The sequence below is a fragment of the Macrobrachium rosenbergii genome, chromosome 16 (genome assembly GCF_040412425.1).
Source record: "Macrobrachium rosenbergii isolate ZJJX-2024 chromosome 16, ASM4041242v1, whole genome shotgun sequence".
Lineage (NCBI taxonomy): Eukaryota > Metazoa > Arthropoda > Malacostraca > Decapoda > Palaemonidae > Macrobrachium > Macrobrachium rosenbergii.
In genome coordinates, this window is record NC_089756.1 from 26,484,009 (window position 1) to 26,556,097 (window position 72,089).

At 37.6% G+C, this 72,089-nt stretch overlaps 3 protein-coding genes across 5 annotated transcripts in view; all 3 read right to left on the reverse strand.

The window, feature by feature from the left end:
- Positions 1–29,390: 29,390 nt before the first annotated feature.
- Positions 29,391–41,259, reverse strand: LOC136847224 (uncharacterized). 2 transcript variants are annotated; one of them, XM_067118686.1, is made up of 7 exons: positions 40,919–41,259; positions 38,733–38,841; positions 35,900–35,987; positions 32,395–32,477; positions 31,718–31,894; positions 30,437–30,704; positions 29,391–30,083 (listed from the first exon to the last, which is right to left on the reverse strand). In XM_067118686.1, exons 2-7 carry the CDS (start codon positions 38,832–38,834, stop codon positions 29,464–29,466), a joined length of 1,338 nt encoding a protein of 445 aa, XP_066974787.1. In that variant the 5' UTR covers positions 38,835–38,841; positions 40,919–41,259; the 3' UTR covers positions 29,391–29,463. The 2 variants fall into 2 exon arrangements, with proteins under 2 accessions (XP_066974787.1, XP_066974788.1); XM_067118687.1 differs by having other exon boundaries at positions 29,391–30,080; positions 40,919–41,231.
- Positions 41,260–42,213: 954 nt separating this feature from the next.
- Positions 42,214–55,776, reverse strand: Iyd (Iodotyrosine deiodinase). The gene is made up of 7 exons (XM_067118689.1): positions 55,543–55,776; positions 49,935–50,154; positions 48,050–48,161; positions 46,710–46,840; positions 46,125–46,250; positions 44,691–44,881; positions 42,214–43,878 (listed from the first exon to the last, which is right to left on the reverse strand). The coding sequence occupies exons 2-7, from the start codon at positions 50,134–50,136 to the stop codon at positions 43,696–43,698; spliced, it is 945 nt and encodes a 314-aa protein (XP_066974790.1). The 5' UTR covers positions 50,137–50,154; positions 55,543–55,776; the 3' UTR covers positions 42,214–43,695.
- A 12,798-nt stretch (positions 55,777–68,574) lies between these two features.
- Positions 68,575–72,089, reverse strand: part of LOC136847226 (putative RNA polymerase II subunit B1 CTD phosphatase RPAP2) — a 21,843-nt gene continuing 18,328 nt past the window's right edge. For both annotated transcript variants that reach the window (XM_067118690.1, XM_067118691.1), the window contains exons 8-11: positions 71,948–72,089; positions 70,531–70,685; positions 69,391–69,540; positions 68,575–68,931 (exon numbers count right to left, since the gene is read on the reverse strand). The exon at positions 71,948–72,089 is cut by the window's right edge and continues 40 nt beyond it. In XM_067118690.1, the coding sequence (XP_066974791.1) occupies positions 68,670–68,931; positions 69,391–69,540; positions 70,531–70,685; positions 71,948–72,089 (709 nt within the window). In that variant the 3' untranslated portion in view covers positions 68,575–68,669. The remainder of the gene's footprint in view (positions 68,932–69,390; positions 69,541–70,530; positions 70,686–71,947) is intronic.

Genomic DNA, 72,089 nt, shown 5'->3' on the forward strand with positions numbered 1-72,089 from the left:
TTATATATTTTTAAGCAGTGGTCGGATTGTTACAAGAAAGTTTGAGAAAAAAAGTGAGAATTAAGAAATGAACTAAAATTACCAGCAATTAATATTACAAATTAAAAGGAAAGAAGACATTAGAGATAAATAGACAAACTGAAATTAAACATTTGAGGGAAAAGTTTTAGAGTAAAAAGAAATCTTTAAAATGAAGAAAAAAATGAAAGTGAGGGAAAACCAAAGATATTCAGTTGAAAATCAAGTAAAAATAGATAGTCGTTCAGTCCATCGAAAGCGTTCAGTCAGCGAAAGATGGAAGCCATAGACAGGTGTGGCCCTGTATCCTGCGATCATTAACGCTGCCCACGAGAGAGAGAGAGAGAGAGAGAGAGAGAGAGAGAGAGAGAGACGCCCCTCCTGTGTTTGGGGTCCATGTTAAAGTTGCATCCTTGGCTGATGCCCGAGCCAAAGAAATGCCTTTCAGGCTATGGTCCTCCATACGGAAAGGTATATATTGTATATTGTATGGCCTTCATATGCTGTTATACTGTCTAGTGGGCATGCATAACTGTATACGGTTACATTATTCGCATATACTGTATGTTGCTGTATTCATATTGCATGCTGTCAATGTAAACTTTCCGTATTAACTGTAAACTGTAAGCTATAAAGTTGATAGCATTCCATATGGAAATTGCTTCCTAATTTGTATCTGTCGTCCAATACTTGTTAGGAATTAAAATAGCATAGTATTATTGTTTTTACTATTATTCTGCAAATTATACAAGCCTAAAATCCATTAATATGCAAATCAAGCTTTCACAGTTCTGAGGGCCCTTGTGGGAAGAAGGGAAAATCCATTTCTCCCCATAAGGGCAGTCAAGTCTGTGGAAGCTTGCTTGACATATTAATAGACATTGAGGCTTTCATAATTTGCGGAGTAATAATAAGAACTATATACAAATTTTTTAATACTCATGTAGCTTTATACCATTATTCATTATCCCACAAATGGATAGATGCCTGAAAATTACACTACATGCTTCAATTATACTTGCTTGTCCGAGTGCTCTGTCATCGCATAATATTATCATAATATATCAACAATGAACATCATCTGCTGTTATGTAGTTAGGAAGCTTTCACACCTGTGACAAGTGGCAGGTGGCAAGTTGCAGCAGACAAGTGTCAGAACAGGCAGAGTTAGAAATGCTCTTGGGGGTCCAGAAGAAAATTGAAGTAACAAGTAAGCAACTTATACTTAGTCTGCTTCTGCAGCCCTGAATAATGGCCAGTGTGGAAGGAAGGTGTCTGCAAGATGTAAGTATGCAGTAAGGGGGGCATTGTAATTGTATTTTCCCTTTTGTACTTAAATTGTCGATATTTTTGGTTGAAACACTTTCTCCCTATACATCGCCAAGTGTGGGTGGGTGATGCTACAACCAAAGTATGTGGGTTTCACTTGTTAATTCCGATGCATAAAAAGACCGCGTTTACCATCAAGATCTGGTATCATTAACATTAAGAATTTAGTTATGGTGATTTAACATGGAAACGAAAGAAAATAAGAGTCTATGCCGATCCCCAGAAATCACAAGCTGTTAAGGGGTTAGAATGACGCTGACTACAGAATTGCAATTTCTGATCATACTTGCTGTGACGCCAGCCAGTACTCCTCAGTCAGTTATACAGACCACAGTTCGGTGAGTCTGTTGCCCGTAAGGGGAGAAAGGGACGCCCATTTGGGAAGATGGGTTTCTGTAGAGCACAACACTTCGGAAGCATTTATCGATTACCGCTCATCTCCAAAACCCCGACGGCGGTAATCGCGCCCATATCTTTTGCTGTACTTGCTGTACCGAGCGCGCGCGCACTTCAATGATGTCGTTATAAAGAAAAGGATATATTTATTCTGTGTAGTGTTATGACGTCAGTACGATTGGTCAATTGTGTATGAAAGAGAGAGAGAGATTTTAGTTTTCTGTAAAAGAAAACTATTGAGATGGCTATTTGTCTGTCCGTCCGCACTTTTTCTGTCCGCCCTCAGATCTTAAAAACTACTGAGACTAGAGGGCTGTAAGTTGGTATGTTGATACTCCACCTTCCGATCATCTAGATTCTAACATATGAAATTGCAGGCCTGTAGCCTCAGTAGTTTTTATTTTATTTAAGGTTAAAGTTAACCGTGATCATGCATCTGTCACCGCTATAGGTGCTAGCAAAGGCCACCACCGGGCTGTGACTGATAGATTTACGGGCCGCAGCTGATAGTTTCATGGGCCGTGGCTCAGAGCTTCATACAGCATTATACGCTGTACAGAAAAGTCGATTGCCCCGGAGAAACTCCGGCGCATTTTTTTTTTTTTTTTTTTTTTTGTTATTAGTATTTTTATGGAACTGATTATTTGGGTGAGGTTTCCAGCCCCTTGCCAATGCCCCACTGATGATCATGGGCATCCGGCGATCACCCACCCAAGTAGGCCTACTGATCTGACCCAGTCGCCTATTTTTCGGCATTCTTCGATGGTTCCCCATCCAAGGAGTGACCAGATCCAACTCTGCTTACTTCACCGGTCGAAAGCTCGATAGAGATTCTTTGTTATAACCTCCAGAACTGAGCATTATTTATTAAAACACTAATAATTAAAAAAAAATTATAACCTTGGCATTATTCAGACGCAGTGGTGAAAGTGTCTAGCAACAAGCGAGAATAGTTTGAAAGAAGTTTTTTTTTTTTTACGATTTTTGTTTTCGTCGCTTTCTCAGTTTTCTTCGGGGAGACAGTCACTTAACAGTGTTACCCGTTCGCTTTTATTTCTTTTGCTTCGTCATTCCTCTCTTTATTTTGGTTTATTTTACTATTTTGTTGAAGTAAATAAGGGAGGATTTAGGAGAACACGTTTTTAGTTTTCTGTAAACGAAACGATTGTGCCGGTTTTGTCTGTCCGTCCGCACTTTTTCCTGTCCGCACTTTTTCTGTCCTCCCTCAGATCTTAAAAACTACTGAGGCTAGAGGGCTGCAAATTGTTATGTTGATCATCCACCCTCCAGTCATCAAACATACCAAATTGCAGCCCTCTAGCCTCAGTAGTTTTTATTTTATTTAAGGTTAAAGTTAGCCATAATCGTGCTTCTGGCAAACAATATAGGATAGGCCACCACCGTGCTGTTTTTAAAGTTTAATGGGGCGCGGCTCATACAGCATTATACCGAGACCACCGAAAGATAGATCTATTTTCGGAGGCCTTGATTATACGCTGTAGCGGCTGTACAGAAAACTCGATTGCGCCGAAGTTTCTTCGGCGCATATTGTACTTTTTAACATTAATCTCGACTTTCAGAAATAATGTTCTCAGAGTTTTCCATTCTCTTTCTCTCTCTCTCTCGCTCTCTTTACCTTAGTATAATAATTATGAAGCAATGCGGCCTCATGTAACCTTAATTAAACTTTTACTCTAAGAGAAAAAGTTAGAGTAAAAGTAAGAAAACTTTCGCAGGAAGTTGCTAAATAATCACGGCGATGATGATACACAACTTCAGTTACTCAAACATTTCTTATTTCGGTTTAGCTTCAAGTCTTCCATAGCTACAAACAAGCAGGTATATGAGGTGTTCGATACCAAAAATAAAGCAGAAGTTTATTCCGTCTTTATTTAGTGTTATCAGGAAATTACTGCTGAATACCCTTGTGTGTACAAATAAAAAAATAACATAAAGAAGAGAAATAAAGATCAACCAGGAAGCGAATATATGAATGACTCAAAAGTGGAGAGAAGTTGAGCAAGAGATAGAGAAACGAGGCAATACCGGATCTATTTCCCCGTAGTGGGGTAGTGCCGTCAGTGCGCCTCATGCGGTACAGTGTAGGCATTGCTCAAGGTTTTTGCAACGTCCTTTCGGCCCCTAGCTGCAACCGCTTCCATTCCTTTGTGTGTCCCTCCGTTCATATTCTCTTTCTCCCATCTTACTTTCCACTCTCCCCTAACATTTGATTCATAGTGCAACTGCTTTGAGGTTTTCCTCCTGTTACACCTTTCAAACCTTTTCCGTTTCAGCGCTGATTGACCTCATAGGTCCCAGCTCTTGGCCTTTGGCCTAAATTCTGTATTCTATTCTGATACTGAATCTGTTGAATTAGAGAGCATCAGTATCTACAAGCCCTCCCAAGGAGCCTGATCAACAGTTGCACAATATTTTGTTCCTGTGCAGCCAGTTAGAGTGACTTTGGTCGGACAGATTATGTCAGTACTCTTTAGGGTGCAATGAGAGTGATAGTATTAGTTACCGGAAACATACTTTATCTTCAATAGTTCCTGTTCCTGAGATAACTCTCCTTTACTTTTATATTTGAGAAAGTTACGACCTGTGCCTTTTTCATCTTTCTTAGGCGGAGTTCTGTCGATTGGTTTTTTTTATTTTTGGTAAAGTGTACAAGAGAACTTTTATATTATCCCTCTGATGGAAGTGAACAAAATGCTTTCGTATTTATTTTGGGGCAGTTGAATAAAACTTTTTATTTCTTGAATAGACGTCATTTTTTTCCTTACTAGGTTTGCTTGAGCTTAATTGTTTTCCTTGATGGAGGGGAATCAAATGATGTATCTTAAGTATTAATATATTGAATGCCACTGATTTCCTTCAGCCTCCTCACCTATGAGCTGCTGCCTCGTCCTCGGCCAGGTAACACATGTTAGGCTGCACATTCACATGCTCACTCTCTATTTATTTTTCGCTCACAAGTCAGTTTAACTTTAATTTTGACTTCATCCAGTCTTCTTTGAAAGTCAAGAAGTTTTCTGTCACTTGTGTTTCATGGTTCTTTTGAGTTTCAATTTTGAAAAGCAAGACTCACATCATCTTAGCCGAACATTTCTCTCTTCATCTTCTTGTTTCGCCTCTGTGTGAATAGGCCTGTGTAACCTAGTCCTGATGGAAACTAGAAAAAGGAGATAGCGGGAGCTTCGAAAGAACTGAGAGACCCGTCTCTTGTACAACGAGAGGCTTTAGGAATCAGAGAAAATGGAAGCAATAGGCAAATTCCAAAACCATGGCAGTACATGGGATAAAAGTAGTCAAACCAAGCAGTTCCTCAGAGTAGGTAAGGTAGTGGTATCTGGACGGGTGAAACGCGAATTGAATTAACGTTTCCTGTCGGTGGTAGTGACGTTAGTGCACCTCATGCGGTGCACACTATGCACTACTTAAGGTTCTTTGCAGCGTCCCTTCGGTCCCTAGATGCAGCCCCTTTCATTCCTTTCACTGAACCTGCATTCATACTCTCTCTCTTCCTTCTTGCTATCCACCCTCACCTAACACTTGTTTCATAGTGCAACTGCGAGGTTTTCCTCCTGTTACACCTTTCAAGCCTTTTTATTCTCAGTTTTTACTCTCATAGGTCCCAGCGCTTGGCCTTTGGCCTAAATTTTACATTCCCTCCCATTTCACAAGCCTTGGTAGCCTCAGACATGTAAAGCAGTTAAGTGGTTCAAACCTCTGATTCAGCTGAAAATTCCCGTTATTACCCTTATTGCTGGTACCTTAATTAGCACCTTGTACTCGTTCTGCAACACATTACCATCCACGTCATGTTGAGAGGCCACGTCGTCACCCCAAAGTGCAATAGGATTTTCATGCTCTGACTTGCAGTGTTGCTGTTGCTGATGTTCATAAGAGGTTGCAGTATTGCCATAACCGCTGCTCACGTGTCTGAAGATTTCGTTATCGTTTCCTGGCAACCTATCATTAAGAAATTAGGCGCACTGTTGAGACTGGTAGGTTGTCAGGACGCGATAATGAAACCTTCTGATTGGTAAGTTCTTCGTTGGACGAGTGGGTTCCGTTCTCAGCTAAGCACTCTGCTGGCCGCGAGTTCGAATCTCCGACCGGCCAGTGAAGAATGAATTTCTTTCTGGTGATGGAAATTCATTTCTCGCTATAATGTGGTTCGGATTCCACAATAAGCTGTAGGTCCCGTTGTTAGGTAACCAACTGGTTCTTAGCCACGTAAAATAAACCTAATCCTTCGGGCCAGCCCTAGGAGAGTAGTTAATCAGCTCAGTGGTCTGGTTAAACTAAGATATACTTTTATTTTCTGATTGGTAGGTTGTCAGGACGCGATAATGAAACCTTCTGATTGTTAGGTTGTTGGGACGCGATAATGAAACCTGATTGGCAGGTTGTCAGGACGCGATAATGAAACTTCTGATTGGTAGGTTGTCAGGACGCGATAATGAAACTTCTGATTGGTAGGTTGTCAGGACGCAGTATTGAAACCTTCTGATTGGTAGGTTGCCATGACGCGATAATGAAACCTTCTGATTGGTAGGTTGTCAGAACGCGATAATGAAACCACCTGATTGGTAGGTTGTCAGGACACGATAATGAAACCTTCTGACCGGTAGGTTGTCAGGACGCGATAACGAAACCTTCTGGTTGGTAGGTTGTCAGGACGCGACAATGAAACCTTCTGACTTTTTTTGGCCTGGCGAGAGGCGCCAGACATCATTACTAAACTTTGTTTTCGTTTTATCGCTGTGTACGCATGCAAATATTCATCTGTCACGTGATATTGCATATTTTCACAAATGCTCCACGAAAGCACGTTTTGCAAGTTGATGGTTATATAGGGGGAGGATGCAGATAAGTAACGAGACAAAATTCGTTGGCACATTCTTCCTGTGAATGCTGGAACGAGGATAAATTAGCCGGTGTAGAAAGCCTCCACAACATTAGCCAATTTCTTTTCCCACGCGGAAGGCTTGTTTATACGAATTGTTAGCGAATGGTGTGTGTGTAAAATAGAGAGAGAGAGAGAGAGAGAGAGAGAGAGAGAGAGAGAGAGAGAGGAGAGAGTCTGTAGGGGTTGCCGCCGGAAATATTAAAGGTGATAGCGGTTTCGGGTTTCGGGCTGAGGTGCCATGAACGTTGGAAGGTAAGGTGTGTCTGGAACGGCAAGTTATGCTTCATTTGCTGTAAATGTATGTATGTATGTATGTATGCATGCATGCTTGTATCTATGTATGTATTATGATGCTTATGTATCATTCATATATATATATATATATATATATATATATATATATATATATATATATATATCATATATATATATATATATTTCTCTTTCTATGTATATACATAATAATGTATATATATTTATATGTGTGTGCGTGTGTGTGTGTCTGTTTGTGTATTTAAATATGCTTTATGTAAAATCTGTATTTTACCGTATTTCTCTTTTACTTGCTTTTATATTTTTTTTTTTTTCCTTTTATCAGCTACGTTTATCTTTTAATTAATAAAAATAATGTTAATGATGATAGTCACGGAATGATTGCTGATTCTTTTGTAGTTCACTGTCTGCTTTTTCCAGACATGTTACAACAGCTGTTAATGCAATTTCCTATCATTATTTTATAATCATGTATGATATATGAAAATAGCATTACGTTGTATTGGTAGTGAAAGACTGAAATCTTTTTAGAAGTAAAAGTATACGTATTCCATCACTAAGAACATTTGGATTGAAGAGTTTAATCTCTCTCTCTCTCTCTCTCTCTCTCTCTCTCTCTCTCTCTCTCTCTCTCTCTCTCTCTCTCTCTCTGAATACAGTGTTCCAGCCCGTACTTATTGTGGACGCACAAACAAAGGAAACTCAGTGACTTTGCCCTGGGACGAAAGTAAACAGAAGGTCGTGCTTGCAAATGCACCACTTTTAGAGGGACCCGCTGTTTATGTAAGAGAGAGAGAGAGAGAGAGAGAAGAGAGAGAGAGAGAGAGAGAGAGAGAGAGAGAGAGAGAGAGGCTCCCCTCACGCACAATATCGACATGAATTCGTTTTTCTTTAATGGTGAATATTGAAGAATAAACTAAATTAATTACCAGGATTCCTCTGTGTCTCTCTGTTGCTGGTTATTGTAATCAACATAAGTAATTAGGACCTAGGATGCTTTTTTAATTAAAGTCTCTCTCTCTCTCTCCTCTCTCTCTCTCTCTCTCTCTCTCTCTCTCTCTCTTGTCATAAAATGGAGGCAATGACTCTGGGTGTGTGCGCTCGCGCTTTGGTCTTTTTGGCATAAAATTCAGTTTCATTGAGAGGAAACTTATCCTTTTTTTATTTCTAGTTTATTTTTAATAGTTTATGTCTTGTCTTATGTGTTTGTCTTGTTTATTTGACCTCTGAAGCTAATGGGTTAGAACTGCTTTTCTTAAGCTAATGGGTTATAACTGCTTCTCTGAAGCTAATGGGTTATGACTGCTTCTCTGAAGGTAATGGGTTATAACTGCTTCTCTGAAGCTAATGGTTATAACTGCCTCTCTGAAGCTAATGGTTATAACTGCTTCTCTGAAGCTAATGGGTTATAACTGCCTCTCTGAAGCTAATGGTTATAACTGCTTCTCTGAAGCTAATGGGTTATAACTGCTTCTCTGAAGCTAATGGGTTATAACTGCTTCTCCGAAGCTAATGGGTGATAACTGCTTCTCTGAAGCTAATGGGTTATAGCTGCTTCTCTGAAACTAATGGGTTATAGCTGCTTCTCTGAAGCTAATGGGTGATAACTGCTTCTCTGAAGCTAATGGTTATAACTGCTTCTCTGAAGCTAATAGGTTATAGCTGCTTCTCTGAAGCTAATGGGTGATAACTGCTTCTCTGAAGCTAATAAGTTAACCGCTTTTCCTTTTTTTTTTTTTAACTTATTAGGAGTGAATCATTTTTTTTCCAACCAGTTTTTGTAATGTCACAACAGCGTATATTGCAAATATCTACCGCGATGCAATATTCCGGTCACGATTTACAGTGTGTCATTTTTTCATTTTGGTGCATCCGAATACATACATCACGTGTTCCGGTGATTCACAGTATATTCCGAGCAGACATAATACATATATACATACATACGCACACACACGCGCGCGTATATTTATATATATACATATAAATTGCATAAATTCTATTATTTCTCCCATAACACAACTCGATATATCGAATCTGCTTTGTATGAAGTAAAAAAAAAATTCATTTGCGCCTTGGTTTGTCTTTCTTCATCGAATTTTTATCTTAAACATCAACCTTTACTTACTTTCAATATTTAAAAAAAAATTCCTTTTATCATCACAGGTACAATTTAATTTTCACGAACTTGACCAATATTATTAGTTCATTCAAAGCAACAGCATTTTTTGTAGCGCTATTTTCAGATTTCCAATATCCACTTTTTAGATTTTGCATTAAAGAAACATCTACATGGTTTTATTGTGTTCTTGACATCAACGCCATTTTTTGTTTTCTGTAAAAGAAAACTATTGTGCCGGCTTTGTCTGTCCGTCCGCACTTTTTCTGTCCGCCCTCAGATCTTAAAAACTACAGAGGCTAGATGGCTGCAAATTGGTATATTGATCATCCACCCTCCAATCATCAAACTTACCAAATTGCAGCCCCCTAGCCTCAGTAGTTTTATTTTTATTTAAGGTGAAATTTAGCCTTGATCTTGCCTCTGGCAACGATATAAGACAGGCCACTACCGGGTCGTGGTTAAAGTTTCATTGGCCGCGGCTCATACAGCATCACACCGAGACCACCGAAAGATAGATCTATTTTCGGTGGCCTTGATTATACGCTGTAGCGGCTGTACAGAAAGCTCGATTGCGCCGGAGAAACTTCGGGGCACTTTTTACTTGTTTTAATTATCATCAATGTCATAATGTACCTACAAATACACATTCCTTGGTGTTGTCGGGACTGTCTTTGTAAAGGCTTTTTCATTGAATGATTGTTCTTAAATGCTGAATTAACTCCAGAGTTCTTAAGACAATGGGGAATATTTTTGTTAAAGTTGTTAATATATGGTAGTACAGGCTGGTTTGTGTGTGTGTGTGTGTGTGTTACAGGCTTCTCTGTTTTTATTACCAAAAAAAACCCTTTTTACATCTGTTAATGCGTTGTTTAATACAAATTCAGGATATTTTAAGTTTTTGCTTTTATTCTTAATCACACCTATTCATCATCACATATTCATCATCCCCTGTAGGGGATAGTGCCATCAGTGCACCTCATGCGGTGCACTGTAGGCATTGCTTAAGGTTCTTTGCAGCGTGCCTTCGCCCCCAGCTGCTACCTTTCGTTCCTTTACTGTACCTCCTTTCATATTCTCTTCTTCCATCTTACTTTCACCTCTCCTAACAGTTGATTCGCCAGTGCAAACTGCTTTGGAGGTTTTCCTCCTGTTACGCCTCAAACCTTTTCCTGGCAAGTTCCGTTTCGCTGAATGACGTCATAGGCCCCAGTGCTTGGCCTTTGGCCTAAATTCGATATTCAGTTCAGTTCAGTTCATATTCAACATCAGTATCCTCAGGGCCACTTAAAGTAATGCTCTTAAAAATATAGATACAAAACACTGGTAGGTTTTCTGCACACAGTACCTTTAAACCTATTACAACTAATGTGCATTAGGCAATCCAAAATGCGCAGGCTACTACCGAACATTTTCCATTAGTCCAGTGAATTTTATTGATGGGACGAATGCATTTGATTTACCAGAGAAGCATCAGTTGGATCGGAGCAAATAGGATAGTTTATTCCAATAACATACAGGGGGAAAACATATAAAATCACTTATAAAAGACTGCTTTTGTAAAATGATGAATATCAGACAGGGAATGTATAAACTCATTCCGTTTATTTAAAAAAATAAAAAATGGTAAAATCCATGCATTTTAAGGAAGACAGTTGACTCGGGTCAAACAGAAAAAAGAAATGAGCCCACCTCCATTGGACAAGAAGATTTGTAAATGGAGAACTAACCGCAGAAGCTGACGTGCTGACCGCTCCTCTTTTCTCGTACGTATCAGGCGAGAATGTCTTTCCCCAATCGTCTGTATATTATGTATATTCGTTGGCACTGGCGCTGCACCGTATACATATTGCTATTTCTCCTGTTATGCATCAGTCCTCTTGGAGATGTCTTGAAAACTAAAGGCAAAACCTGTCCGGATTTGCACCTTGTGTTTCTCCCTTCAGTACATATGCATGTTTGTTTGTATATATCCCCCCGTGGGGGGCGGGGGGGGGGGCGTTGTGCCGTCAGTGCACCTCGTGCGCGCGCTGTATTGAATTGAATTGAATACAGAGTTTTGGCCAGAGGCCAAGCGCTGGGACTTATGAGGTCATTCAGCGCTGAGACGGAAATTGACGGTAAAAGGTTTGAAAGGTGTAACTGGAAGAAAACCTCAAAGCAGTTTCACTATACATCAGTTGTTAGGAGAGGGTTAAGGAAAGGAAGATGGAAGAAAGAGAATATGAAAGGAGGTACCTTAAAAGGAACTAAAGGGGTTTGCAGCTAGGGCCCGAAGGCACGCTGCAAAGAACCTTGAGTGATGCCTACAGTGCACCGCATGAGGTGTGCACTGTAGGAATTGCTTAAGGTTCTTCGCAGCGTCCCTTCGGCCCCTAGCTGCTATCTCTTTCATTCCTTTAACTGTACCTCCTTTCATATTCCCTTTCTTCCATCTTACTTTCCTTAACCCTCTCCTAACAGTTGATTCACAGTGCAACTGCTTTTCAGTTTTTTCACTCCTGTTGCACTTTTCCGACAACACCAATCAATTTCCATTCAGCGCTGGAATGACTCCTCGGTCCAAGCGCTTGGCCTTTGGCCTAAATTCTATATTCTATTCTGTTTGTATGTATGTATGCGTATGTATTCCTCCTATGGAGAGGTGATAAACATTCGTTGTTCATCTCTTTTTGAAGAAACCTCTGGGGGAGACAAGTTAAGTATTCCTTAGTTTAACCAGACCACTGAGGAGCTGATTAACAGCACTCCTATAGAGAGGGCTGGCCCGAAGGATTACAGTAGATTTGTTTTACGTGGCTAAGAACCAATTGGTTACCTAGTAGAGGGGCAGGATGGGGATTGTGGGGGGGGGGGAGGATGCTGTGTTTCCATCACAGCTTCCATTAGCATTTGCCGTTTCCTCTTTCTCGCTCTCTCCACGTTTATGCACAAAGCTTTCCGCCGCACTTATAGGCCCAGTTCCCCAGAGTACTTTGTCAGAAAGGTTGCTGGTGCGTGAGCTTAAAAGCAGTTTGTGTTTGTGTGTGTATATTAATATATATATATATATATATATATATATATATATATATATATATATATATATATATATATATTTATATTTATATATATATATATATATATATATATATATATATATATATATATATTTATATATATATACATATATATGTATAATAAAATATATATTTATATATATATGTATATATGTGTGTATATATACATACATATATATATATATATATATATATATATATATATATATATATATAATTATCAGTCTTATTGAAAAAACAAGGGACCTGTAAATTTAGCGATCTTGGGCTTCCATATTTCAAATTTCCCTTGTGCATCTTTCACTTCATGAGTTAATTCCTTTTGTTGTGATGACTGAAAAGAAAGCCGTTGGCTGGCAATATATGATGTATCCTCTTGAAACACTATAAAATATATAAACAGCGAGCTATCGGACGTTCAGTGTTTTGTCTTCTCTTAAGCAAAACTTTAGGTGAAGACGCTCGAACTAATAGTAATCAACTTCGGTCAAAATAAAAACAAGTAAAAAATGCGCCAAAGTTTCTTCGATTTTTCTCTACAGCGTACAATCAAGGCCACCGAAATAAATCTATCTTTCGGTATAATGCTTTTTCAGCCGCGGCCCATGAATCTTTAACGTCTGCCCGCTGGTGGCCTGTCCTATATTGTTGCCAGAGGCACGATTATGGCTAACTTTAGCCTTAAATAAAATAAAAACTATTGAGGCTAGAGGGCTGCAATTTGGCATGATTGATGATTGGAGGGTGGATGATCAACACGCAAATTTGCAGCCCTCTAACCGTAGTAGTTTTTAAGATCTGAGGGCGGAAAGAAAAATTGCGGACAGAAAAAAGTGCGGACGGACAGACAAAGCCGGCACAATAGTTTTCTTTTACAGAAAACTAAAATTAAACCTAAGATTTGATAGCTGTTGCAGTACAAAATCTTTTGAGTAAGAAGTTATTGATGTTGAAAGTTGTAAACATGACAAACTAAGCGATGAAAAATGCGGATAAAAACATTCACACAAACTTATACACTCATGTCGATCTGAAACCCGGATAAAAGAGGAGGGGTTCAGAATATTTAATAAAACTCACGGTGAGACTAAAATAGCCGTGTGTTTATTAGACAAAAAAGAAGTATGCCATTGCGCCGTTAGCTGTCAGATCGTCTACACATTCATGGCGGCCGTAGGACCGCTTATCGGCGCATAAACTCGTATTGCAGAGTTATCGAAGAGAAAGGTTGGAGCGATAGGCAGGAATGTCGTTTATTGAGAGCGAGAAAAGGCATCCGGTTGCGAAATCTTACATTCGAGAGAACGCCGTTGGTTTTCAGGTGCTGAACGGGCGTGCAGTTTGTTGCTCTTTTTGAGATATTTTCCATGTGAAGGAAGGACGGATAGACAGAGACGAGAAGGGAGGAATAGACAAGGAATCAGATAGGAGATTCAAAGAACGAGAACAAGTTGGTTTTCAGGTGCTGAACGGGCGCGCGGTTTGTTGCTCTTTTTGAGATATTTTCCACATGGAGGAATGACGGATAGACAGAGACAAGAAGGGAAGGACAGACGAGGAAACAAACAAGAGATTCAGAGAACGAAAGCAGAAGCAGAGAAGGGAGGGAAGAAACTAGAATAGAAAGAAAGACAGAACCAGACAGACATAGGGACGCAGAGGAAAAGAGACTCAAGGTGGAAGCCAGAAAAGTGGACAGAGCGACACAGACAGAGATGCGAAAAACCAGAGAGACAGACAGACAGGAAAGACAGACAGGGAATAGAAAGGCGCCAAGAGACAGACAGGCACATAGACAAGGCAGGTGAGAGAGAGAGAAAAAGAGAAAGTAACTGGATCGAGAAATACAGACACCGAGAAAGATTTCTTTTATTTCTTCGAAACAGGAGGACAGGCAGACACAGAAATCACAGAGAGAGAGAGAGAGAGAGAGAGAGAGAGAGAGAGAGAGAGAGAGAGAGAGAGAATTTCAAATAGCTTGCAGTAAGTGTTTTCATATTTGTGTCGTTGGAAAAATTCCTGTTCCTTATTTATATTCATGGCATGCGTGCACAATATAAGGTAGGTGCACGTTCTTCATGGTACTTCGAGCTCTTAACTTTATTAGATAATATTTTATTCACATTGTTGGTTTTATACACACACACACACACACACGTATATACATATACATATATATATTATATATATGTGTGTGTGTATGTGTATATATATGTGTGCGTTTGTGTGTGCGTGTATGTGTGCGTGTGTGTTGAGAGAGAGAGAGAGAGAGAGAGAGAGAGAGAGAGAGAGAGAGAGAGAGAGACATACATCCTTGGTTAGCACTCAGGGTAAATTATTTTTTTAAAGTAATCCATATCAGTTAATTATTGAGCGTAAGTTGAGATTTTTGTCAGTCTGATATTATATTTTAAGGATTTATATGGGATTTAATTTTTATTCTTTTATGCTTCTAAATGTATCTTAGTTTCTTTCACCTCATTATTATTAGGTATTTATAGTACTGGTAATAGTTAGAACATTCTTTAGTTATATAAAATCATGTGCAAACAATTTATGAGATTAGGCAGCTTTACATCAATGTGAATATTTGATACCAGCTTCATTTTTGGTTTTCTGCAGAAAGCTATGGAGAGTCTTTGTCTGTCCGTCTCTCACTTTTTCTGTCCACAGATCTTAAAAACTTCTTGAGGCTAAGAGGGCTGCAAATAGGTATGTTGATCATCCACCTCAATCATCAAACATACCAAATTGCGGCCTTCTAACCTCGGTAATTTATTTTATTAGGTTAAATTTAGCCATAATCGTGCGTCTGGCGGAGGAAGTAAGGCCATGCCACCACCGGGCCGTGGTTAAAGTTTCATGGGCCGCCTGTCAGCCCCATCATACACCGAGACCACTGAAAGATAGGTCTGTTTTTCGGTGGCCTTGATTATGCGTTGTACAGAAAACTCGATTGTGCCAAAAAAAAACTTCAGCGCATTTTTTACTTGTTTTTAATAGCAGTTGAATTGCTAAAACAACTACTACTGTTTTTGGGTAGACATTTTATCGCTTATCATTACCTTTAATATGAATGCCTCTGACCACCCTGCCCTCTCTCTCTCTCTCTCTCTCTCTCACGTTTGAGCTAGTTCCTGTTTGTTCTTCCGGGCGAGGGGGTGTCAGTCCCCTCCGAAGTCCAGCCAGAAACCTTATATGGCCAACCTTCATTCTGTGGGCTTCGCTCCCTGCTTAGAAAGCCATTTTAAAGCCGGGCTCTCTCTCTCTCTCTCTCTCTCTCTCTCTCTCTCTCTCTCTCTCTCTCTCTCTCTCTCTCTCTCTCTCTGCCACAGACAGTAGGCTTCTCACTCATGAAGACACTATAGGGTTGTAACTATCTCTCTCTCTCTCTCTCTCTCTCTCTCTCTCTCTCTCTCTCCTCTCTCTCTCTCTCTCTCTCTCTCTCAGTATAAAATATATACATATACATATGTATATATGAATATATATGTATATATATGTGAATACATACAAATATACACATATATATGTATGTATATATAAATTATATATATATATATATGCGTGTATGTGTGCGTGCGTGCGTGCAAGTGGCCGTGCATGTATGTTTGTGTGGTTGTGTGAACATAAGTTTAAATGGCAAATGAATTGTATTTTTCCCCAGTTACGTGTTTTCTTGACTCTCTCTCTCTCTCTCTCTCTCTTTCTCTCTCTCTCTCTCTCTCTCTCTCTCTCTCTCTCTCTCTCTCTCTCTCTCTCTCTCTCTCTCGTTGACGAACGTACAAGACAAAAATGCGGAAGTTTGTACGGGAAAGACTTGCAACTTCAGGGTTGTGTGGAATACTTCAAAATCTTTCGAAAGTTCACCAACAAAAACAAAATATGTTGATATTGCAAAGATACGCTTTACTAAAATAAGCAAAGAAAACTGTCTCATATAAGTAAAAAAAATATTAGTCTGCGAAAAATAGTCTTCAGCAATATGAGCATTGTCTTAAATTCAAAATTCGATTTAAGTTTTTTGAATTTTCTCTTCAGATGTTTTGGAGTAATCACGATGTCACCGCTTGTCATTTACGAAGGTAACTTGTACCACTATCTCTCAGAAACAAAGCAAGGCCTGATATGGCAAGGAGGCAGAAGGAATTTCTCTATTGGAGAAGTTGCTTGTTTAAGATAGTCTGTTGCCCGTTGTTTTATGCAAAGTCTTTTGAATATTGCTGTTGTTCCACTTGTACCACTATCTCTCAGAAACAAAGCAAGGCCTGATATGGCAAGGAGGCAGAAGGAATTTCTCTATTGAAGTTGCTTGTGTTTAAGATAGTCTGTTGCAGTTGTTTTATGCCAAAGTCTTTTGAATATTGCTGTTGTTTCACTTGTACCACTATCTCTCAGAAACAAAGCAAAGCCTGATATGGCAAGGAGGCAGAAGGAATTTCTCTATTGGAGAAGTTGCTTGTGTTTAAGATAGTCTGTTGCAGTTGTTTTATGCCAAAGTCTTTTGAATATTGCTGTTGTTCCACTTGTACCACCATCTCTCAGAAACAAAGCAAGGCCTTACATGGCATGAGTCTTTGAAAGTTTTTAACAGGCAGTGGTCATTGGATTCATCATGAAGCCATGTTAGACTAGTGCCGATGTCCTGTCACAGATCGGTACTGATGTCTTGTTCCGGACCAGCTCTGACATCATATCGTAGAGCCTTTATTGGCGTCCTGTCCGTAATGTATTGATGTCATATCGCAGACTTCCATTAATGTGATACCTTAGGCCTATGTTGATGTCATCTCTTAGATGTGCATTGATATCACGTCCTAGACCTACACTGATGTCGTGCCTTAGTTGCATTATGTATTGATGTCACGTAGACCTGCAATGATGTCCTGTCTTTGTAAGAAATACGGTTATTTATGTACCTCATATTAATTCAATAATTCAAATTTTCCCCCCGAGTGGATACCACTGTTAGCTTGCATGGCGCACTGCAGGCTGTAATAAAGGTGCTTAGCAGTGTTCCTTCGACCTTCAATCGCCTTACTTTCTGCCTTCGACTTTTCACGTGTCCTCCAGCTCTTCCCACCCAGCTGTCCAAATTCTGTCTTCTAGTCGCGCTAATTCCCACCTATCAGGCAGCCGACCGATACTACAAAGTCTACCCCAAAGCCAAATCAAAGTCCTTCAAAAGGAGGCATCGTGCTTACCCCTCACAATTGGGAAAAAAGCACGTTAAAAGAAGAAGAAGAAGGCTTTAGAAAGGTGACTCGGCGTTCTGATTGAACTGCTTATTGTTAATAGTAATCCACTTTTTAATCCATTTTTTAACAAATTCTGAATTTGAAAAGTACTGGTAAAAGGCCGATTACTTCCGATGTAAAATGTTTTGCTTTCTGTCTCCCTCCCACACCACCCCCCCTCAAATGGGAATTATTTGCACGTACTTGACTAAACAAATGAGGTCATGCTCCCATGAGCAAATGTGTGATGAGAAATGGGATTTCCGCTCTTAACAACAAAGAACGTCACAGTTTGTGTTAAGTTACAGAGAACTGGAATTTATTTACAAAGTCGAGCTGGACACTGACTATCTCATCTTTTATGTGCAAAACACTCCGTAGTGGGGTAGCGCCGTCAGGGGTGCACTGTAGGCATTACTAAAGGTTCTTTGCAGCGTCCCTTCGGCCCCTAGCTGCAACCCCTTCCATTCCTTTTACTGTACCTCCATCCATATTATCTTTCTTCCATCTTGCTATCCACCCTCTCCTAGCAATTATTTCCTTGTGCAACTGCGAGGCTTCCCTCTGTTACACCTTTCAAACCTACCTACTCTCAATTTCCTTTCCAGCCCTGAATGACCTCTTAGGTCCCAATGCTTGGCCTCTGGCCTAAACTCTATATTCCATTTCATTCCACTTTATATGCAAAACGAACATCAGTTCAAAACGAGGACCAATTATATATCATTTGCGTTAGAATCGTAATTGAAACTCGGATGTCGTTATGACGGCGATGATTCTCATGACAGAAATGGTGTAAAAATTCCAGATCTGATGCAGATTGAAGTCAGGTGCCCAACTCACACCGAGCGAACGTTATCGCCCGTTTTCATGTTGGAAGAAACATATCGAAGAAAAGGCAAAAGTCGTGGACTTTCCATTTTAGATGACGTTACACGGGAGCCAGGTTAAAATGGCCTAAAAACACCGAGGAAGAAAATGATGTCCGCTTTCTGGAAGTCCATTTTGAAGGACGTATTCTTCCTAAAAGAAGCTGAAGAATGTGGTGTGCCCGTGTTTGCTTCAACAGATGAAGGTCCTTGGAGGTCACAGGACTGCTTGGGTATGACTGAGCGTAAGCCAGATGGAATACTAATCCTGTGGACTATTTTAACCCTGAAATCTTGTTATTACTGATTGTCGGTTGACATAGGGAAATATGTCAACGTAAAGGCAAGATCATAGAATGCTGTGAGAGAGAAATAGGAATTTTGTATTGGTTCGAATCAAATGTTTTAGGTATTTGTTCCGAAAAGAGTATCTCTTCTTCCTGGAAAGTGAAGGAGAGGAGAAAAAATAAAGAAAAGCTTTAAAATGACTGCAATGAACTTCATTCGATACTTATTGTTAGTCTGGTATCTGTACCTGCTGGGGCGAGAAGGCACTCGGTTGGTTGTAATCAATTCCACATGACATTTTATTTTTTTTTTTCAGAGAGAATTTTGAGCGCTCCAGAATTTTTTTAGGCAACAGAAATGTTCATATCGAAATTTAATGTTGTTCAGTATTTTTCTTGTAATAGTTACTCTTCGTTACAAAGATAGAACCCCTTAGGGGGTTAGTGCCGTCAGTGTACCTCGCGCGACGCACTGTAGGCAATACTTAAGTTCTTTGCAGCGTCCCCTCGGCCCCTAGCTGCAACCCCTTTCATTTCTTTTACTGCACCTCCATTCATAGTCTTTCTTCCATCTTACCTTCCACCCTCTTCTAACAGTTGTTTCATAGTGCAACTGCTTTGAGGTTTTCCTCCTGTTACACCTTTGTAACCTTTTGCTCTCAATTTTCCTTTCAGCGCTGAATGACCTCATAAGTCCCAGCGCTGGGCCCTCGGCCTAAATTCCATATTCTATTCTATTCTGTTCCAAAGAGGGAAAGGGAATGCCTTACCCTCAAATTATAAGTTGCGAGAAGTGAGCATATGCAAATTACCACATTTCCTTTCCCATGACCCCTTACACAACGGTGAGGTCCAGTCACAGTTTGCGCCACTTCAGTGAAAGACGTCATATTAATAGAGCTTAATCACCAGCAGGATAACGTGTTGTCAGTCAAAAAAAAAAAAAAGAATAAGTATATGGACCGGAAATGAACTAAATTAACTGACAAAAGGCTCCGCGGATAAAAACAATTCAGCTCATCCGAAAGCTTTGGCTTTGGGGATCGAGAAAGAGATGTCTGTGTTATTTTTATTAGTTTTGTTTTTGTTTATGATGTGTTGTTAATTATTCTGATATCATTGGTTCTAGCGTGTTGTTGTTATTATTATTATTATTATTATTATTATTATTATTATTATTATTATTATTATTATTATTATTATTATTAAACTTCTATCCTTTCATTTATTAATTACCGGATCTTTTCCACATACCTTCTCCATTTCTTCACAAGGAACGTAGCCCATACAGTCATCTCTCTCTCTCTCTCTCTCTCTCTCTCTCTCTCTCTCTCTCTCGTCTTCGTTGTCCATACGTCATATTGTTTTGCAAATGTTATTTAGTCATTTCCTCCATGTATGTGTGTGTGTGTGTGTATGTGTGTAGTGTAGTGTAGTGTAAAGTTTTTTCACTTAATATACGCGTGATAGTTTTTGTACTCAAAAATATTAAGCCACAAATACCTTTGGAATAACTTACACATAAGGATAATTATGTATTATGTGTGTGTGTGTATATATATATATATATATATATATATATATATATATATATATATATATATATATATATATATGTGTGTAATGTGTGTGTGTGTGTGTGTGTGTGTGTGTGTTTCTAGCCCCCTCCTTTTTCCTGACCATGGCTGCAACCCACAATAATCTACTAACAACCAGGTATTTAAGTCAATATTGAGGTTAATAGAGGCACGAAGGATTTTTCATGAAATAGGCATGTCGCTTTCCTCCCACGAAAATTCCCCGTAGGGGGTTAGTCCCGTCAGTGCACCTCACTCTGTGCACTGTATGCATTATTTAAGTTCTTCGCAGCCTACGGCCCCTAGCTGGAATCCCTTCTGTTTATTTTACTGTATCTCCGTTCGTATTCCCTTTCTTCCAACTTAGTTTCCACCGTCTCCTAAAAATATTGTTTAATAGTGCAACTGCGAGGTTTTCCTCCTGTTACACCTTTCAAACCTTTTACTGTCAGTTTCTGTTTCAGCGCTGAATGACCTCACAGGTCTTAACGCTTGGCCTTTGGCCCAGATTTAATATTCCATTCCATTCCAGGAAAATTGAACTCTGCTCTCACAAACGAGAATCCCGAGATCATTCCCATAAGAGGGAAAGCAGTGTAATCCCTTTAGGTTGTAATCCATTGGGACTCTGCTGACCTAAGCAGTGAATTGATTAGATGGTAGTCAACTGTTGCAGGTCTTGGCGGGGATAGAGAAGGCATGGGGCTCGCAACCTCATCACAAAAGACTTTACGGAGAACCAGCGGCTAACACCTTCAGGGACTTTTTTCTAAAAGAAAAATATATATCGGAGGTTATGTATTATATGTATATATGCATATATATGTGTGTATGTATGTATATATATATAATATATATATATATATATGTATGTGTATATATATAATATAATATACATATAATATATAAATTATATATATATATACTATATATATATATATATATATATATATATATATATATATATATATATATATATATATATTATATATATATAATATATATATATATATATATATATATATATATATATGTGTGTGTGTGTGTATATATATGTAATTATATATGTCTGGATATTTTTACGTTTGCTTTTGGTCGTGCTTACTTTCTTTCGACTCTACCCCTAAAAGTGATAGTATAATGACTGAGAAGATTATAAAAACACTGCTCAAATTTGGCAGTAAAAAAAAAAAAAAGAAAGTGTGTCATTCTTGCTTTTTTGCTTCTTTCATGTTCTTGGGACGAATAGGAAGTACTAAGGTGTCCTTTTTCGGTCGAAACACTTATTTTTGATAGCTTTAGGTCTTCGTATTAATTTTTTTTTTTTTGCGCATGCTCTCTCTCTCTCTCTCTCTCTCTCTCTCTCTCTCTCTCTCTCTCTCTCTCTCTCTCTCTCTCTCTCACACACACACACACACAAACACAAACAGTAAACCACCACCGAAACATCACTCTCTCTCTCTCTCTCTCTCTCTCTCTCTCTCTCTCTCTCTCACACACACACACGTGCGCGCGCGCGCACACACACTCAAACACAAACAGTAAACTACCACCGAAACATCTCTCTCTCTCTCTCTCACAGTAATCTACCACCGAAACATCTCTCTCTCTCTCTCTCTCTCTCTCTCTCTCTCTCTCTCTCTCTCTCTCTCTCTCACACACAGTAAGCTACCACCGAACGCTCATCATTACTGCTATCCATTATAACATTAGAATTTAAGACTTATCGAGAATATTAAAATTAGTACACCTCTGCGTTTCAGACACAAGACAGTATATTTTCACAGAGAGTGTACCATACAGCCCAGCGTGCTTGAATTACTCAGCGCTTTTCCTGTTTGTTTTGGGAAAACCTCAGACCTCTATTGGGTTTTATTTATACGCTTCGCCCGGTGCGATATCTATCGTAGATCTGAAGAGTTGTTTTGGGAGCATATCCTGGTCAAAAGTCTTCGTGGGGTTATGTTGGCGATAAGACTGAATGGTACTGTCCACGGTGCCATTTGGTGGAACCCAAATTCAAAGTAGAAGAAGAGTCTCGTCTTATTTGCTTATTATGAGGTGTGCTTTGACGTAGCTGTGTATATATACTCATTAAGAATGTATATCTATATGTATGTGTGTGTTCAAGTTTATATATAAACTTATATATATGTGTGTGTATATGTATATATATATATATATATATATATATATATATATATATATATATATATATATATATATATATATATATTCACAGCTTTGGTTAGTCACCAGTTTCTTTTGAATGCTTAATTTAGGATGGTTGAAGCCGCCAATATGATTATTTTCAGGGCATATATGGCATATGAAGATGTGACGATTCATAAAATTGGCAAATTGGGTGGGGTTGCTGAAAAGATAGATCAAAGTGTTCTGAGGTGGTGTGGTCGTGTAGAAAGAATCGGTGATGAAGGCTAGTGAAAGAGCATAGAATTCGGAGTGGAATTATTATGAGGGAGAGGATGGGAAGACCTAAAGATTGGTGGATAGATGAACCCTCTGTGTAGGTGGCTAAAGCGGCTCATGTTTTGGAAGTTTTCTGCACAGGAAGTTTCATCTGCAATTCAGCTGTATGAATGTGGCAGCAGTGTTTTTTTTTTTTTTTTGTTACGAGAGCCACCGCCAGTTATGGGAAATAAATGGCCTCGCCCCAAAGCCAGTCCGAGGATCGATCCTGCACGGGGGTAACGATTACGCCTGTTTCATGAGAAATCCTTTTGCCTCGGTTAACAAGCAGAATTACGTATCTAGCAGTTATTTCAGTGTGGTGGGTCACAGCTAGGCCAGAGAAAGGGCATAAAGCTAGCAACCTCATCTAAAGACTTGCCAGGAACAAAGGCTAACACCTTCAGAGTTTTACATATATATATATATATATATATATATATATATATATATATATATATATATATATATATATATATATATATATATATATTATATCTGTAATAGACTATATATATTAGATATGTTTAATATATATATATATATATATATATATATATATATATATATATATATATATATATATATATATATATATATATATATATATATATATAATAATATATATATATTTATATATATATATATATATATATATATATTGTACATATACATATACATATACACGTTTGTGCATGTGTAAGTGTGCGTGTGCGCGCTGTAGATAACTTCTATCTATACAGTATTCTTATCTTCCAAATGAAGAATGATATCACTCTAGAAATTTGAAATGGATCAATATAAACAACATCTGATTACATGTTTTTTTTTCAGAGGGCCCCCCCCCCCTTCATTCAAGCCGGGTTTCGAAGAGGCTGTGGTCAAGAAGACTCTGATCTGGTAAGTTGTACACTTTGTGACGCCGCTTCTTTTGGAATGAATTTCTTTTGCGACTGAGTTATATTTCCTTTTTAATTTTCTGTTAAAGAAAACTATTGTGCCGGCTTTGTCTGTCCGTCCGCACTTTATTCTGTCCCCCCCTCAGACCGTAAAAACTACTAAGGCTAGAGGGCTGCAAATTGGTATGTTGATCACCCACCCTCCAATCATCAAACATACCAAATTGCAGCCATCTAGCCTCCTCAGCAGTTTTTATTTTATTTAAGATTAAAGTTAGCCATATTCGTGCTTCTGGCAACCATATAGGATAGGCCACCAGGGGGCCGTGGTTAAAGTTTCATGGGCCGCGGCTCATACAGCATGACACCGAGACCACTGAAAGATAGATCTATTTTCGGTAGCCTTGATTATATGCTGTAGTGGCTGTACAGAAAACTCAATTGCGCCGAAGAAACTTCGGCACATTTTTTTACTTGTTTGTGTCGTGTAACGGTTATCATTTGTAGCACTGTCGGAGTCCTTGTAAAATATTGAGGTAGAAACTAAGTTTAAATTGATGATGGTCGTTATTTTGGTCTTATTTTTATAGCTGTTTGGTGTGCATGGCTTCTGAGCGGTTCCGTTTCTTTTGGGTGTGTAACAACATTGGCTTTTGTGGGCATCGTATGCCAAGTGTTTAGGGATTGACGGCAGTTAGATTCCGTTGTGATTTGCTTCGTAGCATCCATAGATGTTCTTGCGAAACAAAATACAATTGCCAGCTGACAACGAAGCTGTAGTTGTGAAGAGAATGTTAATCGGAAGAGAATAATGTATTTCGACTTTTGTAGAACCAGTCATAAATATGATAACCATTTATTTTTATTATTTTTAAACATTTCCAATATGGCCTAATTGCGGATAGGTACCTGTGTTCGTTTTTTAAACAGGTTAAATTTATATATTTGAATGATTTTCACCAAAAACCCAAAAAATGTGTAGTGTTAGTTTTATACATAGCATATCTATATAACCACAAATGGCCTGTTTTATAAGTTTTTGACAGATGTTTTCCAAGTTTGGTAAGTCTCGAAAAGGAAATTGCGGTTATAAACCAGCTAAGGTCCTTTGTCTGTTATCCCAGCCCTTCTTCAGTATTAAAACCAGCTGAGGTCTGTTATACCTTTGCAGATTTGCCTTTTGCAGTCTTCAACCAAAAAAAGGTCCTGTGACCAGTTTACCTGTTCTAGTCCGGAGCCAACTGACGTCAGTAGTCAGTATTTATAAATCTTATAGGCCCTTTGTCAACTATATCTATTACGGTCACTTGCTTGCGAAGGCTGCTGTAACTTTTGAAGCTAAAAGCCAGATGAGATTATTTGTGGTTCATACCTTTTCATCTGGGTCCTTTGTCATCTGTGCCACTTGCTTTTGTAGTCATGAACCGTCTGAAGTTCTTTGTCAGGCGGATCTTTTTCAGCTGAAGTTCCTTACTGGCTGGGTCTTTTGACGTTTTGAACCAACTGGTGTCCTTTACCGTCTGAGGTTCTTTGTCAAGTGTACCTTTTTCAGCTGAGATTCCTCATTGGCTGCGCCTTTTGACGTTTTGAACCAACTGGTGTCCTTTACCGTCTGAGGTTCTTTGTCATATGTACATTTTTCAGCCGAGATTCCTCATTGGCTGCGCCTTTTGACGTTTTGAACCAACTGATGTCCTTTACCATCTGTCCACTGTGCAGTTTTGAACCGGGGGATGTCCTCTACCATCCTTTCTTTCTGCAGACATGAACCGTATAGGGTCTTGTGTCATTTGAAAATTTCACAGTTCTGAACCAGTCGAAATGTAGAAAATTACCAATTAAAATGTGTACTAAAATGGCCTCAAGAAAAAAAAAGTGTTACATTATAAGAAAATTTATGAAATAAGACGTACCTCTTAAATATTCCAAGGCAGTGCCGCTCTGGGAGGCAGACAAGGTGTCACGTAGTCAGAGTTGCAACTAGATTATAGCCCTGACAGACACTTGACCCTCCTGATAGAAGGGCCCGTGAGTGAGCGCTGGAAGTGGCCCCCACCACCCCGCCCCCTCCTCTGAGGTGGAAATGCTAGCAGTGGTATGCCATTTTATTTAGAGGAATGTCATTATATTCTTAACAAGATTAATTGTGTTTGGTTGCGTGAGATTTTGCAAATACTCTGCTTTGAATTTTACTTGATCGTTTATGAAGAAAACTGTGAAATGACTTCATCTGTCATTCCTCGGGCCCCGGAGAGAGCATCGAAAGAGGAAGCAGCTGAGGCGGGCTACCTAGCTAAATTGGTTTAAGGTGGAGAAGCACCTGCCGGGCTTCACGCGACGACAAAAGAGTTACGCACACACAAACGCACACACATACACACACACACACACACACACACACACACACACACACACACACACACACACTAGGACATATGCCGTTCTCTCTCGTCCAGAAGTTTCCATGGATTATGCGGTGGAATTCTGAACCTATTTTTGGCATTGGAGGAAAAGCGAATGTATTGTACATGATCCCCCTAAGGAAATAGCTCTCTCTCTCTCTCTCTCTCTCTCTCTCTCTCTCTCTCTCTCTCTCTCTCTATGGCGATTGTCTTTTTTATGGCCAGCATGCCGTGTTGCGCACCAGTATACCTCTTCAGAGAGTCCATTCTTTTCAAACTTATCTAATCGTTCTTCTGCCATTATGGTCCATTGGAATACTTATATTTTTCAGAAACTCTGTTCGTTTTATTTTTATCATCATGCTATTCTCACATTCATACGTATGAAGTTTCAATTCTCCTTCAGATCTGGAAGCAGCAATGCAGCGAACATAAATTGGCACGACTCGAAATTCAATTCCCTTTCGAAACTTTTCGAATGGAAACGGTTTCAACTTGTTGAGGTTTATTTTTCTTCTTTCGTTGCCTATCGAGGGGCTTCTTAACACCTTTCCCACTATGCACCTCCAGCGTTAACAGACCGTTGGCCCACCCCTACCCCACCCCATTTAGTGTGGCTTTGGTTATGTACAGAAAGGTTATAATATTGTGCTCGTGTGTAATAACCTCCGTAGTGGGTTAGAGCCGTCAGTGCACCTCATGCGGTGCACTGTAGGCATTACTTATTAAGGTTATTTGCAGCGTCCCCTCGACCCCTAGCTACTGCAACCCCTTTCGATCCTTTTACTATACCTCATTTCATATTATCTTTCTTCCATATTACTTTCCACCCTCTCCTAACAGTTGATTCTAAATGCAACTGCTTTGAGGTTGTCCTCCTGTTACGCCTTTCAAACCTATTACTGTCAATTTCCGTTTCGGCGCTGAATGACCTCATAGGTCCCAGTGCTTGACCTCTGGCCTAAATTCTATATTCAGTTCAATTGATAATGTTGTGCTCATGTTTAATCAATACCATTCTCTCTCTCTCTCTCTCTCTCTCTCTCTCTCTCTCTCTCTCTCTCTCTCTCTCTCTCTCTCTCTCTCTCTTTGACCTCGAAGTGAAACCTCGGGTCACAGCCAACAAATCTGGTCTCGTTTCTCCCGATCGAAAGAATGCGGAACGGTAGGTGACGGGGGGCGGGGGTGGGGGCGTTTTCAGTGAGAACCTAGTGTGTCTCTGTGAATGTTAGACGACCGTTTCTGAGTATAGCTGTGAGTGGAAATAAGTAAAAGAAATAAATTTGGCTGATCAGTGTTCCTTCAACATGGATGTCATGTTATAAAAAAAAAATAGAACGGAATCAACGATGGAATCCCCTTACTCCGCTGGATGAAGTATAAAGTATTCTCTCTCTCTCTCTCTCTCTCTCTCTCTCTCTCTCTCTCTCTCTCTCTCTCTCTCTCCACTGGAATGAAGAAGTGTATAAAATATTCTCTCTCTCTCTCTCTCTCTCTCTCTCTCTCTCTCTCTCTCTCTCTCTCTCTCTCTCTCTCCCTGAGCAGAATATAATGCATTTCAACCAGGTATTGGGGTGTCTCGTAAAAACTCCAGTGTATTTCTTCACTACATCTGGCAAACACGTTACAGTACAGACAGTCTCTTTGCAGCATTCCAATTGTGGGAGTCTGCAAAACCGCGAACTGATAAGGTTTCCTAAAGTTCTCCTTCTTAAAAACATAATATTATGTATAATATATATATATATATATATATATATATATATATATATATATATATATATATATATATATATATATATATATATATATATATATATATATATGACTATTTATCACATCACCGTGATTCATATACAGTCAGAAAGCTACAAACGTCCTTTAATATCAAATTCACTCTACCTCCGGAAATAATATTTTTCATATATGTTACCGAAGGGAATTTTTAAGTTGATAATAAGTCCACCGTCCCGTGGGATCCAGACCAGCGACGGACGAGGAATCAGGACTACAGTGACGCACTAACGAAATCGGACGGTGGACTTGTTATCAACTTAAAAAATTCCCTTCGGTAACATATATGAAAATATTATTTCAGTAGAGAAACAATTACTGAATGATAAGACGTTCTTTTTTCTGATATATATATATATATATATATATATATATATATATATATATATATATATATATATATATATATATATATATATGTGTGTGTGTGTGTGTGCCTTTTTCTCCATTGGAGGTTGGCTTCTGGAAAGATCGGCCTTCCAGTTTCTTCAATCCTCAGGGTGAGTTGCTATCCCCACCCCTTCGCTTGGACTGGCAGTCTTCAGGTACATTTACGTCCGGGTGCACTGGTAAGAGGTAGGCGGGAGCGAATCGCAAACCAGTCATGCTTTGGATAGCTTTTTTTTATTAATGAAATTGTTATTTTATACGTATTTTATGTAGCTGTTTATGTTTTTAGTAAATAATCTATTGTTAGGAAGAAAAAATAAGACACTGATGAGTCAAGGACGAACGGCTCGTGTAGAAAATTTTCCAAGTTATGGCCTTTATGTTTATCTGTAGTTTATTCTAAGGAGTTTTAACAGCATTTATTTCATTTGTTTCTGGCATTTCTTCCTATTGGGTGGAATCTTACCTAGCAAGATAATGATCACTAAATTCTCTGCCATATAGACGCTTGCACATTTTGAATAATGATAATGAGTGAGTTACAGTTATTTGTTTACGTACACACTAAAGCGGATATTGCCTTCTGAATCAAGCTCTCACTGCAAGAAACAGTTAAGGCGTTGCCCTTGGCGGTGAATTATGTACCTGGTTTTGGTATCGATGGGTATGGATAACAGCTGTATGTGTGGAGAGAGAGAGAGAGAGAGAGAGAGAATGAAAAAAATTAATGGACGCGAGTGTTCGCTGCTCCGACAAAGTGTGCGTCATCATAATGAAAACACCGGGAGAGCTTCGCGAACTCATCCTCTCTCCCGTCAGGGAGAAACCTTTCACCAGATATTGTCTCTCTTGTTTTGGTCTACGATATTTTTGTTACCAGGAATTGCACGAAAACCAGATATAAGGTGTTGTGTTTTTCAGTAAAAGAAAAAAAAAAAAGTAAGGTGACGCAGTACATGTTACAGGCCAGATGAAATGCGCGGAACATTTACTTACAGTGCTAGTACTAAACACGGCGAAATACATTTGACCCCAGGAGATAATACTAAACACGACGAAACAGTGTAGGCGAGTCACTGTTTCGCCGTGTTTAAATACTGGCCAGCAGGATCAAAATGCTCTAAAGTGCCATTTCGCTACCTGCCTGGAAACTTCAGGCAGTTCATGAAATGCCTGTTTCATCTCTAGCATATATATATATATATATATATATATATATATATATATATATATATATATATATATATATATATATATATATATATATATATATATATATATATATATATATATATATATATATGTATATATATGTGTGTTTAATATGATAATCCAGGTGATAAAAATTTAAAAAGAAATTTTATGTAGTTTATTTTTCAAAACAATTGGATCAAGTAGACATTTCAAAACACACATTATGTTTTGGTCTATAAATCAGTGACGTGTAAAACTCGAGACTCCTCGTCTGCCGAAGTGTGTTCGTCTTCGTCGTGTCCAACGGCCACTTTATAAGATTTCCTTCGCTTGATAGCATTCGCTCCGGGTTGCCTGGCGGACTTCGAACTCACATTACTCTCGAGCCGTTTTCGGCCTCCAGGAGCCCAGACGTCTGAAGTTACTGTTGTGGAGTCGCGCCTACGGGCCGTTGCCTCCTGTTGGTTATTTTCGCCAGCGCGATGTCCTGGGCCCTGTTCTTCACTGTCCGAAGTCGTCCTGCGAGCTCTCTTCTTCTCCATGTGGAGGATTTGGGGCAATGAAGTCGCTGGTTTTGGATTAAGATGGCCTGCTGGCAACTGCTCGCTCGGCACATGGGGCGGTAAATGAATGTCAATAGTATCAGCACCGTTTGAGGTCCCAGATTTTGATATTTTTTTATTTTCTTCACTAGTGATATTATACGTTGTTGCTGTGGTTCCCGAGGGTTCATCTTGAGGTGTGCAGTTCTCAGAGCTTATGGGTTGATGGACAGGTGTGGTGTTCACCTGTTGACTGGACCCTACTTCCACCTTTTCAGGTGCCTCATTGGGAGGCACAGCAGCCTCCTCTCCTGAAAGAGGGGTAGTTATTTTTATTAGTAAGGTTTATAATTAACATAACCATTAATTAAAATGATAAAAAAAACTCGTGGAGGGAGTTTGCAAGTAATTTGGATAACAGCACCATAGTCTCGACAGTAATGACTTGAATTACAAGCATATTTATAAATTTAAGGTATCGATCTGTAGATTTCTGAGGGAGAAGGCACTTGGTGAAATGCGTGTTGTTATAATCATTCACACTAATATATATATATATATATATATATATATATATATATATATATATATAACTATATATAGAAGATATATAAGAAGAGAGAGAGAGAGAGAGAGAGAGAGAGAGAGAGTTTCATAATCCTACCTTTGACTGCACGAGAACCTTCCTCCTTGTCGTCCCCTCCTGCCAGTATTCTCAGGTCAGAAGTTCTCGAAGGCTCATCCTTCATGTTGATGCTTTTGCACTCCTTGTAGGTCTTCAGCTTCACTGCAACTGCCAGCAGGGTTCGAATCACAGGCTGGTGGTTGGGGTCGGCCCTGATTTTCCGCCTCTTGTGAGAACGGCGTGTCGGGCTGCTTGGGGGTACTTGAAGATTCAGGGCCTTCTCCTTTGCACTGAAAGTGAGGGACATCTGTCGAGGGAAAAGGGCTGGTTGTTAGGATTTTGGGAAAGTGTAATTTTGAGGGGATTTTATCCACAGGGTTCGTTTTATGGTTTTGTGTGGAAGCACTTTTACTTATTAGTGTGAGGACGTGCAACGCTTGCTATCGTTTAGCAAAAGTATTTTGTATAGTAAAGAGACTGTATTAATTTTTCCATGGTTTATGCAAAATATCTTTTTTTAGGAATTAAGCAACGTTGTTTGTTAGTATGCGATGATCACCAACGATTTCTGTTGTGTAGCTCATATTGTGTAGTGCATACTTTTACTGGCGCAAAAAAGAATTGTTTATTAGGATTTATGCCATTTTGTTTATTAGGATTTATGCCATTTTGTTTATTAGGGTTTATGCCATATTGTTTATTAGGATTTATGCCAAAGATACTTTCTTGAGGTTTTAGATTAACATATATTAGTACTGTTTCTTGGTAGCTATGTATGAAAGGTTGGAGCATCTGCTTATTAGGATTTATACAAAGATAATGCCTTGAGAATTTAGCACGAGTTTTGCTTCCAGGCATTCATAGGAAAGTATTGTTTGTTAGTGTCTGTCTAAGGGACACAGCGTTTCTTTTTCTTTTTATTGTACCTTTTGGTTGTGATTCGTTTTTTACGTATGTTTAGTGAGTCTCATTTTACATTTGAATAATGTGTTGCTTTACTTTGGCATAGGTAACAAAGTAATTTATTCTTGAATAATTAGTTGTAATAAATTTTTGAATAATGTCATATTTTCTCGTCAAAAACTGTCACATTTCATCTTTGAATGATGAGTCAGGTTGTACGACCAAATAATGAGTCAAGTCGTACGACCAAATAATGAATCAAGTCGTACGACCAAATAATGAGTCGCGTTGTACGACCAAATAAGGGGTCAAGTCGTACGACCAAATAATGAGTCAAGTTGTACGACCAAATAATGAGTCAAGTTGTACGACCAAATATTGAGTCAAGTTCTACGACCAAATAACGAATGGACTCGCCTTTGAATAATGAGTCCTGATGACGATGAAGTAATGAATGACGCAGAAGAGTTTGATGATAGTTGCCATTCCTCTGACGTTGGGCATGAAGGGCATCGAGTAGAAGAACCAGACGGACAACATCGCCAGGGTGACACACGTCCACGCGAGCCACAGGAGCACCAGGAAGCGAAGCTCCTGAAGAGGATTGGCAGGGAAATATAATAGAGATTAGTCTTTCGGAGTCTCACTCCGTAGGGGGTTAATACTTAAGGTTCTTTGCAGCGTCCCTTTGGCCCCTAGCAGCAACCCCTTTCATTCCCTTTACTGTACCCCCGTTCATATTCTCTTTCTTCCATCTCACTTTCCTTGACCCTCCCCTAACAGTTGGTTCTTAGTGCAATTGCGAGGTTTTCCTCCCGTTACGCCTTTCAAACCTTTTTACCGTCAGTTTCCGTTTCAGCGCTGAATGGCCTCATAGGTCCCACCGCTTGGCTTTTGGCTTAAATTCTATATTCTGTTCTATTTCAGAAAATCGGGAGATCATTTTCTGTGGCCTTTATCTTAAGAATTAGATAGTTTATTAACCCTTTGCCATTATTCAGTTGAAAAATATTTTTAAGCGGCATGTGCTGCAAGAGTACAATACTCAATTGCGAGAGCAAATAGAGATACGACTGAACATGAAATAGGCTAACCATTTTTGCGCCAATCATCAGTAGAATCGACATGGCCCACTGTCCCGAGGAGATGATGCCGCTGCCGAAACTGAGTCTTGTGTCTGAAAAGAAATCAGAGAATACCTGTCTCAGTAGACTTCAGACATCATTTTTAGTAGACTTCATGCATTACAGAGGACATCTAAATATATCAAATACACTTAAATATACTATTAATGTCGTTGATACACGTCAAATTTTTTATTTTTTTATTTTACTTGCTGCTCCAGAATCAAGAGCCGGTTCCGACATAAGGCCAACGTGTTACAGTTAATGCTTTACAGCGTATGATATTAAATATGTTAAATATACACTATATGTTCAACAAAATCAGCTTTATAATATGAGATTGGTTTATATAATATATATATATATATATATATATATATATATATATATATATATATATATATATATATATATATATTTATATATATATGAATATATATATATATATATATATATATATATATATATATATATATATATATATATATATATATATATATATATTATATATATATATATATATATATATATATATTACAAAGATGAAGACAGAACCTAATATAAGGACATCAATGTTGGCAGGAAAGGCTCACGAACACATGACATAGCTTAATGTATCCATTGCATTATCAAGGCTGCAGTGGCACAATATAAAATCATTCTGAAAAAAGAACATCACATTGTAAAGTTGGTCACAATAAAAATGGTTCACAAAAACTTGGGAAAAGATCCACCCAGTATAAGGCTAAAAGGTGAATAAACATTAAAAAGTAAAGTAGGCAAAAGAAATAAAAAAGCAGAACAGTTAAGCAGTAAAAATGGTAATGTAATGGATATTGATACTGCGAAACTTTGTCGGCTACATTAAACTGCCAAGTGTTCGTGAGTCTGTCTATATATATATATATATATATATATATATATATATATATATATATATATATATATATATATATATATATATATATATATATATATATATATATATATATATTTATTTATTAAATATATACTGTATATATATACACAGCCGGAACTATATATCATGAAATACTCCACTAAACGAAAAGTTATTGAATGAAACTTGTTCAGCTTGTCTTATAACCGCGGGAAATGTTTTTACCGATTCAATTATTCGCATTCGGGGATTTCGTTCATTTTGACACTGACTCTAACTGTTCCTGATACTAGGTATTAGCAGTTTTTCATTTTCAAGAAAATGAAAAAATTGTCAGCCTTAATTAAATTGTCATGAAATTTGTAGTAAAAGTACTTATATAAGGTATCAGTTGTCCGGTGATACCTGATAATCGAAGTGTGTAGATATTTTAGTCTCCGAACGAAAAATGTCCGTTTTCTTAGAAGGAATATGAGAAAAAGAAAATGAAATCCAAGTAATATTGGGTGACTTTAACTGCAAAAGTAGAACGTATGATACTAAGCAAGAGTGAAGAAATCAAAATTAGGTAAAATACCAAGGAAAATTAGCAAGGACTTGAGGACTAAGGGTTATCATCTCATGTTGAATGTGAATGCAGTTTGACCAGAATGGAGAATGGGAGGAAGTCGGTTTTATGGCAAAATAAGGGATGCGAACGAAGATAGAGATATCAAAATAAGTATGGATCGTTGTGTTGCGAAAACAGGTATGAATTGGACACTGTTAAACAGCAAGAGTGGCAGGCAAAGGACCACCGTCATCCGTCACTAAAGATTTTGAAAACGAATGCTCAAAATGCAGGATTAGAGAGTCTGTGCAGGGAAAGGTAGGCTAGAAGGTAGATATACTAAATGAGAGGAGGGGCCAGTAGGATGATTGTGAAACATGAAAAGCAGCATCTGAAGTAAGTGAAACGAAGATTAAAGAGTATTAGACGCCTGATTAAACAAAATAAGCCCACAAAGAACAAATAGGAAAAGAGCAAATGAAAGAGGTTGCAGACGCCCGAATAGGCAGAAATTACGAAATTGATGTGAGAGATGTATGAGATCACGAAAAATAAAAGAAAAAAAAAAGTCCTGTAGGGGGTTAGTGCCGTCAGTGCACTGAAGGCATTACTTAAGTTCTTTGCAGCGTCTCTTCGGCCCCCAAGCTATAACCTCCTTTCATTCCTTTCACTGTACCTCCTTTCATATTCTTTCTTCCATCTTACTTTCCACCCTCTTCTAACTGTTGTTTCGTAGTGCAACTGCGAGGTTTTCCTCCTGTTACACCTTTGTAACCTTTTACTCTCAAGTTTCCTTTCAGTGTTGAATGACCTCATAGGTCCCACCTCTTGGTCTTCTACCTAAATTTTATATTCTGTTCTGTTCTACACACACACACACACACACACACACACACACACACACACACACACACACACACACACACACACACACAAATAAAACTGAAGTAAAAGTTAGGTTTGTGAAGGAAATTGAGAAGAACGTGGAATGTAAAAATTAGATGACCATGTGTAGGTTCACTGATATGTAGGGTAGAAAAAATGTATGTAGATAAAAAAAGCACAAGGGACGCAGTAATAATAATATAGGAAGAACTAACATTCAGCTATAGTGTGAAATATGAAGATATGGGTTGTGAGTCACATTGAGAAGAGGAAAACACAGAACCTATACTTGATTGCAAAAGACTTCAGGGAGTGAGCATCAAAATCATCAAGTGTAGGAACTGGAAACTTAACTAAAGAATTGGCAGGATCGATAATAAAGGTAATGGAAATCCAAAGCTTATGTAGCACAAAGAAACTGCAGTAAAAGTAGATTATAACTAACGAAGAAAAACTTTCCCTATTCAGAGCCTAGGCGTATAAAGAAATTCAAGCGGTAACTACAATAACCTGCTAACCTGTGATTGAATAATAATGGTATATCATTTTATCAAATTCTGATGGTTCTTCAATTGTAAACTTTACATTTCTTAAAAAAAAAAAGGAGCAACCATCTCTTAATGGTTATATATTTCTCAACTTGGCTGACTATGAGTTGCGGTCTAATCTACAAGTGCGTACTTAACGTGTTCACATGGCCTATCTCCGTCCCCTTGCCTCCTCCGCTTACAGTTCAATGTACCAACGCTGCAGCCTATTATGGGATATTCTACTTCTCAGTTATATTCTCTTAACTATTTAGTCCATATTTATGCAGTTACTGTACCTCCTTTCATATTCTCTTTCTTCCGTCTTACTTTCTTCCCTCTCCTAACAATTGATTCAGAGTGCAACTTCGAGGTTTTCCGCCTGTTACCCCTTTCAGACCTTTTAATGTCAATTTCCGTTTCAGCGCTGAATGACCTTATAGGCCCCAGTGCCTTGGCCTTTGGCCTAAGTTCCATATTCAGTTCAATTCATTTCAGTTCAGTTCATATTTATGCGTGCGTGTTTATTCTTTCGTCCCGTTGCTTTTGAATATAACGTGGTTGGAAATGCGGCGAGAAGTTCAGGGTTTGCAATCAGTGTTTGGTGAGACTCACTTGTGTAGTGTTCAATGCAGTTTTGGCAGTATTCATATTCACTGTAGGCTGTGAGGTAGTCGAAGCACTGGCTGAACGTTTCCCACACCTGTAGTGAATGAAATTTACGAATGCGTTAATTAGGATCTTTCATAGAGTGTGACCCCTAAAAAAGCTCGGAGGTCGTTATTTAGGACTAATATTTCTTGGGGGTCATTATCTTTATGATATTTACAGTCTTTTGTTTATATTTTGATGGTCATTCCCAACGGGCTTGTACTAAACACGCCGCAAAGGTGGATGTGTACCTGGTTAAAACCCTTGGGGGCCACTATCTAGGAAAGATCCCATTAATTATATACTATTTTGCCATTAATTATGTACTGTTTTGCATTAATTAAATACTGTTTCGGCTGGTTTTACATTATCGAAATACATACAGTGTACATACACACAATTATATGATTTCCACATGGAAGTTTACATGGTTCATAAATCTAACTTTGTGTCATGTAAATAAAAATGATAAATATACAAATAAAAGGAAAATGAATAAAAGAAATATATATATGTATATATATAAAATTAATATAGCATAAAATATTAAAAATAAATTGATATAAATATTTAGAAATAAAACAATATATATATAAAATAATAAGTTATTAAAAATTACAAGTTTTTTTAGAATGCCTTTACAAAGGATAGTGACTCTTGTTCTGTTTTTCTCCGGAGGCCTCTTCGAAAGAGGCGAAGAAGTTTATGCACATTCCGTTAGACTTCACTGCAGTGCCTCAGACGGCATGGTATAAATATCGTAGCTCTTTTGTGATCTCAGAATGGGTGTAGAAAATCTACAATCAAATGTAGGTGCTTAGTATATTCTCCGTTAAAGGAAGTGCTGTCCCCTTCAGACTGTCACTCGATGGGCCGGAGTTCAGTTCCGCAACCGGCTGATGAAAGTGGGAGGAATTTATTTCTGGTGATAGAATTCATTTCTCGCTATAATGTAGTTCGGATTCCCACAATAAGCTGTAGGTCCCATTGCTAAGTAACCAGTTGGTTCTTAGCCACGTAAATAAGTCTAATCCTTCGGGCCCAGCCCTAGGAGCTGTTAATCAACTCAGTGGTCTGGTAAAACTAAAGGTATGCTGCTTTTCACTGGCTTGATCAGTAGGTGAAAGCTTCCCTCAGCAGAGAGAATGTACAGTATGTACGTACATATATAATTGAACATACAGTTGTGGATGTGAACCCCATCTCACTCTTTTACCAGCTTATACAATGTCTTGAAAAAAACTCTAAAATTGTTATATTGACATCCATTGTTAAGAAATGTGATGTAAAGTAATAAATAATAAAACTAGCACAAAATTGTAAAAATCACACAAAAAAAGTTTTTAAAGCTAAAGTAAGTAACACAAAAACACTTCAACGAAGTCAAACAAGTGTAAAAGGCCATTACGCAATATACAGTTGAGAAGCAAAATTCTTTGAATAAAGAAAACTATTGTGACGGCTTTGTCTATCCGTCCGCACTTTTTCTGTCCGCCCTCAGATCTTGAAAACTACTGAGGCTAGAGGGCTGCAAATTGGTATGTTGATCATCCACCCTCCAATCATCAAACATATCAAATTGCAGCCCTCTAACCTTAGTAGTTTTTATTTTATTTAAGGTTAAAGTTATCCATGATCGTGCGTCTGGCACCGCTAAAGCTGCCAACAACACAGGCCACCGGCGGAACCTGGCTGAAAGTTTCATGGGCCGCAGCTGAGAGTTTCGTGGGCCGTGGCTGAGAGTTTCATACGGCATTGTACGCTGTGCAGAAAACTCGATTGCGCCAAAGAAACTTCGGCGTATTTTTTACTTGTTTGGTCATTATAGCTTCTAAGATATGCAGTTTATTTTTATTTGCGGTTTGTCCAGTAACCTGAAAATCTTTGTACATTCCACAAAAGTCCCTCGACTACATCTATGGCAGGTATATTTATACACAACGTTGGATGTAAACAACTTCACTTTCACTTTGTTTCACTTTGTTTGGTTTTATGTGCAGCCCTCCACGGGGGTAATTCCCTCTCTGGCAGGCCCTTTTACGTTTTCAAAATAAGGTGCTTCTTATATTTTGTAGTTGTCTTTCAGTGTTTTCTCGTCATTTTATTGTGCCGAAGTTTCTGTGTGTCTCAGTAAAGAGCCAATGATGACCGGGGTCTCATAAAAAGTTTCATGGTCAGGGCAGGTAATTCTTTGTGTGCCACATTTATTATTCTTTTCCTAAAATCATCTTGTTTCAATAACCGTGGGTGTCAGTATAATAATTTTACATGATTTGTCAAAACATTTTATGAATTTTTAAAAGCATGAAATTGTGCTCATATTTTCAGCCTTGAAAATGCAGCAGAGAAGTGTTGTGAAACTTCGGCACAATAAACTGGAATATACTGTGCTCCCTCGTTACCCCATGTGCGTATGTGTGTGTGTGTGTATATATATATACATATATATATATATATATATATATATATATATATATATATATATATATATATATATATATATATATATATATATATATATATATTTGTACTCGTAATTAAGCACCAACCATTTTAATTCTATTTTAATTCCTATTTCCTTCTCATGTGTCTGGACTGCATAAGGACATTAGATAATCCATTTGGCAGATGAATCAATCACTATCTTATGAGAGTTGGGTCTTGCTTTTATTTTCATTGGCCCCAATGCTTTCGTTGGGTTGCTTTTATTTTTATTGGCCCCAATGCTCTCGTTGGGTTGCGCGTCCCATCGCCCTCATCTAAAAAAAAAAAAATTATATAAAAACTTGATCCTTACTAGGCTGACAATTCCAATCCAGTAGCAGGCGGCTTTCCCGGTCATGCAGAAGCAGCAGGTCACGGAGTAACACTGGTTTTCTTTGCTGTATTGACAACCCATTGTTCATCTGCAGAGACAAAAAGAAAAATACGTTACTCAGGCATTGACGCAACTCAGGCTGTGACTTGTCTAGCGTAGCTCAGGAGCCACAACTCCCAAGCGAAATGGCTTGTGGTTTGAAAATACTCAGCTATGTAATTACTCGGTTGTTATAAAATATTAGTGAGGATAAATAAGAGCCATTTCTTGAAATACACCTAAAACCAATAAGCTTTCGAGGGCTAGTCTCCTCGTCGCCAGAAGAAATGAAACAAGTTCAGTTTTACAGATTCTTTAAATCTGGTTCCTGCTGTATCTTCTGACCATTTGAACAACTTGGTTTGTTGTGGTTTATGCTGCCCAGTGTCAAACATCGGGTCGAGGGTGAAAGACATTCCATCAGTTCAAGGAGTAATTCTGGATTATTAGACATTCCATCGGTTCAAGGAGTAATTCTGGATTATTAGACATTCCATCAGTTCAAGGAATAAGTCTGGATTATTAGACATTCCATCAGTTCAAGGAGTAATTCTGGATTATTACCTTCCCCAACGAAGCTCGAGAGCTTGGTTTCTCCGAGGACATGGCCAGCGCTTTAAAGGATTTGTTTCCAGCTATCGTCGATATTTAGTTGATATGGACCCCCTCCATAACCCAAACTGCGGCTTTTTATATTATTGCTTCCGTATACCAATTTAATTTTCATGAAAATTCATTCCACGGTCGAAATTCCATAAATATGTGGCGGTGGCATTGTTTCTGATATAGTAACATTGGCGGCTCCTTTTTCCTTCCCGGTACCTTATCAAGATTTCTATCGGTCTCGCCAACGTAAGTCAAATTGTAATCTTTGCAACTGATAACACATACCCCGAGTCAATCATTTTATTTTGTCTTCCTTGTTTTGTTTTCGCAAAAGGGATTTATTGAAAGTATTACGATAATATATGAATTTATGCCGTTTGTCCCTGATTCTTAGTGACTTCTAATTGACCGTGATAGGGAATTTGATTATTCTCTCTCTCTCTCTCTCTCTCTCTCTCTCTCTCTCTCTCTCTCTCTCTCTCTCTCTCTAAGCCATTTTCTTTTTTCCGTGTGTGAATACAAAATGTTTCTTGCTTTTTGAGAGCCTTGTCCAGAGGCCATGGTTATGGAATTTGTCTCCTCATCCCAATAAGATGGGTCCAGAGTTTGAGTTCTTTGAAAAATTCCCACTGGTTCTTTTATGTTAGTATTGTGGGAGAAATAATTCAAGCAGAAATTTGTATCAAGGTTCTTAAGAATTGAAGACGTTTAGGAAATGAAATGAGTCTTCGTTTTCCACTTCTGTTATAGCAGTACTATCATCCATGTGCGGCTTCCGCTGTATAATTCTATATTAGTTTAATTCTTACTGAGTTAAGGGTAAGTGATAAAGGCACTTAAAAAAAAAATCCGTGGCTAATGTTAGGGAGAGCAAGAAGGACCTCTTACTAAACAGAATGCCTATTTGTATAATATACCATCATAACAGAAAAACGGATAAATGACACAGTTTGATTCATTTGCATATTTTATTCTACTTCATCCAGTATGAATCTGATGAAATCAAGTAATCTATTTAGGGGATGTTAGTGAACAGCGGTACCACATCAGTGCTTGTGATGGAGTGGAAATTCCACTTTAGAGTTTTGTGACTATCCAAAAAAAAAAAAAGTTGGTTTGTAAAAGAATTTTGGTAACCAGGTCCACCGAACACCCCATGACTTTTTATATGATGTAATATACATCATATTAAAAGCTTGTATAGACTGGCCTTTCTTATCATAACATATAAGCACAGGAAATTAGTGGTGTTCTCTCGTGTGTATGAGTAAATGTTTACTTCAGGACACGATAATTGAAGATAATGTCAAACAATGTATTGAGTTAGCAGCTTGAATGAAGTGTTATTTTTAAGCGTTATTAATCTTGAGTAGATTTTGTTTTCAAGTCTTATGTTATGGTAATCTTGAGTGGACTCTGTTTTTTACTCTTATGTTGTGGTAATCAGAAGTGGATTCTGTTTTTTACTCTCATGTTAAGTGCGCTTATCTAAAAGAAACGCAAAAATGTGAAGTTCTTACCTTGTTTTGATTTGTAGCCGAAGATAAACAGAGAAAGAGAGCCTCAGTTTCAAAGAGCAGTAAAAAGATAATTCCAGTACACGATAACAAGAAACGATCTTCGTTGCTCACGATAACAAGAGAAAAAAATGTAGTCTAGGATAAAAATCGAGAGAGTTAACGTCCACGGTAACAAGAGAAATGAAATCGTTGCCGAAGGTCACTAGAGATGAGATGTGTAACCCACAAAAACAAGAGAAAGAGAGAGAACTTTTGGAAAACACTTGCAACTCTTGCGTTCACTGCTGTGCCATGGCCACTGGGTCAGCCGCACAGTTGCACAGACACTGTCATCTTATCCTGTTGAAACAGACGGGACTTCCCCTCGAGAGCCGCTGTAAGCAACTCGCGACCCTCTCACCATGCTGTGTAAGGAGCTGAAGCGTTAACTCGTCATTCCCAGAGGAAATGGGCTCTTGGACAGTTTTGTGTATAGTTGACCGAGTGACGGTTGTCTTAACGCCAGACTTTAGAATGGCATTTGTATCGTTCAGCATGATGTTCCTGTTAAAGTAAAATAAATTTGATGGTATACCTTTCTAAGGGGTAGTGCTGCTGTTAGTGCACCTTACGTGGAGTATTGCTGGGTGATAATAGCGTCCTTTCTGTTCCCAGCTTCACCCACTTTTATTTTTAGCCTGTCACTGACCCCCATTCCCCGCTTCCTTGGGGTTTTTCCGCACAGTTTTACTCTTGAACGTTTGTTCTTAATATCGTTTTTTACTCTCTGGATCTCTTTTATCTTGCTGTCCATCCACTCTAACTCCTTTCCACGGTCTTGAGTATGGAATGGCTGAAAATATTTTGCATTGCTTGGCTTTATGGCATCAGTTTCATGATTCATTTGTCAAAGTTGCATATATAAACACTATATAAACGCTTGTCACTGCAAAGCCTTGAACATAAATGGAGAAACTCTGACGCCCTTGGCAAGGTTTGACACCACAAGATACGTCAGAGTGAGGTTACCAAATCGATTACGAAGAAGGCATTGTAACACATACAAGCATAGCAGGATCCTGGTGCATAGATACATTCATATTTCTGCATAGGCACGCATATTGGTCGAATTCAGCTACATTTTTCTAAAGCTATTGAGGCAAAAAAACATACCGTATGGGGAATCATACGGAGGCCCAATCTGCGCATGCGCTGGATAACCATATGCTAAATTTTCCTGTCTACAGGTAGTATCGTCATACCGACCTGGTATACGGACATGAACAGTTTTCTTTAATGATAAAAAAAAGCAGAGGTTCGATAGTATTTATTTATTCAATTATTATTTACATTGCAACGACAAATGATCTCAGCGCACATAAATAAGTTTTAAAGAATGTAGGCTAAGATTAGGCCTACATTGAAGATGCTGTCTACAAAAATAAAATTAAGTCTCCTTTTAGCATAAGATGTCATACATAAAGACAAGAAATAAATAAATGTCATACATAAAATATAAATTTTTCGCCACCATAAAAGCCAGCAAAATGACAAGCGTGTAGCTAACTGAAAAGAGTAAACGAGAGCTTACGTGTTATTTGCATTAGGAACCAAGCAGTGACCAGTGCAGAAACGCGCATGCGCATTTTGAGTCGACAGTTGTCACGTACGGAATAGTTTATTTTACCTCGCCTGTGAGACTATCCCCACCGCCGTAGCGCTGGATTTAAGAGTTTATTAACTTTTCAAAGCCTTGTAGTAACAAGCGTACCTAAAAGCTGAGGAAGCGATTAGTGGAAGAGGTCTTCGTGGCTGTTTTAAGTACTTATATGCAAATAAAAATTTCATTTATAATGTAGCAAGTTGTCGAGAAGATTGTGAAGAAATAAGTCAAAACATGCCTCGAAGAACTTCAGATTAATTGTTGCAAGACTGATTAACAGAGCTGTTTATCAATGGAATAACTTAGTACACTCTGCAGGCGAATTATAGAAAGGCTGTTTAATTAGAAATTTACTTAATCCAAGTTTTGGCTGAAATGGATTGAAGTTTGTCCTGGAATGTTTCGAACACATCTGTATGTGCACATACAGTCATTCGGCCGATAATTATAATTAAAATATATGTTTCACGATCTTATAAGCATTTGAAATGATAAAATGCTAGAGATAAAAGTAGTGCATCTGGCTAGAAATAAATGGGTTGATTGTAAAACCTTTAATTTATTATACATATAAAAATTTTAAATGGTTTGAACGAATATGTTCAATAAAAATATTTTAAATAAGTATTAAAAATACCACATTAAGGAATCACTGTGAAGTATTGTATAAAGTGTAAAAAAAATATCCGTTATAGAACATAATTTTTGCAAGTATTCGTCATAATTGCCACTGGAAGCTGTTCCTAGTAATCCCTACATAATATATTCAAAATATCCCTACTACAGGTATAATTGAATCACTTTATAACATTCTACTTTTCCCTCCGTAGTCTCGCATCATGCGGCCACCATAATTTTTCACAAGTCTCCCTAATATATATCATAATTTATTCTAAGTATAATTTTTCACGAGTCTCCCTAATATACCCATCATAATTTATTCCAAGTATAATTTTTCACGAGTCTCCCTAATATACCTATCATAATCTATTCCAAGCATGCCTCATCATAATTTATTCCAAGTATATCTCAAATATCTGACTTGACCATCATAATTTATTCCAAGTCTTCCCCATGTAACCACTAAAATAAACTCCAGTATCGTACGATCCCTACGGTTTCTTCAAAGTCTTCCTTAAATGGCGACCATTATTTCTTCCAAGTCCTTCCTTTTCAAGTCGGGAACTGTGGCGTCTGAAGAAGGGTAACCCACGGGAAGAAGCAGCAGCAGTTTCTCGTTGGACGGGCGTCCCAGCAGGGTCCTCAGCTGGGGCCCGCAGTTGAGAGGCGTTGAGGTGAGGGTGACGAGACCGGCATACTGTGGAAGAGTTCGAGATACGTGTCAGGAGAAAGTGGTCGACTTTCATGCATGCATTCCTAGTCATCTGTCAATTTCTAGGAATGGAATATGTAATAGAGCTTAGGCCAAAGGCCAAGCACTGGGACCTATGAGGTCGTTCAGCGCTGGAAAAGAAATTGAGAGTGGGTAGGTTTGAAAGGTGTAACAGGAGGAAAACCTCACAGCTGCATAAGTGTTAAGTGAGGGTGGATAGCTAGACAGAAGAAAGATAATATGAATGGAGGTGCAGTAAAAGGTGTGAAAGGTGTTGCAGCTAACTGCCGAAGGGACGCTGCAAAGAACCTTCAGTAATGCCTACAGTGCACCCCTTGAGGTGCACTGATCGGCACTACCAGCCCCCATGGAGTTAATTTTTAGGCCATTTTTATAACCTGTATTTTACTGCTCAGGTTTCTCTTTACACATATGGGCGTTTTCTTAAGTGGATGGTTGCGTTAACAAAATGATGGTCCTTGTTCATTACATATGAATTTGTAGCTGTACAACTTGTGTACATAATGCAAATATTAACTCATATCATTTAAGTAGCAGATGTATTGCAATGTGGCCAGTTTCATATAAACTCATTTAATAAAATAACACTAAAATGGTTTTCGCTGATTATTTCATGCAATGTTTTTCAAATCATATATAAAAAGTACTAACAGAAAAGTGATAAAAAAAAGGTCATCTAGAATAATCAGCAAGTTAAGGACGTTTTTTGCTTCCTCCACATTGGATGCGTGACATCACAAATAAAACAGCCATCTCGAAAAACGCCAAGGTCTCACATGAATTGCGGAGAGCATGATGCCGCCAGCCAGGGCAGTCGAGATCTCGTGGTAGTAGTGGTTCCTCTTCCTTCCGTCGGGCAAGAGGCCGTAGGTCTGCTTGAAGATCAGAATGAGCCAGGGAGCCTCCGTCAGGTAGTCCTTCACCCAGTTGGTCTTCAGTGCCTTGAGGTCATTCACCCACTGGTTACCTGGAAGATAGTTCATGCACTTGAGTCAAATGAATTCACTTTTAACCTGTGTTTGGCTAGCTTGTTCCTTTTGTGACTTGAGTTTTGGCTGTCTCCTCAAAGACTTTGACCTCAAATAACTTGAATTGAATTGAATTGAATATAGAGTTTAGGCCAAAGGCCAAGCGCTGGGACCAGTGAGGTCATTCAGCGCTGAAACGGAAATTGACAGTATACGTTTGAAAGGTGCAATAGGAGGAGAACCTCGCAGTTGTTATGAGAGGGTGGATTGTAAGATGGAAGAAAGAGAATATGAAAGGAGGTACAGTAAAAGGAACGAAAGGGGTTGCAGCTAGGGGCCGAAGGCACGCTGCAGACCCTTAGGTAATGCCTACAGTGCACCGCATGACGTGCACTGACGGCACAACCCCCTACGGGGTGGACAGTTTTGAAATTGAAGTTTCTAAATTGTAGGTGGTGAAGAACCGAACTGGGAAAACGAAAGTCACACAGCGCCGTATGTAAAACTGCACAACTTTCCCTCCCTTCCATCTAGAGAAGAATAAATTCACGACGTTCAAGCAAAAACATGAAAGGCACACTTAAAAAAAATTGAACTTCTTTATACCTTTAGCTGATTTCTAGTGCATGTAGTTTAGGGGAATTTGATCCTATCAGTTGTGTGTTATTGGTAAAATTGATTAGCGCTAACTATTGTACATTTTCTCTTAGGGAAAATATTCATTACAAAGAGTATGTTGTTATCTCAAAAGCTTGGGCTGTTCTAAAATGCTTTCTGTATCCAACAACTTTGGTTATTGTAAATGTTAGAATATTTTCATTCATCAACCAGTAATCCATATGGTAGGGGTTTCCCTTGAATTATTTGAGAATTTAACAGACATTGTCAGGAGGCGCCTGCCTGATACAGTGAGTACATGTATAACTGAATCACGAAAATATGGAACGTGATGAATATATAAATAAAAATAAAATCCACGAAGAGACGGAAACACTGTAGTGCTGCGGGCCTTTCGACACTATTAAAGGACCTGATGTCTCGAAGGCCTCACTTATCCAATATTTCCATTTCTTTAATTTTATCTTGATATAGTATGTATAATGAAAATGTTAACAAAATGTTTTTGCCCTGATATTAGCCAAGACCATAAAGAAAACTGACTTTCTTGTAGAGCAACCAAAGACTAGAAGAACAACCGGAGGTAATTATTTCATCGCAAGAAAAAAAAATCGAATTTCTTACCCATTCTCTTGGTGTAGTTAACTTCCTCCTCTGCCTCCACAATGCGTCTAACTTCGTGCTTCATGTCGGCGTCCCCAACGACAACAAAGGTCCAAGGCTCTGTGTGGGCTCCTGAAGGGGACGTCCCTGCCGTGGAAGAGAAAGTCACGGTTATCGGCTTCAATTTCTGCGCTGCTTATTTCCTTGAAAAGGCAGCTTCGTTAGTTATGGAAGAGTATGGATATTCGGTTCAACTTGTTGGTCACTGCCGATTAGTCTATGTTGAAAATATCCTGGAAAATTACGCTAAGATTCCGAAAAGAATCTGGAGACTGTAAATGATTGAAGTATGCCTCTACATCAGTAACATCTACAAAGACACCAGAAAACTTGCTCATGTTACACTTCCTAGGTATTACAATTGCAGTTTTCATGTGACCCAACTGAGTTGCTTTCTGTCTTACTGTTTTTATCTGTGCCGTATATATCCATGGTCTCTTTCTACAAAGCTATTCAACTTCTTCAGCGTTACAGAACTGGAACAGTGGCCTGGGTGAACTAATAATAACAAATATAATAATAATAAAAACGGAAGATGATGATTACCTCCTGTCCTGACGATGTTGTCGATGACTTCCCGGGGAACGGGCTCTGAACTGAAGAACCTGACGGAACGGCGCTTGTTCATGAGTTCGAAGTATTCTCTGGAGCGTTGCAGACTCTCCTCCTGCGTGTACCTGAAGTTTTGTTCGTGCGTTATTCTCCTTTACGTTACTCGATGTGAATCACCATGACTAAACATCAGTACGAACCAAAACAAAAATGTCCAAATTTCCACTTCCAAGTTACTGATTCATATCAGAACCATCATACGAACAATAACACGATATGATCAGTAAACTCTCATGATCAGTTATCATAAAGTCATTGGTTTTAGTTTTCTGTAAAAGAAGACTATTGAGATGGCTATTTTTCAGTCCTTCCGCACTTTTTCTGTCCGCCCTTGGATCTTAGAAACTACTGAGGCTAGAGGGCTGAGGGCTGCAAATTGGTATGTTGATCATCCACCTCCCGATCATCAAACATACCAAAATGCAGCCTCTAGGCTCAATGATTTTATTGATTAGGTTAAAACTTAGCCATGACCACGTGCGTCTGGCTCTCTTCTGAGTGCCAACAACACATGCCACCACCGGGCTGTGGTTTTTAGGTTTCATGGGCCACGGCTGATTCGGCGCATTTTTTACTTGATATTGGTTTTAAACATGGTATTGTAGACTTAGCCTAGGGTTTGTGTCTTCCAAGTGAGCCTGAAAGACCCGGACAGAGACACTACAGACTAACAAGTAATTGCCGCCAAGCGTGGACACAAACAGGGCTTTAAAATGCACTTAAATGCACAACTTCACATAATAGGGATCATTTTTTTATCGCTTCAAGTAAATTATACAATACAGCAGAAATGCTCACGTGTGCTTGCGGCTGCGCACCTTTATACCTATGTAGATAGTGATTTTTCATTGTTCAGTTATCAGTATGATACGCCATTAACTGATAAATTTAGAGTTTGATGCCATTGTTATTATGATACTGATCATAACTAAGTAGAATGGTATTAGGATATCATAGCCAAGTAGAAAATCGTGTTATTATTCGTAACTTGGAAGTGGAAATTTGGAAATTTTGGTTTTGTTCGTATTATACTACTGCTGACGACATTCATTAATACCTAGTAATTGCAAACGGCTGCTGATACTCGTAATGTGATAGTGTTAACATTAATAATCTGAATCTAAAAAATTTTCCTCGTATTATTTACTTGAAATCACTAACTAACGTAAAAATGAAAAAAATTTATTCATACTATGAAAATAATGACATGAATTAACAACCCACAAGTTGAACTGCCCTTATTCCTAATATGACTGTGACGTCATCAGGGTTACCTTGGAGGCCGGAAGGGGACGTGTTTGAGATCCTCTGGCCAGAGGGGGTCCACCACGTTATCGGCTCCTTCGTCATCGTCGTCGTCTGCGACGTCGCCCACGCCCCCGCTTTCTGTCATGGGCAGACGAACACGATTAGAATTAGATTCAGGCCAAGCGTCGGGACCTGTGAGGTCATTCAGCACTGAAGGGGAAATTGATAGAAAGGAGGTTTTATATTTGTATCGGGAGGAAAACCTCGCAGTTGCACTATGAACCAATAAAATTGTTAGGAGGGGGTGGAAAGTGAGATGGGAGAAAGAGAACATGAACGGAGGTACAGTAAAACGAAGACGAACATTACAGTATTAACATCATGTGACAAACTGGCCCCTTGACTGCTATGGCCATGGACAGAAATGCCGGGCTTATTAGAATAACTAATTAGAATATTTAACTAGACCAAAAAAAAAAAATTTTACAACTTTCAACATTAAGGACGCCAGACAGCTGGTTCATCGACCCTTGAAAAGCAGTATTTGCTAAACAAACCGGCTTGATAAAGGTTGCTCCACCTAACGACTTTTATACAAATGAATACGTGAAAAAAGCGCTACTACTTAGCACCATAAAATTGTTCATAAAAAGTAATTGGTGGTTTTGTTTCATGATTCAGTGCCACAACCCGGCATTACACAGCTACAGCTATCAATAGGAGAAATCTGATTTGCTCAAATAATTTGTTTTGGTGTATTAATAAAAAGGATTCATAAAATTGTCTGCGTCATTCATGCAATTAATGGATATGAAAAGTACTCCCATTTCGTGGATATACTACTTCTGTACAAAGACTTGTAACAATACTAACTACGTTGAAAAACGAAATGCGCGAATTACAAAGAACAGTTTTATTCCAGCACACGTCCGTCCATTATTCAGGAGACATTAATTCTTGACGTCTGCCACTTGTCTGTTATTCTCAGTTGTTTGACGATACCGCAGAGTCTTATCTATACAACTTACCGGTTTGTCATCAGATATTTCTCCTTAAAAGGAAGATAATTGGAAATAAGACGGGCAGAGAATAGAACAGATATGCAGACAGAGACCAGAGGGAACGAAAGAAAAGTAAAGAGGAAGAAGGCAATGTTGCAGGATCGCATTTCTTCTTCCCCCCACCCCAACTTTTCCTCGCCTCCATCGGGCCTGCGCTAGATACGGGGTGTTGGTTTGGCAGTGTCACTGACCTCTGCATTATGGTCTTGATTTTTTTACCTATAATACACGCAGCATCATGAAGTGGGTGAGGAGGTGAATTCAAGCACATCATTATGTTGCGTCTCTGGAGAGGCTAAGCCCATGTATTGTTCGATTTCCATTGGTGACATATCAAGCTAGGATAAAGTAGGGATATGTGGAATGTTTCATCAAGCTGTGAAGACTGTGTCCAAAATATTCGAAAGACTTGTGCGCATATATTGCGCATATTACAGCTGCTGGCTGGGGTCAACACAAGGTTGCGAGTTATTCGAGCCAAGATGCACTTCGAATGTTGGTTTTAGTGTCTAAATTTACAGCTCCAACTCCAACACTACAGTACAGTGAGCTCCAACTTGAAATAAGGCGGACTAAATAATAAAGTTAAGACTTTCTCATTCTGTGAGGGTTATGACATCGTGGATTTTATGGTGAATATGGAATACCCATATAAATCTCAGAATGTCTCAGCACTTTAATATATATGACAAATTTGCGGGTCTCACAGGGCCTCTTCGGTGGGGTGGAACAGGATTAAATAAGCAGCAGACTGTAAATAAACAGTAAAATTTACAGTCATTGTTTGAGTTAGTTTCCACACACACAACCATCCTCTCCAGAAAAGCCAAACAAAACAGAGACCACTCACTTATGACGTTCTTGCTGGCTTTCTCCTCCTTGGACGAGGACTTGTGACCGGGTACACTTCCATTCTGCACGGCCTCCTCTTCTCTCTTCTTGTTATTCTTGGGCACGATGAAGTTGATGAAAATGACCACAAGAAGCGACAGCATCGCTTCGATGTAGTGTTCGTTGAGGAAAGGGACGATATAGCGTGATACGAGGCCCATCTTGAGGAGTCTTGTGACCTGAAACAAAGTTGGAAAGTGAGCACAGCCAGCGTGGGATATGATGGGGCTCGCGACACCCCTCCCCCTTCTAAATCTTAGCAAGTTGAAACGTATTACATAAATCATAAAATACAGAAAAGTTAAAAAAAAAACTATTGATAAGCAACAACAGCAATGCATTACGAAAGTGAATCGTTTTGGCATTCTGGCATTATTGCGACACACTGCCGCCTGCGTCATAGTACCAAGTTAAAATGTGTTTTTACTAGATACTCAGCTGTTGGCTTTCAAGCCTTATGAGAAGCCGCCGCCTACATCAGACTGTTGTCTGTTGCATATTTCAGTAACCTTGATCTATTTTTAAAACCACTGACACTCATCGTAACCTCAAACCTTTAAATTTATCCGGGTTTGCGACGGATATGAAAAAAAAAAAACTAATGGCAGCAGGTAACTTACTATTGATGACTAACCAAAACTTATCGAGCTATTATAAGTTTATAATTGTCGTTTTGAATGATGATTACGTCGTTTGTCAAGGGAAGGAAAGGAGATAGTTTTCCAAATCCCAAACAACCAAATCTCTTGATAATTTGGGCAGGGACACATTGCTGTCACATCACGCTTAATTGTGCTGCTAAAGTCCACTTGGGCATCATTAAGTGCGCAGGCCAGTTTCACGCTCATTTGAAGTGCTAGGAGACACATTTGCTATGAGGGGTGTGAGTCACACGATATGAATTCTGACGATATGAGTGCTAGTTAGTCCACTGGGATTATCTTCACATCTCTCTCTCTCTCTCTCTCTCTCTCTCTCTCTCTCTCTCTCTCTCTCTCTCTCTCTCTCTCTCTCTCTCTCTCTGTTTCTGCAGACATTTGGAGGGCACATGATAACATGAGGTTGTATTTATTATAGCGCCTCTTTACCTCAGTACGTACCTACCTAAACACTTGACTGAAAAATGTAACATCACTCGAAGAGAAGCGACTACTGTAGATCCTACTGCTGATTTCTTTTGGTGTTGCGGCCTCTTGAAATTGCTTGCTTGAGTCTTGCTTGAGTTCGCGTTATGTGGTTGCATTGTGTTCTCGCCCTTAATGCTTTGGCAGTACGAAGAGTGTTAAGGATCGCGAGTTCAATAGAGGCTATGGCGTTATTTTATCACTACTTACATGTGCGCAGTATCTTGTGTCATTTCTTGAGCACACACACACATTATATAATATATATATATATATATATATATATATATATATATATATATATATATATATATATATATATATATAATTATATATATATAATATATATATTATATGTATATATAATATATATATACAAGTATATTATATATATAATTAGCCTCGATGGCTCGGTTGGTAGAGCAGCAGCCTCAGACTTCATAGAGGTCTGTGGCGTGGGTTCAATCCCCGCAGCCAACCGGTCAGAGAAGGCGGACACTTTGCTATCCGTGTAGACACCATGGGATTACGTATATAATCAACGGATAGGTTTGCTGAAAGCAAATGGGTGTTACAGACTAATACACACATAAACAAAGCCACTCCGACATCTTCTAAAAACATAACAGACACCTCACACGTCTCGAACTGTCGACCTAACCGCCCAGTTCTCCTCGCTGCTGGGAGAAAGGGGGCTGGGGATTCGGTACAATACATGAACACATTCGTTACCGGGGTCTAAGCGATGTCAGGCAGGGCAGCCGATCGAGGCTACGGCCTACCCCACCGCCAAATCAAAGTCCCTCAAAAGAAGGCATCGTGCATACCCCATATAAAAAAAAATGGGAAAAAGCACGTTAAAACGAAGAAATTATATATATATATAATTATATACTGTGTATATATATATATATATATATATATATATATATATATATATATATATATATATATATATATATATATATATATAACCTATATATATTATTACATGGGATTTATTTTGGTTATCTATATTTCTGTCAGTTTATGATACCTGTGTCTACTGTGTTTTCCAATGTCAATAAATGGGCATTCAAATCCGTCATGGATTTTAACGTGGCAAGTCAATGCCGTTACGGCTTATTCCCCGTGAAAGAGTAGTAATGAAATGGCATTTACGACGCAGTCCAAATACTCAAGGGGAAAGCAAAAAAAAAAAAGAACTGCCAGACATGAGTGGCAAAAAAATATTACCCAGAACCATTTCAGTAAATGACTGAAGCATGGGAATAGTGCAGTACTTACAAACCGAGCGTTTGAATTCATAGAAAATACAACCGTCCTAATATTTCGGCAGTTGCTCTGTCTCCTCTTTATTTGATTGTGCGTCTTTTGGTTTTTCGCATTTGCTTTATTCGGTCATGCTGCTGATGGTGCAAGCATCTTTGTGGGCTCCTGTAATTAATTAATATGAAACTGAAGACATTGTGGCCTGAAAATTCATTCCACGAATCGGCAGTTTTAGACGGTCAGTGGGACAGTGTACTTCGCTCTTTGTGTGGCCACACTTCTCTTACAAGATTCGTCTATTAACACACACACACGCTATACACACACACATATATATAATATAAAAAAAAAATATATATATATATATATATATATATATATATAGAGAGAGAGAGAGAGAGAGAGAGAGAGAGAGACCCAGTACCATTTAATAACAACTCAAGGTCACCTCCTTTTAAAATTAAATCTGATCTCGGCTGCAAGTTGTTAACGCAATAGATGTACTCATGCCTTATCTCTTGAACAAGGACAGAAAATGCAAGATTACTGTCTCTTTTTTTTTATAATTGATCAAGCCGTGAAGTGAATTTGGATTTTTATTTTAGTCTGTAGTTGTCAATTGGTTACAATCACAAAAGATTGGTTATCGAATCTCGAAACTTCAATACTGATTAAATATTGCCAGTTTCATATTTTGTGTTAAGGTCGTGATTTTGACATTGTCTTTCAGTGAATGTGGGTAAAGATTGGTCAGATGCACGGTTGATTGTCTTCTGCAGAACTGCGTCATGACAGTGATCAGCTAGTCATGAAAGATAGCCAGTTACGGCCTTGGGTTTGCTGAGATTTAGATGATGAGACGCCATATTTTTATGTCATCCCAATAATTTTGGATTTTCGTGCTGGTTTCTTCCAGTCTCCTGGGATGAGGTTGCTAGCCCGTAGCCCTTTTTCTTGACTTCACCAGATGCTGGTATACCAGTTTACAACTGGGTGGACTGGTGGTAGAGCTGTTTTGTGCTGGAAATTCTTATAGGGCTTGGATGATTGTTACTCAAATCGAACGATCAAATATGAACCATGAACTCCCCCGGCCTTCCAAGGATGGTCAGAAGCTCGGCTGCTTCCTTGTTAGACATAGCCTAAGGCAAGCACCCACGCATGTGCATACGTTTCCTTGCATCTTCTCGCATCTTATCAAGAAACTTTGTACTAAGTAATCCTTTTATCGGTTTGTGGTTGACGGTAAATTTGCGTAACTGATATCATTTAGGCTATTCATGATTGGAGGAAGAGAATACTTAGCACCTGCATGTGGTTACAGTGCCGTCGGCTGTGGATATTTACAGTCAAACTAAAAAAATGTGGCTAGTAATGAGCCTTTATCAGTCAGTGTTTAGCATTGTGTATGTCTGCCAGTCTGTCACTGTTTTGAGTTTTATAAGAGCCCTATTATTGTAATATGCTTTAAGATAAGACTTCAGACTTCTTACATACCACCTGCGGGTGGTGAGGCTCCAGGATCAAGGACACACTCAAGAGGTCGGAGATCCAATAGAAATTTAATATCGATCAAAATTTTAGAAATATATGAGATAGACCCTCCATATATGGCATGCATACTTCAGTAACAAAGCGGTCATGCAGTGATGTTAAGGCCATACGTAAGAGGTCAGAGGTCTAACAGGAACCTGCTTAATAGGAAATTGCCATCAGCACACCGGTGTTTACTCAGGTTCATCCATTGAAGTCAACGATACTCATCACGGAACAACTTTGTATATATGTATTCGCTCTTGACTAATCACCGAGAATAAAATCAGATATTCACTCAAATGGCTTATTGAGATTAAGTTTCGATGTTCGTTCTAAGTTGTCACTGACACTGAACTGTAATATTTAATCAGACTTCTCATACCAGCGTGAGACTATTAATTCGAGATCACTTGAGAGAATTAAAACCCTCCTAAGTTTTAGTCTGTGATGTTGAATCCTTCTTAAGGGGAGATATATGATGCGTTTTTACTTTTATGGCGGGTTGGTATTGATGGAGCTGGCCTTATGCCGGCACGGGACCCTTGCGCAATAGTGGCCCATAAATAAGTTGTTGAATTGATTGAGAAGCCTGGTGAGGTATTCTAGACTTGGGCCCCAGCTGAGACGCCATGAATTATGTAGTGTTATGATGTGTCATTAGGATTTATGAATTGTATACTACGAAGTCTTCATTGTTGGGTTTCACAATAATGATAATATAAGCAGAATCGTATTCTAAATGCATTTTCTACACTCATTCACCCAGCATCTTCGCAAATAGTGTAGGGATATTTTATCCACTTTACCTCCTAATCAAACACAAAGTATTCAGAATTTGGGCATTTAGATATCGACTGACGTATTCCTGTCAGAACAACACTAGGAAATAGATATTCAGTTTCAGCGTAAACTCAGGCTCTTATATATATATATATATATATATATATATATATATATATATATATATATATATATATACATACATACATACATACATACATACATACATACATACATACATACATACATACATACATACATACATACATACATACATACATACATACATACATACATACATACATACATATATATAATAATAATAATATATATATATATATATATATATATATTATATATATATATATATATATATATATATATATATATATATATATATATATATATATATATATTGTATAGTATATATATTTTAAATATATATATTAGAGCGATTGTATGTGATATGTGAACCAAATCAACAACCAAAACAATAGTAATATTTATTGTACTTTATAGTATTATTATTATTATTATTATTATTATTATTATTATTATTATTATTATTATTATTATTATTATTATTTATCAAACACGGTTATTTACCCACATTCGTATAGAATGATCCGAAACAGGTTTTTGTTACGCGAGCGCTCATGAAATAAAAGTCCAAACACGAGAAAGAACCGCAAATATACCGGCAAAAAAAAAATCTATTCCTAAATAAGCACCAATTGATGATCAAGTCCCAACAATTCCACATTGAAACTACCTGTCTCAAGTTTCTATGGTTAGGCCTATACGGTTTACGAATTCTTGTTTAAGACACCACACAGTTGTAAATGTGAGACTCACCTTTTCTTTAAATGTACACGAAAAGTCTTCCAGTCAGCTGCGACGATAGTTAACTGATCTCACGTTGTAAGAACTGCGAGTTGGAATGTTCGACTTCTCCGACGCACAAGCGCAATATAAAGGGGGAAGGGCACCAGAGCAGTTTATGTTCACTCATTCTACCTTGTCCCTCAGCTTTTCCGTGTTCTCCAGCGTTGCCAGTTAGCTTTTTTCGTAAATGTTGTACCGGAAATCTACAAAATGTCGTACAGTGGCTCGTTAATACTCTACCATGTTGTATATAATTATATTGAAAACTTTATTCAAAGAAACTCGCCTAGAAGTCCTCTGTATTTTATACGAGGAGTGTATTTTGTATTGCTCATGGGCCTAAAGGGTAATCAAACAATTACAGTGCTTAATGTAGTTATAATATGCAGACTTTTCAAATTACGTTACGGTATGTCATGGAGTACTATCTCTGCGTGACTAATGGAGGAATATTCAAACACCGTATGAGGAAAGACACTCAGGACTTCATAAATGATAATCAAGTTTTTCTGTAAAATATGCTTTGATTGCGGTTTCTGAATAGTAACTTCCCTCAACAAAACCGAATGAAATCGGCCGTTTCTCCAATCAAGACTGAAATATGTGGTGATGTAGGTTAAGCTGGTCTTACGCCAGCATGGGCCTTGACTTAGAAATAGCCCACTAGTTTGATGAGGACCCGCCCAACAAGGAGACGAGGCTGAGATAAGAGTTGTATTGAGATTTATGAAAAATATTGTTTGACAGTCGTATGCTTAGTATTATGAGATAGCTGTGTCTTCACTTATAACTCGGAGTTTGATATTAATTTTTTTCAGCTAAAAATATGCATTCAGAATATTTACATAATTATACTACAATTTTCAAAATGGTTGCCGAGAATCATTCATCAGTAGTTCATCACAACCTAGCTTTAGTTGGAAAATTGTTCATGGGAAAATTAACACAGCCCTGCTCCAATTTATTCTGTGCAAAGAAAAATAATGATAAATTTCGTAATTTAAACATCTGTTCAAAATGTCGAAAATAATGGGAAGAAATTCGTACACATTTACCTCTCGAACAAAATGTATTAGGTCATAGATTATCCTCGTAAGTAGGATAAGGATAAACGCTAATGTACGACAATTATCGTACACATGGCAACCGGCTGCCCTTCCTCCTGCTCGCGTCTTGGCCACCGAAATCAGAATTTGGTGTCCTCGCTGACACTGTCTTAACAGCGTTGCCACTCGTCATATAGGTCTTAATTTCTTGCCAATTTCTTTATGGTCATTATTGGAAATCCAGTAATTTTCACTTCATATTCTTTAGTACCTGTGCTTGTTCTCTTATAGAGGGAGTGAATGTCTCCTGAAATTATATAGGAATATATTTATATTGCCGAAATTTTTACCGCGATTATTTTGTTCGCCCAGGTTTCATTGTTTTCGTTCTGCTTTGTAACCTGACGCACGCAGACGGCTATACTCGTTTTTCAACCTAAAAACGCGTGTACACTAGTATTTAAATAGTTACTTTTAGGAACACGGTTATCGTTTAATTGATTGTAGGAAATCTCAAAAGACGGAGGGAATGAAGAGCACCACTCTTTAACAACAGAGTAATTTTATTAGTGAAAGAGATTGACGTTGGGAAAACTAAAACAAAAACAAAACAAACAAACATAAAATATTATCCGAATGGAGACGTACTAATCAAAATAATGTATATCACAAGCACCTCTCAAGGCCAAGGTTCACAACGAGTGAAAGTGTCGGAAGTGAGGACGACTTATGTGCACCGTAGGACGTCTAGATAACTGGTTATGTCGCGTCATTAATGCAAAAATCGTGTTGATTATTGAAAGGGATACGTTCATTGTTGTAAAGAACTGGTCATTGTTTTAAGGCACAGGTTAATTATTACAAGGATTCTATGGATTGTATCATAGACTATGTTGATTGTTGACAGGACTAGGTTCATTTTAGCGAGGACCACGTTGATTTTTGCAAAGAACTAGGTTCGTTATATAAATAACCGTGTTAATTAGTACAAGGCCTAGATGGAGGTTCATTATTGCAGATACCATTTTAATTATTTCAAGACCTAATACGTTCATTGTAGCAGGGGCCATGTTAATGATTGCAACAACTCAGTTCAGTTTGGAAAGGACCATGTTATTGTCGGAAGGAATAGGTTGGTTATAAAGAAAATTTACTGAATTATTGCAAAGTCCAGGTTGATTATTACAAGAAACATGTTTGGTATTGCAAGAACTGAGTTTCGCAGGGGCCATGTTAATCATTGTAAGAAGAATAATGTGTTAATTATTGCAAGGACTATCATAAACAAGTGAAAAATGCGTCGAAGTTTCTTTGGCGCAATCGAGTTTTCTGTACAGCGTATAATCAAGCTCACCGAAAATAGATCTATCATTCAGTGGTATCGGTATAATGCTGTATGAGCCGCGGCCCATGAAACTTTTAGCCACGGCCCGGTGGTGGTGGCCTGCCCTATAGCGTTGCCAGACGCACGATCATGGGTAATTTTAACCTTAAGTAAAATAAAAACTATTGAGGCTAGAGGGCTGCAATTTGGTAAGTTTGATGATAAGAGGGTGGATTATCAACATACCAGTTTGCAGCCTGCTAGCCTCAGTAGTTTTTAAGATCTGAGGGCGGACAGAAAAAGTACAGAAAACTAAAAACTATAAGTAACAGACTAATCATCGCAAGGATCCAGTTACTTATTACAACTTATAGGATAGTAATTGTACGGACAGTGCTGATTGTAACAGAGATCGAGGTCATTTCAGCCAGCAACAGTCACTAATGGCCCATTTAAACATTGCACTGTGGTCTTGCAGGACATATTGCAGGTCTTATTATCGATTATCACTTATAAGTTATCACTTATTAGTGTGCTTGTCTCTTTGGTCATCCTCTCTCATTCACTCTGTTGGTTTTGCTGGGACTTAATGGTGCCCAATACCACTCACACTAGACTCTTAAGTCTCTTATGAGTTTCCAGATAGGAGCGCGGGGCCGCAAATTCCTGAGATGTATGCTAGTATTGCACCAGCCCCGGTTTATTTTTTTTATTTTTCCATTTTTTTTTTTTTTTTTGCCATGCCCCCTAAGTTAGATTAGGTCCAGTTCGGTGAGGTTAGAATATATTTGTTTTCAATGCAGTAATTTGGGCGTGGGAAACATTAGGAGATTATTTTCAAGAAAATTCTATGGTTAGTTTTTAAGATATGGCGTCCCGCTTTCTTCAAGGAAAGGTCTCGATACTCGGTTACGTCTCTGGAAAATGCTGCCGGGCCCATGACGTATACGTCCCCACAGACGGCCATATCTTGGGCCATATGAGGTCAAGGTCTAGAGAATAGACCTTGTATGAGGTCAGGTACCAACGGTATTTGACGCTCTGTGAGCGTTTACCCGTCCAATTACTGACCGAGTATATAGTATTTCTTAACTCACCGGAAGACCAGCGTTGAAGAAAACTTACAACTTGCTGTATAACACAAACTTCACCTTTCCCTGCCATGGAGGAGATGTTAACAAAACCATAGTCATGTTCTCTTCCGTGTGATATCTTCAAGTTCACGAGCTGATGAATCTGTAATGCGGTCTGCTGATGAATCCGATTAACATTTTCTTGTAGTGATGTTTAAGTTCATGGCATCTTCACAGGAAATGCTCTCTAGGTAGACAGGTTTATTTCCTAAAATTATTCAAGATCTTGTTCTTTAAATATGACCTCTGGAAGTCCTGTGACTACTCTGAAGAGCTGTTGTCATTCTTGAACCACCCAGAATTTGTTAATATGAATGAGAGAAATTGCCCAAGGTACAAATAAAGGACAAGCCTTTGGCGACACGTTGCGAAGCAGTAAACAAGGAACATCTCAAATGCCAGACCATTATTAGTAATGTGGATGGCAGGAATAAGGACATTATGGAATTTAGAATTTTAAAAAAATGAGGGACAGTCTTTATGATGTTGCATTTTGATATTTTTGTCAAATAAATGTAACCATTATCTTATATACAGTGTATTCTCCGTTCCCAAAATACTTTTGAAGGCATCTAAGTACCCAGAGTATTGACAGGCTTGAGATGTTGAATCAGCATGAAACAGAAATGAAAGGAAATGCCCAGATTTTGGGAACTCACAAAATGTATCAGAAGTGAGAGAAAACTGTCTATCTTATATATTTTAAATAATATCGGATGACGGGAAGAGGAAGATGAAAGTTCGTGCGTGCGATTCGTCGTTAAGGCTAGATTGTTGGTTGGAAAACACTTATCTGATGTGCAACAGTGTGAAAGAGCAGAACCCTGAGGAACACCACTTGAAATGTGCAAGATTTATGCTATATCAATCAAACACTTGATATCAGTACTTAAAATCCTACAGTAAATAGAAAAAAAAGTGTTAATGAATATAAGTTATATAATGTGTAGAGTATCTTCTAAATGTATGTCACCTCTGAATTCCATAAAGTAAAGTATGCTTCCGTTTGTGTTTCATCCCTAAATTTCGTAAAGATCCCATAGGATTTAGGTTCATTACCAGTTGTATTAACTGTATTAAGAAGAACATAACGTTATGCTTATTCAAATAAACGGCTTGACAAAATAACAAATGAAAATAATTGTTGGATTATTTAAAAAATGAAGAAACGTCTTTGAGCCTGAAAACACGTGATGTGTAGGTATTTTAAGTTGACTACGTTTGGTTTTCATAATAACCTGGATGTTATGACACCAGATTTAATAAACAAATCAATCAATCAGATCATTATAATAATAATAATAATAATAATAATAATAATAATTTTTATTTTCAGCACGAGACCATATACATGCAATACACAAAGCAGAGGCATTACAATAGATACACACGCGTTCAAGTGATAAAAATGATATTTGGCAATATCCACACAGTTGCTGAGGTAGTAGTAGAAAAAAACAGTAATTATATTTTTGTACTGACAGTATTATTATTGAGAATAATAGTAAAAATATTAACAAAAATATTAAAAAATTTTAGCAATTAAAAACAGAATGCCCACAAACTAATTTCCTGCTAGGGACCCTATGTGGAATACAGAAGTCAGGTCCAGAGGGCTAAATACAAAAAATTGAAAAGAGCAAATCTCAGTGATAATAATAACATTAAAGATAATAATAAGATGTAATTATAATGGTAAACATAGTAATAAAATATAAAAAAAAAACAATAAACTGCTCTTACGATGCTGTTAACACCTACCACAAAACATGAAACACCAAGGATACCTCCCTGCGGAATCCACCTCTTGGAAATAAGGCGTAGAGAGAGTGTTTCCCACTGTTGTGAATCACTGAAAATCAGACCCGATACAGAAACACAATTAGGCCATAAAAAGTTAATCCGTCTTCAAACTGATGAAGAAATATAAGTAAAAGAATTTAGCCTACTGGTTTACTCCGCCCATGGAGACATGATAGCTGGCATTCGGTGTGAGATGGTATTAGTGGAGTTAATTTTGTGGAGATGTTAAGGTTTTGCATTAAAAATCAATTTGTTAATTTTATTAATAAGATGTATAGACAAAATATAGCGATCCCAAGGGTTCTAATTGTAGTGCTATTATTCCCCGCAATTTTTAGATTTTTATGAATCAAGAGCTTAAACATTAATCGCATGTAAAAGAAATTCAGATGTAGTCTCACCTTTAGTTTGAAGCATCATTATCGAGTTTAATATTAATGTGGAGGATGAACCTTCTTTATGAGGCTCCTCCTTAGTATTAGAAACTATAACGATCTTTTGTTATTAAATAATAGGGATAGTTTCTAATACCAATGAGGAGCCTCATAAGGACGGTTCATCCTCCACATTAATATTAAACTCGATAATGATGCGTCAAACTAAAATTTGCAATGAACGAAGGGATATTGATTTTGATATAATAATAATAATACTAATAGTAATAATAATAATAACAACAACTTCCAAACTAAAATTTATAGTGAATGAATGGATTTTGATTTGACTTACAATGACTTTAACCGTCTGCATCCACGTATACGAGATAATGCGACCTTCGGGACAGTTTTTTTATATTTGCTAATGTTTGTACAGAAGGGCGTAACTTCGTGTTTAATACCACCTTTTGGTCAGTAAGCTATCCCATAATGGGTTTCCTCCCGGTTGCATTTTCCTGAGAAGTAACCAAGTACCTGGACCTATCCCAGAAAAAGCAGGACGCCATGTCTTAAAAACCAACCATAGAATTTTCTTGAAAATGATCTCATTACGTTTCCCACACCCAAATTCCTCAGATGATGCTAATTTAAGCTAATATAACCCAGCCTAACCTAACCTAACCTAGGGGCATGGCAAAAAAACAGGGGCTGGTGCAATACTAGCATACATCTCAGGACTTTGCCTCCGGTCAAATTACCAGATTTCTCTGGAAAAATTTTCTTTATAGGGAAACACTTACAGTCGGCAAATTTAGTTGAGAACAGGGATTAAGATTCATCCCTAATTATGTCTTAAGGTTTTTTCTTACCTATATGAGCACTGGTTATATTACAAAAAGGCTATGACATACTGCATATCCTTAGGTACTTTACCATGTGCATATGGAGGGTGTACAGCCAGAAAGCTTTAGCATAGTATTATATCTAAAAGTTATAAATAATTTATTATTATTATTATTATTATTATTATTATTATTATTATTATTATTATAAATAATTTATTATTATTATAAATAATTTATTATTATTATTATTATTATTATTATTATTATTATTATTATTATTATTATTCAGAAGATGAACCCTATTCATGTGGAACAAGCCCACCAAAGGGGCCGTTGACTTGAAATTCAAGCTTCCAAAGAATATTATGGTGTTCATTAGGAAGAAGTAAGAGGAGGTAAAGGGAAATACAGAAAGAAGAGATCTCACTTATTAAAAAGGAAAAATGAATTATTAATAAATAGATAAAAATGTACTAAAATGCAAGAACAGAATTAAGGTAGTAATGCATTGCATTGCTAAGTGAAAATTTGAATTTCATAATATTTTTTCATGTATAAGTAATGTATGGACTTACATAATAATAATTTTTGTCAATGGTTAATAGCTGTTATCTGTCATTTGTTAGCTGTGTAACCATAGAAGCAGGAACCATGATGGAGCAGCAAAAGGAGAATTGCAATTGATTGCCCTTTTTGCTGGTGTTTGGGTCTGTCAATTTTCAACCTTATAGCATTTCTCTCTTCCTCATTTTCTGATTTTATGAAGAAGGTAATCTGCTGTTAAAATGTGGGATGGTGAAGGTGAGCTCGCCCGAGGCCTTAAGCCATTAACAGGTCCTAAGCCTTGGGTCTTATATGCTCGTAGAAGTGTGTCGACCTCGTTCTGTCTTGTTTATGTGTAAACTTGATGTTTGTTGAATAAATTGATTTTACTTGGTGTTTTGGGGTTCTTCCCGTATCTTGCCTTCTTGCGTCTTTTGTTAACGCCTTGGTAATCTTATATTATTAATTTATTATCTTATATCTTTGTTTTAATTTTCATACATGCATACATACACACACTATATACTATATATATATATATATATATATATTATATATATATATATATATATATATATATATATATGTATATATATACACAGTATATATATATATATATATATATATATATATATATATATATATATATATATATATATATATATATATATATATATATATATATATATATATATATATATATATACAGTATATATATATATATATATATTTGTATCTATATACATACACATATTAAGACACAAATATCGTTTAATATCAATTTCACTATACAGTATGTACTATACATTGGGAATAACTTTTACCCAAGGGGAATTATAACTGATGAAGTGCATCTGCGCCGGCCAGGATTCGAACCATGGCTTGGTTTAGAAACAATGATAGAGGGACTTGTGACCACCTGACCATCAGGGGAGATATAAGTTAATATCGACTCTGCTGTAGATATGCTTATCTAATTCAGGTTCCGTATTTAGAATCGATGTCACCTCATCTCACCATGGTAGCTTACTGGTAAGTTTTTAATGCTTGGCTGTTTACTCATTTTTGTCACATATTTTCATGTTTTACTATTTTAGTTTTCTGTAAAAGAAAACTGTTGAAGTGGCTTTGTCTGTCCATCTGCACTTTTTCTGTCCACCCTCAGATCTTAAAAACTTCTGAGGCTAGAGGGCTGCAAATTGGTGTGTTGATCATCCATCCTCCAATAATCAAAGATACCAAATTGCAGCCCTCTAGCCTCAGTAGTTTTTGTTTTATTTAAAGTTAAAGTTAGCCATGAACTGGAATGGTCTTACTGTATACTGTATACCCGAAAAGCCCCCATAATGTAAGATACGTACAGGTTACTGACACACTTTGTATAATGGAATAATGCCCTGCTGACGAGCTCACTGATAAAGTATATAAAACATGGAAGGTTATGTTATTTTCTGCTTATTGCATTCATTTTTGTTTCAGTGCTGAAGGACAAATGTGAGATTTATTGATTTTTTTTTATTTTTGTAGTACTCTCTGATATAGAATATAACTTGCAGAAGGAATTGCTTATCTTAAATGGCGTTTGATTTTTTACTATAAGTGCATCTTAGCTGTACCAAACGTTCGTCAAAATGTGTATAGATGAAAAGACAAGAAGGAGGTGATGGCTGTTGTCACAAAATATGTTTTTAATGTAGTTTAGATCAGAATTTCTTTCTTTTGTTTTTTTTTGAAACCCCAAAGCAAAATGACCCTATCCTATATTTTGTAAAAATTCAGTAACAGTACAGGTGCCTACTTTTTATCACTGAATCATGAGTGATGCCCTGATATGGATCGCATTCTTTGTTAGGATATCAGGAAGTAAGACGCAGTTATCACTTATCAGATAATGCTGCTTGTGTGGTCAATATAATCTGTGAAGATGCAAAACTAGTCATATTATGTTCTTATACCCTTAAGTTCCTAGCATTCTTACATTGTATTAATAATTTACATGCTAATAATGCTTTTTTTATGTTTTATTTACATTATTATTTTTTGTAGTACTGTAGTAGTATTCAGGAGATACTCTCATGTAAAAAATTGAGAATAACAAATAACCAAAGATAAAAAAAACAAACAGACTGTTAGTTCTTACACAATTAATGCATCTACAGTAGATAGTTCAGTACAGTATTGTGTAAACAAGCCTACATCTTTAGACTGAGACCAGATGCCCCACTGATGTTTTATCAAATCAGAAATCCCTGGAAGAAGCAAATTTAGTTATCACATGGTAAGTTCATATACCACTGATATTTCCCAGTCAACCACCCTGTCGCCACCTTGCCCATATCCTGTACATTCCAAACCCCATAATTTAAATAAACGTACCAAAACTACAATGTAAGCCATCATTCAGGTTACAAGCAACAAGAGTTGGTTGTTCCTGCAACAGAGACCCATTTTTGAGAACGATTAGGGTTCTGAGTTTGAGAGAGGGAGATCAGAGAGACATTTGTTACGCAATGAGCCATCTAGCCAATTTTAATCTAGTCAATTCACAAGACCTCAGGGTGGGGGCTGGAGGCTAGTATTGGATAATTCCAGTCTCAACAGGTTCTATCATTTTACTGTACTGTACTCCTTTATCAGTGGAGTCATTCAGTTCAGTCCTGGTGGCCGTTCGGAAGGGTAAATAGATGATTTCTGTCGACATGTGGGACATGTACTTCCAAGTCCCAGTACAACCTTAGTAGGAAAAATATCGACGCCTTGTCTTCTAATGGAAGGTCTTCCACTTCTAAGCTCTGTGTTTTGGTCCAAGTACGGCACTATAATATTCACCTGTGTTAGCGTCCATAGCAAGATGGAGTCACCTGCTTAGTATCAGAGTTCTGTATTTCGACAGATGGTTAGTTCTCGCCAGTTCATTTCAGGCGATCTTGAGGATGTAATATTATCTTCTATGTCTAGCCTCAGGGCTGGGCATTTTGTTCATTGCCAACAAATCTATGCTTTTTCCAATCCAACCAATGGTTTATCTGAGGATGAAGATCGACCATCTCTTTTCTGGTTTTATTTCTGACAGAGAGATGAACAGACAGTTTTCTACCACTTTTGAGAGAATTTTCATAGATCTGCCTCTAGACCTCAAGAAACCAGATCTTCCATTGTCTTCATGTGTCTCGGAGGCAGGTTGGGGTCCATTCTGAGAAACATTTGATGTCAGGAAGTCAGATTGTAGTAAAGAGCAAATTGTTTATAAACAACCTAAAGCTTCTGCTGATTTGTAATGTTCTTACACTAGCGAAACAACTAGCCAGAGACAAGACGGTCGCAGTCTTTCCCAACAATTGAACCTCTTGACTCTTACATAAGGAGGCAAAGAGACACAAATCAAGAGATCTGTTCAGGTTAGCAAAGGAACTCCTTTCTCCTTTGGACAGAGTCCAGGAACATCATTCTTTTACCTCATTTTGTCCCAGGGATTAACAATGTTATTGAAGACTAGCTAAGCAGGAAAGGCAAGGTCTGCTTTCAGAATTATCTTTTCCACAGGTTTGCTAGAAGTTGTGGAAGCTTTGGGGAGACCCAAACATCACTCTATTCGTGACTGCCCAAAACACAACACGCCCAGTTTACTGCCCTCCATGTCAGAATCCTCAGACATGGGAGTCGATGGCTTTCTTCATGAGTAGTTGAATCTAGACCTTTATGCTTTTCCTGTTCGTTTTTTTGAGGAAGTACTCAACAAGTTGTGAGCCTTGCAGAACACAAGGATGTTTTTGATAGCTCCTTGATGGCCTCTAAGGGTATAGTTTCCTGAACTTTCTTCTTAGTGATAGGTGTTCCTCGCCTTCTGCTGTTCAGGACTCTTATCAGATCTCATCAAACTTCTACATGCTTCATCCGACTGCGTGGAGTTTATCAACAGTCTGTTATGAGCTAGTGGCTTTTCTAGAGTGGTTAGGGAAGCAATCCTGTATCAGTAACAACGGTCAGTTTATTGATCTTGGTGCTTGTCTAGCAGAATATCAGTACCGCTATAGATATCCTGATCAAGTTCTCTGGTATCTCAGGTACACGAAGCAGTTTTCTGTCCAAGCATTCAAAGAATGTCACTTTATGTTGTTTTCTGTTCTGCGTCATGCTAATTGGAATATTGCTCACGATTTAAATTTGAAAGAGGTTTTCAATCTTTTAGAGCTGGAAATTTCAAATCTTCCCTCCAGGGGTTACAATGAAATTTGGATGCAGTCCTTAAGGATTTAACGTTACCTCAGTTTGAGCCTTTGGATAAGGCGTTTCTTAAGAACTTTGAAGAACACTTTCTTTTAGCTCTTGCGATGGCAAAGCATATTAGTGAGCTTCAAGCCCTTTCCTGTATGTGGGCTGTTTTAGTGGAAACTTCTCTCTTTTCTTTTATTGCTTAAAGAAAACTTGTAGAAGTGAAAGCCCTTCCCAGATTTTTGACAGCGCCTAATTTAACTGCATTGGTAGGCAACAAAGAAGTGGCTTTGTTATGTCCAATTAGAACTCTAAGGCTTTGTTATGTCCAGTTAGAACTCTAAGGGGGTACCTCCTTAAGAGGAGTTAACAATTTATACTGTGGCGTTAGGAGGCCAAGTACTCCTATGTCCAAGAATGCTTGATTAAGTCATTGCACTCATGAGTTGATTCCTGGGCTTTTACCGTTTTTTAAATTAAAGCTTCATGGCGTCTGTGCCGTAAGCACATCTTATTTCCTTTAAAACTTTTTGCTAGAGAAAGTTGTCAACGTAGCTCAGTGGAGATGTAATTCTGTTTTTATCTCATATTACTTGCGAACCGTTCAAATTTAGATAGTATGTGTAAAGCCTTTAGTTATATACAAACTAAGACAGTGGCGTGTGCAGCTCTAAAGTAGTACTGTACATCATTGCAGCTTCAAGCTTTTGAACATTGGCAATACTGTACTTAATGTATTTCCTTCATTGATTAGGTTTGTATTTATGTACGGTTCTTGGTGTCATAAGAGGGACAAAATCTTGCATCAGATTTTAGACTTTTTTTTTTTTTATACTTGAATTATGTAGTTTTTTTTATTTTATACTTGAATTATGTATTTTTATTGGAATTATATTACAGAAGTAAAAAATCTTGAGTTTTTGTTATTGATAAAGTTATGGGTGGCCAATTTCTTTTGAAGTTCAGTGCTTTTGATATACTGTACACCTTACAGGTTTTCACTATGCTATGTTTATGTAATCTTCGACAGTGATTTTGAAGTGTAAACTCACTCAGAATCTTGGAACATATATGCAGTCACTCATGAGAGATTTAAAGCATGTCACTCCTGGTGAATGAAAGAGAAACCAGTCAGCAGGAGTTTATGTAACTTCATTTTGTATTGCCCTTGATTTTAAACGTAAATATGGATGTGGCCTTAACTGTTTCAAGGTAGGCTTGGGTTCTTTGTAACACTTTTTATTTGAATAAGGACATAAGGTAAATGTGCTTTCAGTCTTGTGTAATCCCTTAATTGGTCTCACCTTCCAGAAGGAACTTGCAGCTCTTTAGGAGAACTGCTCAATAATTCTATAGGTTATTTTTCCTGATGGCAATACATTAAATATCCCTTTCACAAAACTAATTTTTTTAATGTATGCTATCATATAAACTATATAATTTTAAATGTATGCTATCATTTATTCTCTTGAGTTCATGTGAATGTAAAACATATCCAGCCTGTCGTTCGTAGTTTCTTACTTAAATGATTAGAATAGCATAGATTAGAGCATGATTCAGTTTTTCATTGGTCAAGACATCATTTTTTGTTTCTAAAAGTAAAGGTAGGCCAGCACATGACTTTATGAGATTTTTCATTCAAATTATAGATAATTATTACATTTCTGTTAGTTTTTGTTTACTATATGTACTGCAGTAGGAAAGATTAAAAAAGGTATGTAATTTAGGATGTTATTTTATTACAAATTTTTTCTTAAACTTTGTTACGGACGATTTTCCTCACACTGTACTTTGATTTTTGGAGTTGAAGTACCTTAAGTCTGATCCTTGCTTTCAGTTGTCTTTGCATCACCTGTTACATTAACTTTGTTGAAATTCTGAACAAGATCTTCTGGATTGCTCTGAGCATTGCTGACAACTTGTCGCCTGATTATGTGTCTTATTTCTGTTATAAAACTAAGAAAACGATCAGGATAACCGAAGTCTAGATGGAAGTTTGAAAGAAGTGTGTTTTGGAATTTCTGGAAGTCTTCCATCTCCATTCCAGCTTTGATGGCAGGGATACGAATACTGAGCCTGAAACAAAGACAATTATTTTGGAATGCTGAGTAATATATTGTCAGAGTAATTTATTAGGAAATATTAATTATGTTTTGTGGAGGAAAACCTTAAGCCGTGAAATAAAGGACTGACTTTAATCTGGCTTGCATCTACTATCCAGGTTCTGATTATTAAAAAAAATAAATAAATAAATGAAATAGGTGTTAAAAATCATGATAATAATCTGGAGTAATTGAAACATACACATTGTGCATTAAAGATACCAGAATGGCAACTTAATATTCAGGTATGGTACATGCTTCTGTTTTTACAGAATGAATATCTGCATGGGCCTAGAACAAGCACTTTATATCACTAAATATAACAGACTTGCAAAAGCACTTTATATCACTAAATATAACAGACTTGCAATGTGAAAAAAATGTCATCCCCAAAAACATTTGGAAGATTAGTTCAGAAGTCCAAACAACTTACATTTTTAATACTAAAAGCGAGACAAAATTCCATTCTCCTGGTTTAAAGATGATGTTGTTTGGAGAAAAATTGAAGGTCATAACCAAGTCCCTTACTAGACTGTTAACCTTCGCCTCATCAAGCTTTGCCAGGGGTAAAAAGGATCTTATGCTGGAAAAAAAATAAAATAAAAAAGGTGCTATAAATAGTAAGTGTTCTGAATTACAATTTAATATAGTGTATGCATAACAAATTCTAGCAAATTTGGATGGATGGGTAGCAACTTAACCTTAAAGCATAAAATATAACTGGAAAATAGTCATACTCAAAATATAAGTAAACTATTTTTAGCCATACTTAAGGACCCCAATAAAATTGATTACTTTTTCCTTTTTTTTTTCACAGTTCAAGAATCCTGAAACAAAATCAAATAAATTATAAAATAATTAAGTCACTATCACGATAAATAAGTCATTACACTACTATTGCTTGGCAAGCAACCAAACAACTTTTCAGTTATCCTTCATCAAACAAGTTCTGTTAACCCCACAGTATCTATCTATCTGTTTCAGGGAGTATACCCTTGTGCTCCAAAATGAATAAGTTTCAAAGAACAGTGTCGATAAAGAAAAAGTAGTTAAGTAAGGGATGACTGTACATAATATTCATGTTTTAGTATCTGGAGACATTTTTGGGATGTATCATATTTCCAAAAGAGAAATTTTCAGTTGACTTTCCACAGTTTCTCATGACCTGCCGAATAATCAAAAATAGTTGGCTGGCTAGGTGGTGATACATACTCATGCCAAATTAATTCCTCAGGTCACTATTAAATATCTGTTATTCATCTTTTTCATTTCTCTAGGAGACCTCATGGAGAATAAATATAAGGTAACTTCTTAAGACTTTTCGTACACAACTTTGCATAACTGTCAGATATATATATAGTACACAACCACATCTTTATTCAGGACAATATTCCTCCTTAAGTACCAAGATAGTCTACTCACAAAATATGGTATCAGAATTAATTGTTATGTGCAATATTATATTGTGTGATTACTTTTAAAAACACTTTTTAAAACTACTAAAATTAACTATTAATCGGATTAGCTTTAAAAACAAATTTTAGAAGCAAAAAGTTAAATATTTTATGCTTACTATTTCTCAAATTTTTCAAGAACAATTGACTGACGCCACTCCACTTGGGAATAACTGTCAATCAGAGGTAATGATGAACTGCCCTCATCATCTTTATCAACTACATCATCTGCAGCGTCTTCATACTGATCCTTCCCTCCAAGAAACGATACTACCTATAAAAGAAAACATTAAAAGTAATATAAATCACTTCAAAGCAGATGTAATTTTCTTTCTTTTGATAAGATCCCTTGGGTGCGTATTCTTTGCAATAAAATTTTGTATACATGATACTGATTTTGTTTCAGTTAATATTACACTTCTAGTAAGACAAGGGTTTGTCCTAGCCTTAGTTCTTAAATAACATGTTAGTTTTGGTGGTTCCTAATACAGTAGGCTATTGTCATCTGTTAAATTTGTTGTTTCCTCTTTTACAAGTAACTGAAACCTGTGTCCCTTGAATCTAACCAACTCTGTAGTTTATTGTGAGTTTCAAAATTGCTTAGTTTACCTTTACAAATCAGGGGCATTAACTCATTACTTAACATTCTTTGAACTGGAACTGAAGGCAGCATAAGGGGGATTTTCTCTACCTCTACCAACAGAGGATGAATAACCTCCCAAGAATTATATTTTCGTTTGTACTGGAGAGTCTCAGACTTTGCCTTCAAATATCAGTCTACCACCCTACTAGCATAGCTGTGAGATGCACTGACTTTATTTATATGTCAACACTGGTCAAAGCTCAAAGTTTCATACTTACCTGAGTTATTAGAATAGAATTCAGGTTCTTCCGTGAAATTGGTGTGCTCTAATTTCTTAGATTTATGTAAGCATAGAAGGTTTATGCTCTATAAAACTGTACACTTGATATGAACCTAAGAGGTGTTACATGTTGACCATGCAACATTCTGCCTCAGGGCTACTACCCAGAATCTGGATAAGTTAAACATTATGATGACTGGGTTTTAATTCAGTCATACAGCTACATCTGTGGTACAACATAATAGAAAATTATAAAATAATTTTAAAGGATAGAACCCAGCATGAGAGTCCTAAGGAACCTAGTATACTGTGTTCACATTTTTATTCAGCTGTTGTTCAATAACACTATTGTCCCTTTATTTCCAAATATTACATAGGCCATGTTAAATTTCACACAGTTTTATTATCAGCACAAAACTGTACAGTACTCTAAATATTACTAAAACTAACACAAAACCTGTGTGAATGTTATAAAACCACAAGTTTGAAGATTCACTGGTACGTACATATATTTGTGCAGTTTAGAGATCTTTCCTGAAGTGTGTTCGTTATCTACTGTTCTTTCTTTCAATCATACAGTCTGGCTCTAACAGTAGGTCAGACGTTACAGAAAAGTGAGGTGAAATTTGTAGAAAAGATCACTTGTGTATCTGACACAGTCAAAGAATATCACCTTTAGCTGTTGCTTTTTAGCATCCTCTTGAAGTTGTTGATAATTAGGCAATGGACACCTTGGTTGACCAACTACTTCACGAATTTCCATACCCTGGCCAAATCTATCATTTCTTTCTTCTTCATCAAGTTTCCTACATAGT

What these genes read in the sequence shown, in the direction of transcription:
- LOC136847224 (XM_067118686.1), bottom strand. Translation starts at nt 38,834, where the DNA reads ATGGGTTGTCAATACAGCAAAGAAAACCAGTGTTACTCCGTGACCTGC. An exon ending in CTGCATTGAACACTACACAA is followed by an intron (nt 32,478 to 35,899) that starts GTGAGTCTCACC and finishes ATTTCTTTTCAG; the next exon opens with ACACAAGACTCAGTTTCGGC. An exon ending in TCAGGACTCATTATTCAAAG is followed by an intron (nt 30,705 to 31,717) that starts GCGAGTCCATTC and finishes TTCCCTCGACAG; the next exon opens with ATGTCCCTCACTTTCAGTGC.
- Iyd (XM_067118689.1), bottom strand. Translation starts at nt 50,136, where the DNA reads ATGGGCCTCGTATCACGCTATATCGTCCCTTTCCTCAACGAACACTAC. An exon ending in AGCCAGCAAGAACGTCATAA is followed by an intron (nt 48,162 to 49,934) that starts GTGAGTGGTCTC and finishes TGCCCATGACAG; the next exon opens with AAAGCGGGGGCGTGGGCGAC. An exon ending in TAACTACACCAAGAGAATGG is followed by an intron (nt 44,882 to 46,124) that starts GTAAGAAATTCG and finishes ACTATCTTCCAG; the next exon opens with GTAACCAGTGGGTGAATGAC.